Here is a 71,994-nt window from a genome sequence, read left to right as displayed (position 1 = left end):
CATCATCTCCAATTAGAATAGTGTGTCCATGCATGGATGCGACGTGGGCAAATGATGTCTGCCATCGGTATCTCAAATTCAAATCAGTCTGACCTTGTTCAATGTGTATATATTACAACATGCTCGTTTCCAAACCACACCGCGCAGATCTCCGTTATATTCATGCATGCATGGGTTTCAAACATCAGGATCTCTTATTCAAATATTTGAATTCAACTTTACATTGATTATGACCTCACCTATTCTTTTACACCCACACAGTAGTCTTCTCTTTATAATCGTACCACTAACTTTCTCTCGTGCATGCATGCACACACACTACCAGTCGGCATTATCCATCGCACGCATGCAATCTTTTTCTTCAAGTTGGTCTCCCATGAAGGCACACACCCACACACATCCTCCTCTCCATCATATAGGGCATTCTTTATCTCTCACGCGTGCATGCGCAACGATCAATGTTCCTCTATGTATGTGTGTATATAGCTAGGTCTTTCATAGTTTTCCTCACAAACCGATCAATCGATATATCCAGTGAGGTCTCACCCTCTTTCCCACGTCCACATCGATCAATCTATACCTCTCTATATAGGATTAACATATATAGCTAATACACCCACATTAATTATATATCCAACGTACCCCTCTCATCATCCATGCCTTCCGCTTCATCTCTCAGACGCGTGCACAATGGCGAAGACAGGGGCAGTAAGGGCCCTGCCCCCCTAACATCACTATATATCGAGGCTAATATGAATGTGATCATTAGACAATTGCTGCTAAAAAGGTTTAATTTCATGAATTGACCCTCCTCGTAAAGGATTAGCAATGCTTGGCCCCCTAGCTCATTTATTTTTCATGGCTTCGCCACTGCGTGCAACAGCGCACGTGTTCGCCCCCTCTCTCTAAATATCGATCTCGCACTTGTGCATTCCTTTATAGTCTCCCTTCACTCGGCCCCTCGCACGATCTTCTAGCCCCCCACCGGATTTTGCCACATGTACAATCTAGCAGGTTCCATGGTTGAACTTAAGCATAATGCACAAACCTCAAAACAACAGTGGTTCTCTTTTGTTCTAGAATCTTCCGTATCATAACTGCCCAAACTTTTTTTCTAGTTGAATTGCCATTATTTGTTTTTACTTTATGCTTTACAACGCACAATTCCATGAATCATAAAATAGATTAAGGGCTTCTTTGGTTCAAAGGATTCTCAAAGGAATTTCGGAGGATTCTAATCATTAGGAATTTTTCCTATCTTGGTTGTTTGATTCGTAGGATTGTAAACCATAGGAATTTTTCCATATGATTCATTTGCACTTGATTTCATAGGAAACATCCCATCCACTCAAACCTCTTTGAAAGAATTCTGCATTTTTTCTATGCACAATCAAACACTCGTACAATCCTGTAGGATTCAAGACGACATTCCACTATAATCCCATGTTTTTCCTATTCACATGTTCTTAGTTTTTTTTATAAAAACTAATTGATTTTGAATGAGATGAACTATAAGAATTAAACGAAGGGCTACATCATGCATATATGACTCAGAGCTTACATGCTATAGTGTGGTATTTATTCATAATTTGGTTGCAAAATCTGATGCGTGCAATGCACGTGTACCTTACTAGTACTTCGAGTATGTGCAAAACACGTAAACTAGAATACCAATGGCATGCTACACAGTGTCTCTCTTACAGTTCATGAAGCCACGTGGCACATGTGGAGGCGTTGTCGCAACCTCCTTGCGTGGATTGATCACAGTGACGTGCTGCTGGTTCCACAAGAATGTACTCGTGCTCCCTGAGCCATACTGGCGGTACATGCACGAAGCGAAGATGTGCACGCACGCCACGCACGCACTCATTCCCTCGCACGCACACGCGGGTACACGGGCGGACGCAATTTTGTACCAAGATCCACCCCATGTGATAATTTGACGCGTGTAAAGTCATTCACTTCATTGATGGTCAATTAATACAACGCATGCAAATTGAGTGGACGTGAGGGCGGAAGAAAGACATTATTACTCCACTGCGCGCATGCGAGTGTTAAATTGTGGGTTGCTAGTAGTACTTCCATTGGTCTCCTTCATATTTTGTGCCAATTTTTAACAGTAACATAATATTATGCATTTGAGCAGTGTAGTACTTGAAATTTATGTTCCGCTAAACTCATCGGGAGCCGTTTCGGGCCTCGAAATCAAAACCATCAATTAATCTTTACCTTGTTCCCATCACATTCGAAAGCCTGCTCACACCTACTAGTACGTACCAAACCTGAACATGTTCCCACTATGCAGGATTAGTACTACTAGTGCTAGTACTTAGGTTATAAAAAGGCTAACTACCTAATCGAAAATTACTCTACCTTTCCTCCTCATAAGTGCTTCTTCTTCGTCCATCGTTGCCATGGCCGGTGAGCAGAGCTCTAGGTCAAGAACTACTCGTAACAAGGGAGCGGCAACCAAGGCTGCGAAAAAAAGAGAGGGCTCGCCGCCACGCAGAGACCTCGAAAGATCTCTCACGGGCAGGCGATGGCTCCCAGGAGCGCCCTAGCCGCGGAGGCGAACATGCCGAGCCGGCGGAGCTGGAGTCGTTATCCCTCAACGGCATGCCCGATCAGCTCAATAAGCAGAAGGAGTTCATCCAAGGCTTGACGGAGTTGCTGAAGGAGAGCCTCGACGACATGCCCGCTGAGCTCAATCAGCAGGGGGAGTTGACCGCCAGCTTGGTGATGCTGCTGAAGAAGAGCATTGCCTCGGAGAAGAAGGCGACCGGCGAAATCCTGCGACTTCAGGAGGACAAGGCGAAGCTCTGCCACGAGATTGACCTGTTGAAGGAGAAGAACGCCGGCTGGAAGAAGCTGCATGAGAATAGTAGTTCCTCGATGAAGATGCTGCATGCCCTTGTCATGGAATAGAAGGAGGAGTTGGCGAAGCTCCACATCGAGCACCCGGCTGCTGTCAAGGTACGTAATGCGGCCGTGGAACAGATGATGAAGGATCGCGTCGAGAAATCCCGCGTCATGGACAGAATGAAGAAGATGGCGGAGGAGACGTGCAAGGAGATGGAGGTCGTGGAGGCGTTGAAGAAGCAGTTACGACTCCGCGGCAAATTAGATCATTTGGGGTGATAATCTTCCTTCTTCTTTTGCTGCTGTGTTTCATCTTTTGCTTCGGGTGTTTCGCCGCACGTGTCACGTTCTCTGCGAGGCATGAATAGAACAATGGTTTTTGTTTTTTGAGGGAATGAATAGAACAATGCTAACAATGAGATGACTAGCAAATTAGATCATTTTTTATCGCCATATGGCACTGGGCTACCGTGTTTCGTGCTCCTCTGTCGTAGTACTACTCCAATGGAAAACTTGAGTATAACGCATGGTTCTTTGCTCCTCCTCGATCAGGTCGTCGGCGCATTTATATGAGCAGTCAAATCACAAGGCCCCACCTTCCAGTAGTGATGAGCCGTCAAATCACAAAGGCCCCCGCCTCTCGTGAAACCGACCAAGCTAGACTGCCCCACCCTCTAGCCTTTTAAAAAATGTATACTTTTGTACAACAGTAGTATCGATGGATTGCGCCATGGAACAAAACTTGAAATTAAAAAAAAGGTGGTACATATAGAGAGCACTTGTCGCCAAATTATGCATATAGTACTATTAAAAAGGCTAGTCACAATAATGGTGTCCAGCACAACCCACCGCTCAAATAAAACTAAGCACCCTAGAATTCTTTAACAAAACTAAGCACCCTGAAATTCTTTGACAACTAAAATGCTGGCTATATGATGTTGGCCATATATATTGTACGTATATAATGTGAAGAAACGAGTGGTAGTACTATACCAACTAAAATATGAAATGTAAGAAATAATAGTATGTATGTACTGAAGAGTTAAAGTAACAAGAAGAAACATAACATAGTTCTGCTGGGGGCTCAGCACAACACACCCCTCAAATTAAATTAAGCACACCTGAAATTAAACTTTGCAACTATTCCGGTAGACACTGCATTAGAACCACCATAAGCAACGACACTGCCACCTTACTCGGAGTCCTCGTCCACGTCCTCGACTTCGTCCTTGTTCCTCTTCCTCTTGGCCGATACTTCTTTGCTTGAACTGCCAACTTGGCTGTTGCTCTTCATCCAACCCTTGTAGATATTGAAACAAAGGTAGCCATCCATTGCAGCGTACTGGATGTGGTCTATATCTAGTACATTCCGGTGCCATGCATGACGATGAAACGTGTATGGAGGTTTTTCCAGTTTACCGTACAAAGGATGAACCATGGCTCCTGCCAAGGTCAGCATTGAAGGCTGACGAGAGGACACCAGCTGATTCTTTTGGAGGTCTATCCGACGCAGGACTTCTTTGTTGTTACCAAAGTCTACAGTAACGAATTTGACTAGGTTGCTCTCGAGGAAGTCCTTAAAATCCTGGCACTCAACGTCGGCATGGCATATGTGGTAGACCAAGCATAAGTCATGCACGCAAACCTGGATCACGGCGGGCTTCTTCCTCTCTTCGTCCTTTAGATCCTTCTCTCGTTCCATGACTGTGGTGTACTCAACATCTAGCCCAACGACCCACTCTTCATCTGAGTCTTCGAACATGCGTTTGAAGTGAGAAAGGCATCCTGTCACCGTCGCGGAAGAACGGGTGTAGATGACATCGAACTCATCACTGGTGATGGTTCTAACCTTGTACTCACCGCCGATCGGGGAGATTTGGGACGCCATGGATTTGGGAGGATGGTTAGGATTAGTGGAACTGCCGTAATGTGAATGGACGGGACGACTAGGAGCGAACCACCGTAGTATTAAAGGACGTGCGGGGACGAGTAGGAGTGAACTGCCAGCATGCGAACGGCAGGGTAGTGGCTTTCCATTCTCCCATGATACGGGCTTCCGAGAGCCCTTGGATCTGAGATCGAACGGTTGCATGGCGTGATTCTAGACCTATGGGTGAATATCCTATCCTAGAGGGTTATTCTGCAAATTTTCAGCAACTTAGCATGCGACCGTTTGATCTCAGATCCAAGGGCTGCCAGCAGCCCTTATCATGGTCGCGCCTACCACGACCGTCGCGTCGCTCGCGCGGTCGCGCCCTTGGAGATTTAACACGGTGCGTTAGGCTATCTGATGTTGGCATGTCATACATAGTCATCACTTAGTCACTCATACTACAACAAGGTTAGCTATAAGGTTGGCTATAAGTGTATTTTTTTACTCCTTTCTATCTCTTTCTTCGTACTCCCTCCGTCCCATAATATAAGAACGTTTTTGACACTAGTGTAGTGCCAAAAACGTTCTTATATTATGTGACACAGGGAGTACTAGTATTTATTGCATTTGCCAAGGAGTGACCTCTTCCAATGAAATGGTGTTGCTAAGTTTGCTTCATTTAATTAGCTATAGACTCAAAATTGTCTTTTCACCTAGGTACATGCACTTAGCACCGTTTCTTCCTTGGGTCACCAAACTAGTCTCTCTCTTCTTGATTAAATTGCCACATCAGACTTTATGCCTATGTGGCAAGCTTAAGCACCTATAGGAGCAAGTACGGTGCCCGTCCGTTGCACAGAGGAGTGAAATGCATTGATCGGGGTGTTGTTTATTTTGACAAAGGATGTGGGGGTCATCTCATGTGTAACAGGTATCGATAGGTTTCTTCGGATATTATTTCATCTCTAGAGCTCAGAAACATCCGGGTGAAATAGATAAAAAAGTATCTTTTGCAAACAAAAGCATTCAACTGTTCAACCTGCATCCAAAACTTGTGAAGAAATAACTCTTATTGTGCTTTGCAGGAAATGGTTCATCATAAGTCTTTACCGGTATTGTAGTAAAAATTCATACATGGAAGATTCTAGACTAAACCATAAATGGATACACTTTTATTCATGCACGATACTCCAATAGAGCAAGATCATGCATGGAAGTCTCCACATGCTTAGACAGCGGATTACATTGAGTGAAGAGTAATGATCAACATTTAACTTAGTAATGCATATGTCCAGGTGAACCTCCTTGGAGTCCCCATGCACATTGTTGGGGGTCAAATAATACCATGCATCTTCCATGTCCACATCAGCGGGAAGGTCCCAGCTCGGCAGAGTCCAAGTCAGCTTGACGTAGCCAGTGTCGCCGCCCACGGACCTCCGAGGGGTAGTAATAGTGAGCCCGCACCCATACATCGGCCTCGTGTCGGTGTCAGCGTTAGCGGCGTCGCCCCTGACGCACACTATAGAGATGTGGCGGCGGCTTGCGCGGGCCTCGCCGGTGGCCACGATCAAGAGGAAGGCCATCCTCCTCTGAGACTATCAGGCGACGCTGATCCTCCAGGGCTCCGGCATGGTGAACGGGTAGCACGTCTCGTACTTGATGTTCTTCGCCAAGGGCCAGTAGTGATCACCGCACGCCTGCGTCAGGTGATGCACGATGTCCGCCGGCGAGCCCCAAAACGGCACCAGGCACTCATCGCAGTAGACGAAGGGCTCCCTGGAGGCATCGACCAGGCTGTCCATGAAACGGGAGTGGCTGTAGGGGACGTTCTGCCAGTTAAATATATGAGCAAGTTACTACGAGATTTACTACAAAATAAATCGTGACGGCTATAACAGAGATTAAACTAACCATGCAGACTAGCATAGTAAATGGACAGATCGAGTCTGGGACACATAGTAGAAACATGAATTCTACCACGATTTCGAACAGGAAGGACAGAAACACATACGGTGCAATGGGAGCAGCACCATTGGCGTTGAGGTTGTCGCCCATGTCGTTGAGGAAGAGGTTGCCGAGGTCGGGGAAGAAGTCGTCGTCGGTGAAGTCGTGGCTGCTAGCAGTCGCGAGAGTGCTCTCCCCAAATGTCAACAACGCCCGTCGAATGGAGCACAGGAGGGAGTGGCTGTAGGGGATGTTGCGGCCGCCGAATGGAGTGCAAGAGTAGCCCACGAAGCAGTAGACGGTGCTCCTCCCTAGTCTCTATTGTTATCTCTATCTCTACTACTCTTCTTTGTTTTTTATAATATACTAGTTGTAGTTGTCAAATCGAATAGTACTACGCCCGGCTGAACACGCCTCCTCGCCTCCATTAAACCCGCATGCAAACTGAGAAACCTACTCCGGCCCGCGGGAGGAAATTTGTCGGTTGCCGCGGGAGGGTTATTCTGCAAATTTTCAGCAACTTAGCATGCGATCGTTTGATCTCATATCCAAGGGCTGCTAGCACCCCATATCATGGTCGCACCTACCACGACCGTCGTGTCGCACGCGCGGTCGTGCCCTTGGAGATTTAACATGGTGCGTTAGGCTATCTGATGTTGGCATGTCATACATAGTCATCACTTAGTCACTCATACTACAACAAGGTTAGCTATAAGGTTAGTCATCACTTAGGAGAAAATTTTACTACTCCCTCTGTTTACTCCTCGTCCCTACTACGTACGTACTTTGGTTAGTACTCCCTCCATTTACTTATACAAGGCCACTATAAAAAATACATTTTGCATCTATACAAGGCCACAAATAGTAATCGAGCCTTTCTAGTTTATGGCTCAATTTCAAAATCTCTCCAACCAAGGTAGACGGTGAGTGGTCGAATTAATTTCGTAGTTTGCACAGTACGCTCGTTTTTCTCAAGAAGTTATGTTTACCGAGGCATTAATTAGAACAAATGCATGAATGACCACTAAATTTCCATGAACTTGTACATGCATTGGTTAGTTTCCTCTTGACACTGCTTGCGTCGGGTGATCTAACGCACCTCGAAATCCAACATGTAATGGTACTACTACTAGTATAGTAGAATTGAGACTTATCAAACGGAAAAACGAATGTTTTTTAGATGAGCCCTATAAACCCTAGTGGGTACGTACTCCGTAAAAACAGATTTTTCCAAAACTAGGTCGCTCCCTTTCATGAATTCTATAGTATACTCCTCCGTCAATGCTCCCTTTCATGAATTCTGTACTTCCTGTCACCGACATGTGGGACATATAGCAACCGGGTCGACGTGTCAAGCACCAAATAACAGTGCAGAACAGCAGGGGGGACGCACGCCACTCGTACCGGCCCAGTAGTAGTAATGAGCAATGAGACGTCAAATCACAATGCCGCACCTTCCCAGACGGACGAAGCAACCATTATTTCACACTTCAGTTCGACATCATCTCAAACCACGTACTAGTATTGCTTCTGCCTCAAGAGGGACACGCGCATCGCCTTGGTACATCATGACACGTGGGACCGCATGACAGGCCATGCTCCCCCGCCGATCGCTCGGTAAAATCACCTCATTTTTACTATACTTCCTCTGTATCGGTTTACTACATGGCATGCACGTCGTTCTAGGTTGAGAATTTAACTGGCTATATATATATGTGATGAACAGTACGCTAGACTTTTAAAAGAATGTATACTTTTGTACAGTAGTACTATCGATGGATTGCGCCATGGAGCAAAAATTGAAATTTTAAAAAAATGTGGTACATATAGAGAGCGCTCGTCGCCAAATTATGCATATAGTACTATTAAAAAAGCTAGTACGTGCTTAATTGGGGTGCTAAATTCTATTAAAGAAATACTAGTACAAGTATGTACATACTGAAGAGTTAAAGTAACGAGAAGAAACATAACATAGTTCTGCTGGGGGCTCAGCACAACACACCCCTCAAATTAAACTAAGCACACCTGAAATTAAACTATGCAACTAATCCGGTAGACACTGCATTAGAAGTTTAGAACCACCGTGAGCAACGACACTGCCACCTTACTCGGAGTCCTCGTCCACGTCCTCGACTTCGTCCTTGTCCCTCTTTCTCTTGACCGATACTTCTTTGCTTGAACCGCCAACTTGGCTGTTGCTCTTCATCCAACCCTTGTAGACATTGAAACAAAGGTAGCCATCCATTGCAGCGTAGTGGATGTGGTCTATATCTAGTACATTCCGCTGCCATGCATGACGATGAAACGTGTAATGAGGTTTCTCTAGTTTACGGTACGAAGGATGAACCATGGCTCCTGCCAGGGTCAGCATTGAGGGCTGACGAGAGGGCACCAGCCGATTCTTCTGGAGGTCGAAGGGGTTGCCTACAACGAGGCCTATCCGACGCAGGACTTCTTTGTCATTCTTAAAGTCTACAGTAACGAATTTGACAGTTTTGTCCTCGAGGAAGTTCTTAAAATCCTGGCACTCAACGTCGGCATGGCATATGTGGTAGACCAAGCAAACGTTATGTACGCAAACCTGGATCACGGCGGGCTTATTCCTCTCTTCGTCCTTTAGATCCTTCTCTCGTCCCACGACTGTGGTGTACTCAACATCTAGCCCAGCGACCCACTCATCATGTGAGTTTTCGAACATGCATCTGAAGCGAGAAAGGCATCCTTTCACCTTCGCGGAAGTACGGGTGTAGAGACGTCGAACTCATCACCGGTGATGGTTCTAACCTTGTACTCACCGCCGAGCGAGGAGATTTGGGACGCCATGGATTTGGGAGGAGGGTTAGGATTAGTGGAACTGCCGTAATGTGAATGGACGGGACGACTAGGAGCGAACCGCCGTAGTATTAAAGGACGTGCGGGGACGAGTAGGAGCGAACTGCCAGCGTGCGAACGGCAGGGTAGTGGATTTCCATTCTCCCATGATATGGGCTTCCGAGAGCCCTTGGATCTGAGATCGAACGGTTGCATGGCGTGATTCTAGACCTATGGGTGAATATCCTATCCTGGAGGGTTATTCTGCAAATTTTCAGCAACTTAGCATGCGACCGTTTGATCTCAGATCCAAGGGCTGCCAGCAGCCCTTATCATGGTCGCGCCTACCACGACCGTCGCGTCGCTCCCGCGGTCGCGCCCTTGGAGATTTAACACGGTGCGTTAGGCTATCTGATGTTGGCATGTCATACATAGTCATCACTTAGTCACTCATACTACAACAAGGTTGGCTATAAGGTTGGCTATAAGTGTATTTTTTTACTCCTCTCTATCTCTTTCTTCGTACTCCCTCCGTCCCATAATATAAGAAAGTTTTTGACACTAGTGTAGTGTCAAAAACGTTCTTATATAATGGGACACAGGGAGTACTAGTATTTATTGCATTTGCCAAGGAGTGACCTCTTCCAATGAAATGGTGTTGCTAAGTTTACTTCATTTAATTAGCTATAGACTCAAAATTGTCTTTTCACCTAGGTACACGTGCTTAGCATCATTTCTTCCTTGGGTCACCAAACTAGTCTCTCTCTTCTTGATTAACTTGCCACATCAAACTTTATGCCTATGTGGCAAGCTTAAGCACCTGTAGGAGCAAGTAAGTACAATAGTGCGCTTTAGATGGCATTTTTGCATATGTGGAGGAAAGAGAGGCAAGGAAAAAGTGGAGAAGTGGGCTCTCATGCAAGAGCCAGCCTCTAGTACATGGTGGAGCATTGGGAGAGGCACCTGTATGGAGGTGGTCACGAATCAGGAGACTCACGCCGGTCGTAGCGCCGCAGTTAAAATGATAATGGCAAGTCAAATCACGGGGCCCCACCTGTCCAGCAGTAACTCGCTGTCAAATCACACAGCCCTACGTTTGCAGCAGCCTACTCCCTCGTCTTCTCACGTGTCTGTCAAACCGACTAGGCGGAACTGCCCTGCCGCCTACCGGGCAGGAAAAGCCCCGCCCTCAACTTTTAAATAGTATACAGTAATACTAATTTTGTATCCATGGATTGCGCCCGCGCCATGGAGCAAAGCATCTAGAAAATGGCGGTACACATGTACGGAGTATACAACACGCCTGTCGCGTTCGCATCGCACCCCAGACGGTCGGTCGGTCTGGCACACTGCTCTCCAAATGGAACACGCGTCATATTGCGTTCGCACACACATGTGGGACGGCAATTGAGAACTGACCATAGGCACACTCCCCAGCCCCGCAAGTCGGGTGACTTAATAGAAGAGGGAGACGAGCGATAGTACTACAGAAGTGTTGTACTACGTTGGTGCCTGGACGATCCCTGCAAGACACGGAAGATTAGTTCGTCCATGCATGTGACAAGACTCCAGCAGACATGCCTGGATTGGCTATCGTCTACATATCATGCAGGCTGTGTTATACATGGCTGTAGTTGTGGTGAGAAATCTAAAAAAAGGTTTCTTGTCATCTCGCAAAATTAGGTGTCATGTGCTTCGGATCACTGCGAGGGTTAAACAGCGACAACTGAGTTGGGCTAGTCATTGGGGGCACATGCACGAACAGTGACTACTCGGCTGCCATCTAGGTCAAGCCGGCTATGTTAATTAGGACATCTATCGACAGACCCCTTTTCTACGAGTTTATCTTTAATTTGAGCTTTGTTCCTCGTCTAGTTTGTCCGTCGGGATTCATGTTGTCTCCTTTGGGCAGTGAGGTTATGATTTCTTGTCATGTGGCATTTTTTCGTGTTATATGTTATAATCCGGCGCTTCAGATCAAAATGACGACAACTGCGCCTCCGGGCCACGTGCATGAAGACTTCTCGACAATCATTGACGAGGTCAAGCCGGCTCCGGTAGACAAAAGAAAACTAAGTACTACTCCACTATATAGGCAGGAGCCTCCACGCTTGCTTGCTAGTGTTGCTCTCTTCACACTGTCTCGGCCTCTCCAGATCTAAACACGATAGTGGTGGCCACACACACTCTCTCTCTCTGCTCACCGCTGGTCACAGATCCAGGCGGATCCTCTCCGCCAGGGAAGGTGAGAAGGTGCAATGTTCACGCGGTCGTCCTCGGCAACGACTCTTACCCACTGCTGGGCGCGTCCCGATCAGCCTGCCTTGTCGTTCTCTCCCAAGCACCGTTGGCGAGGGAGGGCCTCCGACCCCTTCTTCATCGCTGCCGTAGTGTGGGCAGATCCGGCCTCCCGCCGCCCACCTAGCGATATCCCGGTGACCATCAGGTATAACTTCCTTCGAAACCGGCCTTGCTCTACTTCCCGAGCTCCCGACGTCGCTGCATTTGTAACTTTTACTATTTCTCAGACCCCCTCGTAGATAGGATCGATCGGCTGTTCGAAAACCACCTAATTTTTTTATGTTTAAGAGGTAAAACTAGTTCATGCACTCGAATCTAGTATTACTTGGTTCAAACAAGGAAGAAAGGGGGTGGGGGTGGGGGAGGATTTGTTACCTGAATCTAGGACTTGATCGAAAGAGGAAATAATGGGGGCGAAAAGTAGCAGAGACTGGCTATCCAACTGGTCTCTAGATCTAATAGGGAAATAAAGGGAAACGCAGTACAAACTCAATATAAACCCGATCTATTGGTTGAAAAAGGAAAGAAAGTGGGGACTGGGGGACAAGTCAACAGAGTAAGTCTAGCACTAGATTTGCTAGCCTCACACAGTATAAGGTGGCTATACCGAACAAAAATGGGACCAACCCAGATATCTTGTTCTGATGTTTGTTGCCCCGAGCCACTCTTATGTAATGCCACTGGTAAAATATAGCAGTCGCACTGTTAAAAGTAAGTGAGGGAGTCCCGGACTAGGGGGTGTCCGGATAGCCGAACTATCATCTTCCGCCGGACTCCTGGACTATGAAGATACAAGATTGAAGACTTCGTCCCGTGTCCGGATGGGACTTTCCTTGGCGTGGAAGGCAAGCTTGGCAATACGGAGATGTAGATCTCCTACCATTGTAACCGACTCTGTGTAACCCTAACCCTCTTCGGTGCCTATATAAACCGGAGGGTTTTAGTCCGTAGGGCGAACAACAGTCATACCATAGGATAGCTTCTAGGGTTTAGCCTCTCTGATCTCGTGGTAGATCTACTCTTGTACTACCCATACCATCAATATCAATCAAGCAGGAGTAGGGTTTTACCTCCATCAAGAGGGCCCAAACCTAGGTTAAAACATCGTGTCCCTTGTCTCCTGTTACCATCCGCCTAGACGCACAGTTCGGGACCCCCTACCCAAGATCCGCCGGTTTTGACACCGACATTGGTGCTTTCATTGAGAGTTCCTCTGTGTCGTCATCTTTAGGCCCGATGGCTCCTCCGATCATCAACAACGATGCGGTCCAGGGTGAGACCTTTCTCCCCGGACAGATCTTCGTATTTAGCGGCTTTGCACTACGGGCCAATTCGCTTGGCCATCTGGAGCAGATTGAAAGCTACGCCCCTGGCCATCAGGTCAGATTTGGAAGTTTAAACTACACAGCGGACACCCGCGGAGATTTGATCTTCGACGGGTTCAAGCCACAGCCAAGCGTGCCGCACTGTCATGATGGGCATGATCTAGCTCTGCCGCCGAACAGTGCCCTGGAGGCCGCACTAGTGTCCGCTCCGACCCTTAGCTCGGAGCCGACTACGCCGATCGAGGACGGGTGGCTGGACATCACCTTGGGGGCTGCGATCTCTACGGCGATTGAGCCGAACATCATCCCTGTCCTTTGCAAAGCCTGTAACTCTAAGGTGCCGGACTCCTCTCCGGACTCTGAACCTGTCGCGCCCCTGCCAATCGAATCCGATTGGGCGCCGATCATGGAGTTCACTGCTACAGACATATTTCAGCACTCGCCCTTTGGCGACATACTAAATTCACTAAAGTCTCTCTCTCTATCAGGAGAGTCCTGGCCGGACTGTGGTCAGGAAGGTTGGGATGCGGACGACGAAGAAATTTGAAACCCACCCACCACCCAATTAGTAGCCACTGTCGAAAGTTTAAACGACGTGCTCGACTTCGATTCCGAAGACAAACATGAACCAGCACCCATAGGGCACTGGACAGCCACCTCATCTCACGATGTATACATGGTGGACACACCTAAAGGAAGCGACAACGAGGAACAACGGGACGTCACGAGGGATCATTCCCTCGAAAAGCAGTCAAAACAGCGACGTAAGCGCCGCTCAAAATCCTGCCTCGACACAGAACGCAGCCATACAGACCCAGCCATAGAGCAGGGCGAACCGGTGGACGATGGACATGCTATTGAGCAACCGTCCGAACAGGACAATCCGGATAAACAACCCGTCCCCGGCGAAGATAACAGTCCGGACGATCTCACGCCGGACAAGTTACAGGAGCAGAACAACCTCCATAAAAGGCTCGTCGCCACTTCACGTAGCTTGAAGAAGCAGAAGCGGAAGCTCAAAACAGCAGAAGATGCGCTCAGAATCAGATGGAGCAAAGTACTCAACACCGCAGACAAATACGGCGACAGTCGCTGAACAAAGAGCTACCTGAAGCGAAAACTACTGCCAGAATTTGACGAGGAGGCCGTAGAGCCACCACAATCAAAGAACAAGGAGACCACCCGGTCGGATAGACAACCCCATGGCAAACATAGAGCGGCAAACGGCGCCGCACACAAGCCGGCATGCGATCCGCACACGGATTCGCATCAAAAAGATGGCCCAGTTAGATCCATCTACGGGCCAAGAAAGCAAGCTCTAGTAAGCAATGCAACACGTCAAGTACCCGAATATTACGGTACACCTAAATATAGGGGTGCCGCACATCCCCTATGTTTCACCGATGAGGTTCTGGATCATGAATTTCCAGTGAGATTCAAGCCCGTAAACATAGAGGCATACAACGGAACAACAGAACCTGGAGTCTGGATTGAGGATTACATCCTCCACATACACATGGCTAGAGGAGATGACCTCCACGCCATAAAATACTTACCCCTCAAGCTCAAAGGGCCAGCCCGGCATTGGCTCAAAAGCCTCCCCGAAAACACCATTGGATGTTGGGAAGAGCTCGAGGATGCTTTTCGGGCAAATTTTCAAGGGACCTATGTCCGACCTCCGGATGCAGACGATTTAAGTCACATAACTCAACAACCCGGAGAGTCAGCCCGAAAATTCTGGAACATATTCCTTACTAAAAAGAACCAAATAGTCGACTGTCCGGACGCCGAAGCCTTAGCAGCTTTCAAACACAACGTCCGAGACGAATGGCTCGCCAGACACCTCAGCCAAGAAAAGCCAAGAACAATGGCCGCATTAACAAGCCGCATGACCCGCTTTTGTGCAGGAGAGGATAGCTGGCTGGCAAGATGCAGTACCAGCAACCCAAGTACATCCAAAGTTAGGGATGGAAACGGGAAAACGCGACGCAGCAAGGACCAGCGCCGGACCAAGGGTAACAGCCCGAAGAGCACGACAGTCAACGCCGGATTCAAAAGCTCACAGCAGAATCATAGAAAACTGCCCCCTAAGGATAACAGAGACGAGCTATCTAACTTAAACAAAATCTTGGACAAGGTATGCCAAATCCACAGTACCCCCGGGAAGCCTGCAAATCACACCCACAGAGATTGTTGGGTCTTCAAGCAGTCCGGTAAACTCAACACCGAACACAAGGGGCTCGACACACAAAGCGAAGACGATGACGAACCTCACAAGCAGAGCACCAGAAAACGAAAGAATTTCCCACAAGAAGTCAAAACAGTAAACTCACTTTACGTGACAAAAGGGAAAAACAGAACGGCGCCCATAGAGATACGCGCCATACGGCCTATCCCAGAGGAGTCCCGCCACTGGTTGTCAAAACCAATCACCTTCGACCATCAGGATTACTCTAGAAGTATCCGGAATGTAGGATGGACTGCCTTGATATTAGATCCGATAATCAACGGACTCCAATTTACACAAGTCCTAATGGACGGCGGCAGTGATCTAAACCTGCTATATCAGGACACAATCCGCAAAATGGGGATAGACCCAACCAAAATTCGCCATAGCAACACCTCCTTTCAAGGGGTAATGCCAGGTCGATATGCCCATTGTACGGGCTCTCTATTGCTAGAAGTTGTGTTCGGCTCACCCGACAACTTCCGCCGCGAAAAATTGACCTTCCACCTCGCCCCATTTACAAGTAGCTATCAAGCACTACTGGGGCGCGAAGCTTTCGCCCGCTTTAACGCAATACCGCATTATGCATCCCTCACACTTAAAATGCCCGGTCCATGAGGCATCATCTCCTTAAAGGGAAAGATCGAGTGTTCCTCGAGCGCGGAAGATTGTGTGACTGCCTCGATAGCCACACACTAAACCGGCTTCACTAATTCAAGCGCCCAAACAGGTCGTTCGGACCCCGAACACGGCTAGACGAGTCCGACGTAAACATACAGGGGCTTACCAACCGCACACCCTCGCACTAGGGGCTCCGCGCATATACAACAAGAGACAATAAAGCTCAATTTTATTTATTTTTATTTATTTTTTGAAACGTACTTTGTTTATTTTAATATAACGTACATCTTCGCGCGATCTTTTTCAACTAAGTTCCTCTCTTTTACAGATGAACACCATGTGACACCCGTCCAGGATACGACACAACGGAGACACAGGCGCAGACGTGCAGCAGGGACCCGTTGCAAGGATTCTTTTCAGATTAAGACCCTGCGTAAACCTATTTTACTGTCTCTTGTTGATACACATCCCCTGGTTTCTTACTATAACCGAGGAGGAGGCTGGTGTTTTGGCATAGGCCACGTCAGAATTTTGTGCATACCTGGACACCAGGGGCTTATTACCAAGGACGTTGTTCGGCCCATTTTCATAAAGACCGAATACCTTAGGGAGTGTTCGGCGTCTCGAGTTAGGCCTTATATGCATCAGCTCCGAATCATGCCTTTGGTGAAATGTTGGGTTTGCCCGGCTCCTGTGTTTTGCTGCCTTACGTTCCGCTCTATCGGCTAACGCGGCACCAGGAGAACTACTGCGATTGTGCCCCGGTTCGGCCAGGAGAGCACCTCAGTAGAGAAAGCCGAAAACTGACTGTCATGATATAGCGTGAGACTGGTCAACCACTCGATGACCCACCGGAATCTATAGGATTCCTCCGCATTGACGAAGGGCCGTTTCCCGGTCAGGCACATACGGGCCCCGAATTCAGGTGAGCACGGTGCCCCTAGGGGCTATATAGTAGTCCCATTTTCAAACTCCTATGGCTAAGTGAAAGTGATAAAGCATTATAGTCCGGTTGCCTAGTTTGCTACGCTACCACCTCCTTTACAGGACCAAGACATTGGATCAAGTGTGAAAATGCGCCTTTTGCAAACACCCCCGCATTATATGCGTGGGGGCTGAAGCTGAAGACTGCCATCTTTCAGGTTATATACACATATACATTACCGGCCGCACAGGGGGTATTTTAATTCTTGAAAGCACAAGTATAAAAAGCTTCTATATTTCATCGAAACATTGTTTCACAATAATACATGTTACTCGAACATAATATCCTTCGAGCACTGCGTCTCTATTAAACGAGCGCCCGACAGAACTTCCTGAAAATAGTGCTCGACAGGTACTTGGCTTCCGTCCGAATCTTGGGTTGCAACATCGGTGGCCTTCATCTCCGCCCAGTATGTCTTGACACGGGCAAGAGCCATCTGTGCACCCTCTATGCATGCCGACCTCCTCATTGCATTGATATGCGGCACTGCACCAAGGAACTGCTGCACCAAGCTAAAATAACTCTTCGGCTCAGGCCTCTTTGGCCACAAAAGACTCACGACATCCTTCATGGCAAGTCCGGATAACCTATTCAGCTCCGCCCATTCGGCCAAACGATCGGTTAATGAAAGTGGGCGCTCTATATTATGGAACTGCGACCAAAAAACCTTTCCCGCTTCATGATCCTCTTGATCCCGGAAGTGTTCAGCCGCGTCCACCGCACTTGCCGCCAAGTCCAGATAAGCATCTTCCGCACTCCACAACCGGTCCAACTGAGCATAATTAGGGTCTAGGAATTTCCTCCGCAGCAGAAAGGGCTTTCCAGCCGCGATCTCTCCAGCCTGACGTAGCTCCTCCTTCATAGCTCTCATCGCAGAGCGAGCATCCTTGGCCTCGGCAGTGGCCTTCTTCAGTTCCTCTCGTACCGCCCGATCTTCTTCTTCAAGAAGCTTGCAGCGGTCGGCAGCATTCTTCAACTCCACGGCCATCTCGGCCATCTCCTTCTTGCTTCGGCAGTGAGCAGCCTGTTCGGCTTTTAGCTCTTCGGCCACCTTTAAGGCAGCCGCGTCACTCTTTCTGGCCTGCTCCTTGGCTTGGGAGAGCTCCGCCCGCAGGTTCTCCATGGCAGTGGCACCATTTGCGTCAAGCATACTGGTTGTAAGGCACGGGCGTCAAGCTCGCTTACCAGGTGTCCGCGGGGAAATTGCATACCTTGTGACTCGTCAAATCGCCTATTGACAAGCGCGATGTCGACACCCGCCACGTCAAGTTGCCGCTTTAGTTCGGCAAAATCATTAGTCCGGCCAGCCACCGGACCCTTCGCCACCTGCATAGGAAGGGCGACACATTATACCTGGGATTATGATGCTCGACGCGCTGTCATTTTTGACAACACCCCGAGCCTCAGGGGCTACTATCTACACAGGGTGCATTTTATATGCGGAACAGTCAGAAGGTACATCATTTTGCATACCTCAAAACCTGTCAGTAAACTTCTGACGGCTTCATGCAATCCGCTCTCAGTGGATGAAATCCTTTCAATCACCGTACTCATTAACGCACGGTGATCTTCTGAGATAAACGCTCGCCCGAGCAGATCCTTCAGCTCCTCCGACCGTACACCATATGGTGCGGGACTCGTCCAATGGCCTTTTTCGAAGGCCGGACACGGAGGGATTTGAGGGGACATACGACTACCTTCTGGCCCCGCCGGACTCGGAGAAACCCGACACCTCAGGGCGCCCGCCTCATAAGACTGTACGGCAGGGGGAGGCGTTTCGCTCTCTATCATCTCCGGACGAAGATCCCCTGAAGATGAGCTCTGCTGAGAAGGGCTGAGATCCGAACTACAAGGTAAAATTTTGGTTATTAGAAATAGGGTAGGGATATCCTTTATTTTGATAAAAACTCCCCTTTTTACTTACGGCTCGATGGAGGGCTGATCCCCTTGGGGTCATAATGCGGCCGAGGCATCTCTCAGCGCCGGACCCTCTGACGAAGATTTCTTCCCCCGCTTTGAGACCATGGTCTCCGGGTCGTCAGAGGTGGTCCTCTTCTTCCCTTGGATGGAGGGATTCTCGATCCCTCCCTTCCTGGCAGCCTCTTTCGCGGAGGCGGTAGCTTCCTTGTTCCCTCCTTCACCTTCTTCCAAAGGCGCAACCTCCAGCATCCTGGTTAACACAGGATCCAGCATGGTCTCAGGGAGGGGGGCCGAACACCTGATTAACTTTGCTTTCGCTATCCACTCCTGTTCAAGGGACAACTCTTTTAAAGGGCAAGTTTGTGATAAATATAGGATAGCGTGTCCGGGTACAGGGCTACTTACTTGAGTATCCGGGCAATTGCAGCTCAGACTTGCGTCCTCGGTCAAGTCCGGACACATCTCTTGTGATCCAAAGAAAAGCTTGTACATCTCCACGGGCGTCGTGCCCATAAAATGTTGGAGAGCTCGTGGTCCCTCCGAGTTAAACTCCCACAGGCGGAGGGGGCGACGTCTGCAGGGCAGGATGCGACGAATTAGCATGACCTGTGCTACTACGACCAAAGTGATATCTCTCTCTCTAGGAGGTCTCGAATGCGACCCTGCAGCAAGGGCACGTCCTTGGACGGCCCCCAGTCAAGCCCTTTATTGACCCATGACGCCAGCCACGATGGAGGACCCGAGCGAAAGGCAGGTGGCGCCACCCATTTGGTGCCCCTGGGAGCTGTGATATAAAACCACTCTTGTTGCCATAAACTGAGCTCCTCTTGAAAAGAGCCCTCGGGCCACGGAGCATCAACATTCTTGCTTATAACAGCCCCTCCGCACTCTACCTGTTGCCCCTTGATCATCTTCGGCTCCACTTTGAAGGTCTTGAGCCACAATCCGAAGTGAGGGGTAATGCGGAGGAAGGCTTCGCACACGACGATGAACGATGAGATGTGGAGGATGGACTCCGGATCCAAGTCGTGAAATTCCAACCCGTAGTAAAACATGAGCCCCCTCATGAAGGGGTCCATCGGGAAGCTTAACCCCCGAAGGAAGTGAGACGCGAACACCACGCTTTCACCAGGCTTGGGAGTGGGAATAACCTGCCCTTGGGCAGGCAGCCTATGCGAAATTTCACCGGTTAGATACCTGGCCTCTCTTAGCTTTAACACATCTTCTTCCGTAACATCATCGAAGGTCCGAAGCGCCTGAATCTGGAGCTTTGGGTGTTGGAACTCGAGGCAAGGGGCGGATTCGATTGAGATTGAAAGAAGGGAGTGGAGCCTTGGTCTCTTTATAAAGAGGTTGAATACCAAGAGCCTCCCCCGTGACCGTTTGGGACTCGCCTTCGATAGAGGAGACGTGCCAACGGGCACAGTTGGGTTACCCACACCCGTATTGATGAGAATCCCGGAATAAGGGGACACGATCTCTGATTTGACAAGACGTGCCAAGGAAACCGCCTCGCTAAACGCGCTGAGGTGGGATAGTGAAAACGATTCGAATAAAGGCTTGGCCGTGGTGTGATGTCATGCCACGGAATACATCAACAGATTGAACTTGTGTAAATATTATTCTCTTTATGGTGGTATGTGAAACTTATTTTGCAGAGCCGGACACTATCCTTGTGTTCAAAATCTTCTATGAAGTATTCGGAGGAGGAACCCTCCTTGCAATGCCGAAGACAATATGCGTTCCGGACTCGTCGTCATTGAAGCCTGGTTCAGGGGCTACTGAGGGAGTCCCAGACTAGGGGGTGTCCGGATAGCCGAACTATCATCTTCGACCGGACTCCTGGACTATGAAGATACAAGATTGAAGACTTCGTCCCGTGTTCGGATGGGACTTTCCTTGGCGTGGAAGGCAAGCTTGGCGATACGGATATGTAGATCTCCTACCATTGGAACCGACTCTGTGTAACCCTAACCCTCTTCGGTGCCTATATAAACCGGAGGGTTTTAGTCCATAGGACGAACAACAGTCATACCATAGGCTAGCTTCTAGGGTTTAGCCTCTCTGATCTCGTGGTAGATCTACTCTTGTACTACCCATATCATCAATATCAATCAAGCAGGAGTAGGGTTTTACCTCCATATCATCAATATCAATCCTACCCGAACCTGGGTAAAAACACCTTGTCCCTTGTTTCCTGTTACCATCCGCCTAGACGCACAGTTCGGGACCCCCTACCCGAGATCCGCCGGTTTTGACACCGACAATAAGGACACGTTAAACTAATGTTGTTTTCAATGTAATGCCTCCAGTAATATGAATCAATGGCACTTCTTTACATGTCCTGCTAAAATTTCCCATTAAGATAAGTTGGTTCTTTTTGTTAGAAATGCAACTGTCCTGGTCCTCCTACTCTCCCGTGCCCAAAGTAATGTCATATTTAACAGTTGTCATAGTTAATCCTAATGCCCACACTAATATCTAGCAACGCGACTGCTTTAGAAATTGCTACTGTCCTTGTAGGATTGCCATTCAGATAAGGAACATGCTTCTTTTCATTTGATGCATGTTTCATCACTTGTTAGTCACCCTCCTTTCCACCTTTTTTGTGCAAACAGAGATATACATTTCACGCTCGATCTTAGTTGAACTACACAAATGATATCCAAATTATAGTTGAGCATTCCAGGAGCTTCACAACCAACCTTGATGTTGCTCAATTTTATTGCAATTAATGAAGAAGAAGCTCTGTGGGTTTCGTTTTCTGATGGAAAATGGAACCGGGGCTGGAGCCCTTTTCTTAATTTTTTTTTGAAGAAGAAGCTGCTAGCTCACGGGACATTGCTTCATTTTAGGTGAACTGCACCAAAAGGTCCCATGAATTGAATCATCCATGTTGGTGACTGAAAGAGCCAGCTTCAGCATCCCAGTCTAAGCACCCTCAGCCTCCATCCTTGCGACGCACGGTACACCTCGTTTGCCACCTCCTCGATCCTAGTGTCACTAATAAAATGAAATATTAATACAGTTAAAATAGAGCGAGTGTCATCTCTATCATTTCATTTCCAATGTAGATAAAGAAATTGCTTCTCTTAGTTAAAGTATGTTTCATCAACTAGTCCCATTGTTAATGTTTAAGCGTTTCTACAAACTGGGGTGCTTAATTTTAGTTGATATGTACAAAAATAGAGATTTGAATGTCTCAAGGCGCCTCCTTGTACTACCGCTGTACACTGATGTTCATCACTGGCAGAAGGTGTATCTGGGAGACTTGGGACGATGTCCAGTATGAGGCGTACCGTATGAGGCGTCGCAGGGCCCATCTCGCCCTCGCATCATGGCATACTATGATACTATCACAATATTTTCTTCTATTTATTTTGTGTGTTTTATCAACTAGTGCCACTATAATGTAATCACGCTTTTTCATTACCTGTGCAAACAGGGTTATTCAGCTAGATTTTGGTGGAACTGCACAAATGTACGTATGGAACCGACATATATGCAGAGTGCGAGGTGTGCCAAGTAAAAATTACCGACACCAACCATGCTGCATGCACGCATTGGCATCCACCACCACCAATGGGATGTGTGGCGCTCTCTGTGGACGGATCTTTCTCGGCAGCAAATCCTCTAACCTAATACTAGTAGCTTATATTGGCAGGTTTCTAGGGAGTACTATTTTATGAAAGAAGCACCAATATGTTTTTATTTATTTGTACACTGTGTCACAACTTTGACCCAAAGGTCCAGAGCTATTTTAGGGTGATTGGCGTAGTAGTCGGAGACTGATTGTAAGCATGATTTTCATTAGCTGTCACACCGATTGTAAGCATGAGCAGGTGGAAGATTAGGTTAGTGCAAAGCTTACCTTAAACCCTACCACAGCTGTTGAAACGAGGCGAGCGTCGAGGGAACCTGGAGAACGGCGGGGAAGCGACGTCGCGCCATCTGGCCTCCTCTTGCGGTGGGAGAACGAATACTCCCGTGGCTCCGACTGGCTCTGCACCCTCACGAACGGCACACCATACTCGATCGATTCATTATCCTCTGGGTGCTCGACCTTCAACCTGTACGCCCACCACCTCCGCCTGACTGTCGCCTCGGGCGAATCTGTCTGCTCCATCGCCCATAGGAGATACTCGATGAACTCGGAGGACTACGGCGTGACTGCCGCCGAGGAGTACATGTACATCGCCGCCCTCATCGCCGCTATCTCGCTCTTTTGCATACATTGCCACATGGCCCGCACCATCCTCGAAATCTCCCACTCATTGTCAAACCAACTAAGGATCTCCTCAACCTGGCTAACTTTGCCTGGTCGCCGCCGGCAATCTGCCTGATTCACTGCTGCATCCTCTCCATAGATGTCCTTCTGAGTGGTCCGGTGCTAGCTTTGGAAGATGGGAGGAGAGACGGTGGTCTTGCAATAGAGAAGAGGGAGAGCAGAGGAGGTGGTTTTGGAATGGATATGATGGAGAGGAGAGGAGGTGGTTTTGCAATGGAGAGAAGATCAGAAGAGGGAGAGGCGAGACAGTGGTTTTGGAATGGAGATAATGGAGAGGAGAGGAGGCGGTTTTGGAATGGAGATGATGGAGAGGAGAGGAGGTGGTTTTGCAATGGAGAAGATCAGAAGAGGGAGAGGCGAGACGGTGGTTTTGGAATGGAGATGATGGAGAGGAGAGGAGGTGGTTTTGCAATGGAGAAGAGGGGGAGGAGCATGCGGCAACGATTTAGGATTGGGCGAGAGGGCCGGCGCACTATGACTGGATCAAAATCAAAATCAATTTACCCTTCAATTAAGAAAGCGACACCACATTAACTAGTCTCCCTTTTATTCTGAGTCATAATTGACCATGATTTTCGCGCATAAAATATATGTTATACGTTGCAAAAATATATAATTTGAAAGTAAATTCAGATACGAACCAAACGATACAATTTTTGGTGACATGCATTCACATTTTGCTTGTCAAATACAGTACATGGTCAAACTTTGACCCAAAATATGCAAAACAACAAAAAAATACTTCCAAGACCAGCGCCGCTCTTCCGCTCTTCTCCTCTTAAACCACCGCCCCTCCTCTCCTGTTCCAGTCCAAAACTAGTGTCGCTCCTGTCCCGTTCTAATCCAAAACCAGCGCTGCTCCTCTCCTCTTCTATTCCAAAACCACCACCGGCGAGTGAAGGTGCTGTGGAGAAGTAGATCGATGGAGGAGTACAACCGAGACGTGAGGATCGCAGACGGCGACCCTGTGAAGCTAGCTAGGATGTTGGAGATACAGTCTTGGTTTGACAACAAGGACCAACTAGCGGCGACGGTGACATCCATGGACAAATATCTGCAACAGAGCGAAAAGGCGGCGATACTCCCCGAGGGAGTCGCGCCGGAGTACATAGAGCTGCTCCTCTGGGCCATGGAGCAAACAGATTCACCGAATCCGATCGTGAGGGAGCGGTGGTGGGAGTATCAATCCCAGATGGAGCATCCACCAGAGATTGAAGGATCGAGCATCTACAGGGTGCCGTTTGTGAGGGTGTCCTGCCAGAGTGAGCCGGTGGAGTCTTCGTCGACCGAACCCAACTGCAAGAGGAGAAAAGCAGTTGGCCCAATGACGCTTCCTTGCCATCGTCTCCCTCGCCGTTCACACCGTCTCACGGGGCGGCTGTCTGCCGCCGAGGAATAGGAGGGGGCTGCCCCCCAGCCCAATAGTTGGGCAGGTTGTTAATTGTTAGGAGGAGCTTAGGGTTGTCAGTATTTCCAGGTTATGAATTGTGTTTTATGTTGTGTATTTTGAGAGTACTTTCAGATATGAATGTCTTTTGAATTTCAGATTTGCAGTATTGAGCATATGAAGAATTTTATGAATTCCAGAGACCTATTTTTAGCACTTCAAAAAAATGTAGTTTCATAGGAGTATAAAAGTGCAGACGAGAAGAAACTGCAAGTTTCAGTTTCAGATAAGAAACTGCAAGTTCAGTTTCAGATAAGAAATTGCAACTTTCATGCAGAGGCAGATCATTTATATTAACACGGCCTTTTCAAACAGGGTTAACATCATGTTGGAAGTTTTATTCATGGTTGAAAATGGAACTACCACCCAGTTAACATCATGCTGATCAACATTCATGCATAGCACATCTTCATATGATGCACAGTCAAAATGCCCACACAATGTCGAGTGTGCGAAACACAGAGAAAACGAGGGACGAAGTTTTGGCAAGTGTTGGACGTGGTTTTGGGCTGCCCCGTCTAGGCTTTCATTTTTAACATGCGCAGCCCACGACCTCGGATGGGAGGGCCTGTTTGTATTTTCTTAGGGCCATCATGTATCGACCGGCCTATGGACCTCCCATCCGAGGTTTTATTTTTGGCAGCCCAATTTATGTATTTTTTTGAAGAAAAGCAGAGGTCTGTTCTATTTTTCTATATAAGAATAGGAACGCCAGGTACAACTTATGTTTCCCTTCTAACTATATTATATATATTTAAATTATTTTATATGTTATTATATATTATTTTTATTGTCATCATATATTTAACAGATACTTACATATGTAAGAAAACAATATCCCACATCTTATTAACTTATAAAAATAATTTCTTAACAAATAAAATCCTGGATTGTTTTGGCACGGAAATCCTAGTGATTGTGTACAAAAGCTTGGTAAGATTTAAGGACGAATATAATAATATCACTTATTATTTAAATATATTTATAACAAAATGCTCAGCCCTTTTTTATTTTTTGATAATATTGCTGGCCCAACCCAATATTATAATTAGAATCAGCCCAGCAAAATCATGTATTTCGAGAAAGTGCAAATGGCCTGTAATTTTTTAGGAAATAAAATAAATGGGTCGCATGGACGCTACATTAATTGTTCACCCAGCCCAGCTAATGGTTGTAATTCAAAAAAGAGATCAAATTGACTGTAAATTCTACCGTGCAAAAAAAAGACTGTAAATTCTGAAAAAATGGGTTGAATATGTGCCACATTTTTGGAGGCTGAAATGTGGGCCAATAGGTCGAAGCCAACGCAAGTCGTTGTCAATTTAGTCAACAAATGATTCTGACATGTTAGCCGTTGGATTTACATCCAACGACCGGCATCCATCTTCAATCTCTCGTCTTCTTCCTCCAGCACCGCCGGGACCACCTCCCGCCTCCTGCTGCTACCAGCTATGCTTAGCACGCTTCGCTATGAAGCGCTACTCCACCATTGGCCAGGCCATCCCTCCACCCCTCCACACCTCCTGTTCTTCTTCACCGACTGCCGAACCACACCGCACTAGAACCAGTTAACCCTCGTACACCTCTCCGTCCGCGACTCTACTCCCGCGTCTTCCCATCTCCGGCTCGTTGCTGTCAGGGGCCTCGCCGTCGTCCACCACCTTGGATGCGCTCAGCGCGGCGTGGCCAACGTGGTCAATGAGCGACACCATCGGAAGTAGACTGTGCGTGGAGAGGCTGACAGCTGGGTCCGCACACAAGGAAATGCCTCCTTATTACGTGCAAAATAATGATTCCTCCACTTGACATATGGGACCCACCGGAAGGGCCTCCGAATTTCGCGAAAAAAACGTGCCCCCCGCTGACTTGTCGGACCCACCAGCTATCTTCGCATACTAGGAAGTGCCTCCTTATTACACACAAAAAATGAATACTCCCCCTGCCAGCTGGAACCCAGCATACTGGGAGGCTGATTTGTGGGCCTACCAAGTTGACGGGGACGGAGGGCTTTGTCAACTTAGTCAATATGAATGATTCTAGTTCATGTTACCATACGATGTTCATCCAACGGTTGTAGTGCTTCTTCAACCTCTGGTCTTCTTGCTCCAGCCGCCCAAACCAGCGCCAGTCGTGCCGCGTGCTCCTGCCTCCCGTGGCCGGCTGTGATGCCGCGGAGGCCTCACCGCCCCTACTACTCCCAACGCTGGCCAGGCCATCCCTCTACTCACCCACACCTCTTGTTATTCTGCGGCCACAACAGCCTCACACCGCAGCCGAACCAGTGACGTACTCCTCTTCGCATGGGCATCCACTGCTGCGTCTTCCCCGGCTTCGAGTCGTCCCCTTCCTAGGCCTCGCCGTCGTCCACCGCCGTGGTGCTCTCGGCACGGCGTGGTCAACGTGGTCAAGGAACGACTTCCATCGGACGTGGAGTGTACGTGGAGAGGCTGATAGCTGGGTCCACGGCCGCAGCAAGGAAGTGACTCCTTATTACGCGAAAAATAATGATTCCTCCACCTCTGACAGCGGGGACCCACCGGAAGGGCCACCGTATTTCGTGAAAAAAGTTCCCCCCTGACTGCTGGGACCCACCAGCTACATCTTTGCACGCAAGGAAGTGCGTACGGGCAAAAAAACGATTCGCCCCCCTGACTGCTGGGACCCACCAGCTACATCTTCGCATGCAAAGAAAGTGCGTCCGGGCAAAAAAAAAAACGATTCGCCCCTCTGACTGCTGGGACCCACCAGCTACATTTTTGCACGCAAGGAACTGCCTGACAGTCGGGACCCACCTGGTCGAAGCGTACGTAGTGTTGTCATTCTGGTCGCGAACGTGAACGTACATATATACTGGTCGATGTAGAGGTGCACACGTGTCGTAGTAGAGGCGTGTACGTGTCGTAGTAGAGGCGCACACGTAGCATGTACACGTACGTACAACGGCCAGGGTGCAAGAAAGAAAATACGGCCACGTACGTACATACAGGCTGGGTCTCGAACGCCTACTCGCGCATACGTACATGACTGGGTCGGAACGGAGAAACAGAGTCATCATCGTGTTCATGGGGAGGCAACGGAATGCGTCGTGTTCATGGGGAGGCAACGGAATGCTTCGTGTTCATCGGGAGGCAACAGAACACGTGGGAGCCAACCGGCTTGGACGGAACAGGCGATGGAAACAAGGCCTGGCGTACCACAGAACGGAGGAAACGGCCTTGTGTTCGACCGGCCACATTCGGAACGGGGTCCTGTTGATCAGGAGGGGTGTGGCGTACCATAAAACGGAGGAAACGGACCTCCTACGGTCGAAACGGTGGTCCTGTTGATTGGGAGGGGTGTGGCATACTGCAAAATGGAGGAAACGAACCTCCTACGGTCGAAACGGGGGTCCTGTTGATCAGGAGGAGTGTGGCGTACCGCAAAACGGATGAAACAGACTTGTGTTGGAGCACTACGGTCGAAACGGGGGTCCTGTTCATCAGGAGGGGTGTGGCGTACCGCAAAACGGGACTCCACGGGATACTGTTCATCTCAACCGTCGACCTCCTCCAGCCACGGGCTACCATCGACCTCCTCCAGCCTCCACGGGCTCCTGTTCATCCAGCCTCCATCGCGCGCTACTCCACCGGCTACTGTTCAACCAGCCCTCCACCATCTACTGTTCATCCAGCCCTCCACACCACGGGGTCCTGTTCAACCACCCCTCCACGGCCACCCCTGCACCTTCTATTGTTCATCCAGCCCTCCACACCACGGGGTCCTGTTCATCCAGAGGCAACGCCACCGCTCAATGTTCATCCAACCCCCCCCCGCAACGCTCACTGTTCATCCAATCGATCGGCTTCAGTTAGCAGCAGTAGCGAAGGAATCGCTCCATCGGGTTTAGTTAACAGCCATCGATCGATCGCTCGGGTTCAGTAACGTGTAGCCTGCAGAGCAATCGCTCGGGTTCAGTTAGAGCCCAACGCCTCACTCGGGTTCAGTTAGAGCCAATGCCTCGCACAAACGCGCGTACGTGTACGAGAGAAATGCGCATCGCTCGGGTCCCGACCTCCCACCGTAACCGGCAACTCCCCAAAGTTTTCCTCCCCCTCGCTTCTACCACGGTTTTTTCCGTCATGGACGGCCCAAAGAATGTCATGCAGCTGCGTCTCGGCTCGCCCAGGACGAAAAGCCCATTTTCCGTCATGATTTTTTGTCATAGAAGAAGGAGCCCACCACATCTATGATGATACCAGGTTTTGTCACAATTATCGTCATAGAAGTGTCATATGTATGATGGATTTTTTTTCGTTCGGCCCAAAATGTCACGGATGTGTCTTTTTTTGTAGTGTCCGTCTATACTACATCAACACATATATTTCCACCCCTTTCAGAACGTGCTCTTCGCGCCACAAAGCAGCCATTAGACACGGGAGCGATGAGCAGCGAGCTTATACATATTGCAAACGTCAAAAATAATATAACATGGTGAATATATGTCACGTACGTGCGATATGTATGTCACAATGTGCAAAAAATAATTAAAAGGGGAATGCAACAAGAGGACTTCCCAGGATGTCACCCATCCTAGTACTACTCACGCCCAAGCACGCTTAACTTCAGAGTTCTGATGGGATCCGATGCTTTAGTGCTGGTATGATCGCATCCGACTTGTTACGCCGTCTTCGTCCCTTATGCCTGCCACTTGTAGGTACACTTCAAAGACGATTGTACATTCTTACTACCATTACAACTGTTGCCTAATAATGGATAATGTCTATACTACTTACTTTCCCGCTCAAACACGGAGACGAGTTTACCACGGTTTCCACCCCTCCCTCTATACCGCAGCAACATGTATTTTTCCGCCCATTTCAGAATGCGCTCTTCGCGCCACAAAACTGCCTTGGACGCGCGAGCAATGAGCGGCGAGCTTAAACATATCACAAACGTCAAAAATAATATAACATGGTTAATATATATCGCGCACATGTGATATGTTTGTCACGAGGCGCAAAAAATATTTAAAAAGGGAATGCAACACGAGGACTTCCCAGAAGGTCATCCATCCTAGTACTACTCTCGCCCAAGCACACTTAACTTTGGAGTTTTGATGGGATCCGATACAGTGCTGGTATGATCGCATCCGACATGTTACACTGTCTTCGTCCCTTATGCCTGCAACTCATAGGTACACTTCAAAGACGATTGTACATTGTTAATTCCATTACAACCATTGCCTAATAATGGATAATGTCCTATACTACTTACTCTCCCGCTCAAACACGGAGACGAGTTTACCACAGTTTCCACCCCTCCATCTATACCGCAGCAACACGTATTTTTCTACCCATTTCAGAACGGGCTCTTCGCGCCACAAAACCGCCCTTGGACGCGCGATCAATGAGCAGCAAGCTTAAACATATCGCAAATGTCAGAAATAATATAACATGGTTAATATATATTGCGCATGTGCGATATGTTTGTCATGAGGTGCAAAAAATATTTAAAAAGGGAATCCAACATGAGGACTTCCCAGAAGGTCACCCATCCTAATACTAATCTCGCCCAAGCACACTTAGCTTTGGAGTTCTTTGGGATCTGATTCTTTAGTGCTGGTATGATCGCATCCGACATGTTACGCCATCTTCGTCCCTTATGCTTGCCACTCATAGGTACACTTCAAAGACGATTGTACATTGTTACTACCATTACAACCGTTGCCTAATAATGGATAATGTCCTATACTACTCACTCTCCCGCTCAAACACGGGGACGAGTTTACCACGGTTTCCACCCCTCCCTCTATACCGCAGCAACACATATTTTCCACCCATTTCAGAACAGGCACTTCGCTCCACAAAACCGCCCTTGGATGCGCGAGCAATGAGCAGCGAGCTTAAACATATCGCAAACGTCAAAAATAATATAACATGGTTAATATATATCGTGCACGTGTGATATGTTTGTCACGAGGCGCAAAAATTATTTAAAAAGGGAATGAAACACGAGGACTTCCCAGGAGGTCTCCCATCCTAGTACTACTCTCGCCCAAGCACACTTAACTTCAGAGTTCCGATGGGATCCGGTGCTTTAGTGCCGGTATTAACACATCCAACATGTTACCCCGTCTTCGTCCCTTATGCCTCCCACTCCCAGGTCCACTACAAAGACGATTGTACATTCTTACTACCATTACAACCGTTGCCTAATAATGGATAATGTCCAATACTACTAACTCTCCTGCTCAATCACGGGGATGGGTTACCACGGTTTCCACCCCTCCCTCTATACCGCAGCAGCACATATTTTTCAACCCCTTTCAGAATGCGCTCTTCGGGCACAAAGCCGACCCTATACGCGCGAGCAATGAGAAGCGAGCTTAAACATACCGCAAACGTCAAAAATAACATAACATGGTTAACATATATCGCGCATGTGCGATATGTTTGTCACGAGGCGCAAAAACTATTTAAAAAGGGAATGCAACTCGAGGATTTCCCAGGAGGTCACCCATCCTAGTACTACTCTCTCCCAAGCACACTTAACTAACTTCAGAGTTCTGATGGGATCCGGTGCTTTAGTGCTGGTATTATCGCATCAGACATGTTACCCCGTCTTCATCCCTTATGCCTCCCACTCCCAGGTCCACTGCAAAGACGATTGTACATTCTCACTACCATTACAACCTTTGCCTAATAATGGATAATGTCCAATACTACTTACTCTCCCGCTCAATCATAGAGACGGGTTACCACGGTTTCCACCCCTCCCTCTATACCACCACAACACATATTTTCCCACCCCTTTCAAAACATGCTCTTCGGGGCACAAAGCCGCCCCTAGACGCGCGAGCAATGAGCAACGAGCTTAAACATAGCGCAAACATCAAAAATAATATAACATGGTTAATATATATCGCGCATGTGCGATATGTTTGTCACGAGGTGCAAAAAATATTTAAAAAGGGAGTGCAACACGAGGACTTCCGAGGAGGTCACCCATCCTAGTACTACTCTCGCCCAAGCACACTTAGCTTCGGAGTACTGATGGGATCCGGTGCTTTAGTGCTGGTATTATCGCATCCAACATGTTTCCCCGTCTTCGTCCCTTATGCCTCCCACTCCCAAGTCCAGTGCAAAGACGATTGTACATTCTTACTACCCTTACAACCGTTGCCTAATAATGGATAATGTCCAATACTACTAACTCTCCCGCTCAATCATGGAGACGGGTTACCACGGTTTCCGCCCCTCCCTCTATAACGCAACAACACATATTTTTCCACCTCTTTCAAAACGCGCTCTTCACGCCACAAAGCCGCCCCTAGACGCGCGAGCAACGAGCAGCGAGCTTAAACATACCGCAAACGTCAAAAATAATATAACATGGTTAATATATATTGCGGACGTGTGATACGTCCATTTTGCATCATGATTTTATATCAATATTTATTGCATTATGGGCTGTTATTACACATTATGTCTCAATACTAATGGCTATTCTCTCTTATTTTACAAGGTTTATCATGAACAGGGGGAATGCCGGTAGCTGGAATTCTGGCTAGAAAAGGAGCAAATATTGGAAACCTATTCTGCACAGCTCCAAAAATCCTGAAACTCCACGGAAGTCACTTTTGGAATTAATAAGAATTATTGAGGAAAGAAAACACTAGAGGGGGCCCACACCATGGCCAGGAGGGTGGGGGGCGCGCCCACCCCTACTGGGCGCCCCCCTGTCTCCTGGGCCCCCTGGTGGCCCTCCAGTGCCCATCTTCTGCTATATGAAGACTTTTACCCTGGAAAAAAATAGAGGCAAGCTTTTAGGAGCAAACATCTTCATAAGTTCATCCATCTTTTCACTCAAAACATTGATTTCTTCTATAGCATGGACTTTTTTTACTAGAAGATCTTTCGGTGTGCCATTGAGAATAATTAGCCATAATATTATCAAGCAATTTGGTAGCATCCCCTAACGTAATTTCCATAAAAGTGCCTCCCGCAGCCGAATCTAAAAGATTTCTAGAAGCAAAATTCAATCCGGCATAAATTTTTTGTATGATCATCCATAAATTCAAACCATGAGTAGGGCAATTGCGAAGCATTAATTTCATTCTTTCCCAAGATTGGGCAACATGCTCATGATCAAGTTGTTTAAAATTCATGATATCGTTCCTAAGAGTGATAATCTTAGCGGGAGGAAAATACTTAGATATAAAAGCATCTTTGCACTTGTTCCAAGAATCAATACTATTTTTAGGCAAAGATGAAAACCAAACTTTAGCACGATCTCTAAGTGAAAACGGAAATAACTTCAATTTGACAATATTGTTATCCGTATCTTTTTTCTTTTGCATATCACACAAATCAACAAAATTGTTTAGATGAGTAGCGACATCTTCACTAGGAAGGCCGACGAATTGATCTTTCATAACAAGATTCAGCAAAGCGGTATTGATTTCACAAGACTCATCATTATTAAGAGGAGCAATCGGAGTACTAAGGAAATCATTATTATTGGTATTCGAGAAATCACACAATTTGGTATTATCTTGCGCCATGGCAACAAGTAATCCAACACACAAGCAAACAGAAAGGCAACGGGAAAAAGGCAAACGGGAAAGAGAGGAGGAGATTGGGAAAGAGAGGGCGAATAAAGCGGCAAGGGTGAAGTGGGGGAGAGGAAAACGAGAGGCAAATGGCAAATAATGTAATGCGAGAGATAGGGATTGTGATGGGTACCTGGTATGTTGACTTTTGCGTAAGCCTCCCCGGCAACGGCGCCAGAAATCCTTCTTGCTACGTCTCGAGCTTGCGTTGGTTTTCCCGAAGAGGATGGGGTGATGCAGCACAGTAGCGTAAGTATTTCCCTCAGTTTTTGAGAACCAAGGTATCAATCCAGTAGGAGGTCACGCGCAAGTCCCTCGTACCTGCACAAAACAATAGCAACTCGCAACCAACGCTTAGGGGTTGTCAATCCCTTCACGGTCACTTATGAGAGTGAGATCTGATAGAGATAATATTTTTGGTATTTTTTATATAAAGATGCAAAGTAAAAAGGTAAAGGCAAAACAAGTAAAATAAAGTAATGGAGATTGATATGATGAGAATAGACCCAGGGGCCATAGGTTTCACTAGTGGCTTCTCTCAAGAGCATAGATATTCTACGGTGGGCGAACAAATTACTGTTGAGCAATTGATAGAATTGAGCATAGTTATGAGGTTATCTAGGTATGATCATGTATATAGGCATCACGTCCGTGACAAATAGATCGAAACGATTCTGCATCTACTACTATTACTCCACTCATCGACCGCTATCCAGCATGCATCTAGAGTATTAAGTTAAAAACAGAGTAACGCCTTAAGCAAGATGACATGATGTAGAGGAATAAATTCATGCAATATGATAAATACCCCATCTTGTTATCCTCGATGGCAACAATACAATACGTGCCTCGCAACTCTTTCTGTCACTGAGTAAGGACACCGCAAGATTGAACCCAAAGCCATGCACTTCTCCCATTGCAAGAACTACCAATCTAGTTGGCCAAACCAAACGGATAATTCGAAGAGACTTGCAAAGATAACTCAATCATACATAAAAGAATTCAGAGAAGATTCAAATATTATTCATAGATAAGCTGGATCATAAACCCGCAATTCATCGGTCTCAACAAACACACCACAAAAAGAAGATTACATCGAATAGATCTCCACGAGAGAGGGGGAGAACATTGTATTGAGATCCAAAAAGAGAGAAGAAGCCATCTAGCTACTAGCTATGGACCCGAAGGTCTGAAGTAAACTACTCACACTTCATCGGAGAGGCTATGGTGTTGATGTAGAAGCCCTCCATGGTGGATGCCCTCTCCGACGGAGCTCCGGAACAGGCCCCAAGATGGGATCTCGTGGATACAGGAAGTTGCGGCGGTGGAATTAGGTTTTTGGCTCCGTCTCTGGTCTAATGGGGGTACGTAGGTATATATAGGAGGAAGGAGTACGTCGGTGGAGCTCCGAGGGGCCCACGAGGCAGGGGGGCGCGCCCAGGGGGGAGGGCGCGCCCTCCACCCTCGTGACCGCCTCGTGGCTTTCTTGACGGAGGGTCCAAGTCTCCTGGATCTTATCTGATGAGTAAATCACGTTCCCGAAAGTTTCATTCCGTTTGGACTCCGTTTGATATTCTGTTTCTTTGAAATACTGAAAAAGGCAAAAAAACAACAATTCTGGGCTGGGCCTCTGGTTAATAGGTTAGTCCCAAAAATAATATAAAAGTGGAAAATAAAGCCCATTATAGTCCAAAACAGTAGATAAAGTAGCATGGAGCAATCAAAAATTATAGATACGTTGGAGACGTATCAGGCATCCCCAAGCTTAATTCCTGCTCGTCCTCGAGTAGGTAAATGATAAAAAGAGAATTTTTGATGCGGAGTGATACTTTGGCATAATTTCAATGTAAATCTTCTTAATCATGGTATGAATATTCAGATCCGAAAGATTCAACACAAAAGTTCATGTTGACATAAAAAATAATAATACTTCAAGCATACTAATCAAAGTAATTATGTCTTCTCAAAATAACATGGCCAAAGAAAGTTATCCCTACAAAATCATATAGTATGGTTATGCTCCATCTTCCCCACACAAAGTATTTAAATCATGCACAACCCCGATGACAAGCCAAGCAATTGTTTCATACTTTAACATTTTCAAAACTTTTTCAATCTTCACGCAATACATGAGCGTGAGCCATGGATATAGCACTATATGTGGAATAGAGTGGTGGTTGTGGAGAAGACAAAAAGAGGGAAGATAGTCTCACATCAACTAGGCGTATCAACGGGCTATGGAGATGCCCATCAATAGATATCAATGTGAATGAGTAGGGATTGCCATGCAACGGATGCACTAGAGCTATAAGTATATGAAAGCTCAACAAAAGAAACTAAGTGGGTGTGCATCCAACTCGCTTGCTCACGAAGACCTAGGGCGTTTTGAGGAAGCCCATCATTGGAATATACAAGCCAAGTTCTATAATGAAAAATTCCCACTAGTATATGAATGTGACAACATAGGAGACTCTTTATCATGAAGATCATGGTGCTACTTTGAAGCACAAGTGTGGTAAAAGGATAGTAGCATTGTCCCTTCTCTCTTTTTCTCTCATTTTTTTTATTTTTATTTTTTTTATTTGGGCCTTTTCTCTTTTTTTATGGCCTCTTTTTTCTCTTTTTTTTTGTCTAGAGTCTCATCCCGACTTGTGGGGGAATCATAGCCTCCATCATCCTTTCCTCACTTGGGACAATGCTCTAATAATGATGATCATCACACTTTTATTTTTCTTACAACTCAACAATTACAACTCGATACTTAGAACATAATATGACTCTATACGAATGCCTCCGGCGGTGTACCGGGATATGCAATGATTCATGAGTGACATGTATGAAAGAATTATGAAAGGTGGCTTTGCCACAAATACGATGTCAACTACATGATCATGCTAAGCAATATGACAATGATGGAGCGTGTCATAATAAACGGAACGGTGGAAAGTTGCATGTCAATATATCTCAGAATGGCTATGGAAATGCCATAATAGGTAGTTATGGTGGCTGTTTTGAGGAAGGTTTATGGTGGGTGTATGATACCGGCGAAAGGTGCGCGGTATTAGAGAGGCTAGCAATGGTGGAAGGATGGGAAAAAGTGCGTATAATCCATGGACTCAACATTAGTCATAAAGAACTCATATACTTATTACAAAAATCTAGAAGTTATCAAAGCAAAGTATTACGCGCATGCTCCTAGGGGGATAGATTGGTAGGAAAAGACCATCGCTCGTCCCCGACCGCCACTCATAAGGAAGACAATCAATAAATAAATCATGCTCCGAGCTCATCACATAACAGTTCACCATACGTGCATGCTACGGGAATCACAAACTTCATCACAAGTATTCTTTGAATTAACAACTACTCAACTAGCATTACTCTAATATCACCATCTTCATATCTCCAAACAATTATCAAGCATCAAACTTATCTTAGTATTCAACACACTCAAAAGAAAGTTTCACATATCTTGAATACCAAGTATATTAACATTAAGCAAATTACCATGCTATTAATGACTCTCAAAATAATCTAAGTGAAGCATGAGAGATCAAGTTTCTTTAAAAAAAATCCACCATCATGCTCTAAAAGATCTAAGTGAAGCACTAGAGCAAAAATTATCACGCTCAAAAGATATAAGTGAAGCACTATGAGCAAAACTATCAAGCTCAAAAGATATAAGTGAAGCACATAGAGTATTCTAACAAATTTCAAATCATATATGGCTATCTCAAAAGGTGTGTACATCAAGGATGATTGTGGTAGACTAACAAGCAAAGACTCAAATAACACAAGACGCTCCAAGCAAAACACATATCATGTGGTGAATAAAAATATAGCTCCAAGTAAATTATCGATGTAAGTGGACGAAAGAGGGGATGCCTTCCGGGGCATCCCCAAGCTTTGACTTTTTGGTGTCCTTGGATTATCTTGGGTGTGCCATGGGCATCCCCAAGATTAGGCTCTTGCCACTCCTTGTTCCATAATCCATCAAAAGAATTCACCCAAAACTTGAAAACTTCACAACACAAAACTCAACAGAAATCTCGTGAGCTCCGTTAGAGAAAGAAAACAAAAGACTACTGTAAGGTACTGTAATGAACTCATTCTTTATTTGTATTGGTTTTAAACCTACTGTATTCCAACTTCTCTATGGTTTATAAAATATTTTACTAGCCATAGATTCATCAAAATAAGCAAACAACACACGCAAAACAGAATCTGTCAAAAACAGAACAGTCTGTAGTAATCTGTAACTAACGCAAACTTCTGTAAATCTAAAAATTCTACCAAAATAGGAAGTCCTGTAATTTTTTTTATTGATCAGCAGCAAAAAGAATCAACGCAAAAGCACGTTTCTGTGATTTATCATAACTAAATTCGTGCGCGCAAAGTTTCTGTTTTTTAGCAGAATCAAATCAACTATCATTGTAGGTTATCCTATAGGTCTTACTTGGCACAAACACTAAATAAAACATAAAACCACATCCAAATAGAAGGTAGATGGATTATTTATTCCTAAACAGAACCAAAAACAAAAAACACAAAATAAAATTGGGTTGCCTCCCAACAAGCGCTATCGTTTAACGCCCCTAGCTAGGCATAAAAGCAAGGATAGATATAGGTATTGCCATCTTTGGTAGGCAATCCATAAGTGGCTCTCATGATAGATTCATATGGTAATTTTATTTTCTTTCTAGGAAAGTGTTCCATTCCCTTCTTTAAGGGAAATTGGAATCTAATATTCCCTTCCTTCATATCAATAATTGCACCAACCGTTCTAAGGAAAGGTCTACCAAGAATAATATGACATGAAGGATTGCAATCTATATCTAGAACGATAAAATCTACGGGCACACAATTCCTATTTGCAACAATAAGAACATCATTAATTCTTCCCATAGGCTTTTTAATAGTGGAATCCGCAAGATGCATGTTTAGAGAGCAATCATCAAAATCATAAAAATCTAGTAAATCACATAGAGTTTTGGGGATAGTAGAGACACTAGCACCCAAATCACACAAAGCATGAAACTCAAAATCTTTAATTTTAATTTTAATAGTAGGTTCGCATTCATTCATCATAGAGTTTTCTAGGGATAGAAACTTTCATCTCAAGTTTTTCTTCATAAGATTGCATCAAAGCATCAACAATGTGTTCGGTAAAGGCCTTATTTTGACTATAAGCATGAGGAGATTCTAGCACGGATTGCAACAAGGAAATACAACCAATCAAAGAGCAATTTTCATAATTAAATTCCTTGAGATCCAAAATAGTGGGTTTAGCAACATCACGGTTTCTATTTATTTCAATCCCACTTTCATCAATTTCATCATCAAGATCTAGAAACTCCGAATTCTTAGAACGCCTTCTAGGTAAAGGAAGATAATCTCCAGATTCATTAAGATTCATATTGCAAAACAAAGATTTAATGGGGGACAAATCAATAACTTTTAGATCTTCATCTTGATTTTCATAGGGATTAGAAGAACACACTTTAATAAAGGCATCTTTGGAAGCACGCATCCTAGCGGTTCTTTCTTTGCACTCATCAATGGAAATTCTCATGGCTTTGAGAGACTCATTGATATCATGCTTAGGAGGAATAGATCTAAGCTTTAAAGAATCAATCTCGAGAGAAATTCTATCAATGTTCCTAGCCAAATCATCAACCTTAAGCAATTTGTCTTCAAGCAAAGCATTAAAATTCTTTTGTGAATTCATAAAATCTTTAACACTACTCTCAAAATCAGAGGGCATCTTATTGAAATTTCCATAAGAGTTGTTGTAGGAATTTCCATAATTGTTAGAAGGATTGCTAGGAAAAGGCCTAGGATTAAAATTCCCTCTATAAGCATTGTTACCAAAACCATTCCTACCAACAAAATTCACATCCATAGATTCATTATTATTCTCAAGCAAAGTAGATAAAGGCATATCATTAGGATCAAGAGGAGTATTTTTAGGAGCAAACATCTTCATAAGTTCATCCATCTTTTCACTCAAAACATTGATTTCTTCTATAGCATGCACTTTTTTACTAGAAGATCATTCGGTGTGCCATTGAGAATAATTAGCCATAATATTATCAATCAATTTGGTAGCATCCCCTAACGTAATTTCCATAAAAGTGCCTCCCGCGGCTGAACCTAAAAGATTTCTAGAAGCAAAATTCAATCCGGCATAAAAATTTTGTATGATCATCCATAAATTCAAACCATGAGTAGGGCAATTGCAAAGCATTAATTTCATTCTTTCCCAATATTGGGAAACATGCTCATGATCAAGTTGTTTAAAATTCATGATATCGTTCCTAAGAGTGATAATCTTAGCAGGCGGAAAATACTTAGAGATAAAAGCATCTTTGTACTTGTTCCAAGAATCAATACTATTTTTAGGCAAAGATGAAAACCAAACTTTAGAACGATCTCTAAGTGAAAACGGAAATAACTTCAATTTGACAATATTGTTATCCATATCTTTTTTATTTTGCATATCACACAAATCAACAAAATTGTTTAGATGAGTAGCGGCATCTTCACTAGGAAGGCCGGCGAATTGATCTTTCATAACAAGATTCAGCAAAGTGGTATTGATTTCACAAGACTCATCATTATTAAGAGGAGCAATTGGAGTACTAAGGAAATCATTATTATTGGTATTCGAGAAATCACACAATTTGGTATTATCTTGCGCCATGGCAACAAGTAATCCAACACACAAGCAAATAGAAAGGCAACGGGAAAAAGGCAAACGGGAAAGAGAGGAGGAGATTGGGAAAGAGAGGGTCAATAAAGCGTCAAGGGTGAAGTGCGGGAGAGGAAAACGAGAGGCAAATCGCAAATAATGTAATGCGAGAGATAGTGATTGTGATGGGTACTTGGTATGTTGACTTTTGCGTAAGCCTCCCCGGCAACGGCGCCAGAAATCCTTCTTGCTACGTCTCCAGCTTGCATTGGTTTTCCGGGAAGAGGAGGGGGTGATGCAGCACAGTAGCGTAAGTATTTCCCTTAGTTTTTGAGAACCAAGGTATCAATCCAGTAGGAGGTCACGCGCAAGTTCCTCGTACCTGCACAAAACTATAGCAACTCGCAACCAACGCTTAGGGGTTGGCAATCCCTTCACGGTCACTTACGAGAGTGAGATCTGATAGAGATAATATTTTTGGTATTTTTGATATAAAGATGCAAAGTAAAAAGGTAAAGGCAAAACAAGTAAAATAAAGTAATGGAGATTGATATGATGAGAATAGACCCGGGGGCCATAGGTTTCACTAGTGGCTTCTCTCAAGAGCATAGATATTCTATGGTGGGTGAACAAATTACTGTTGAGCAATTGATAGAATTGAGCATAATTATGAGGTTATCTAGGTATGATCATGTATATAGGCATCACGTCCATGACAAGTAGATCGAAACGATTCTGCATCTACTACTATTACTCCACTCATCGACCGCTATCCAGCATGCATCTAGAGTATTAAGTTAAAAACAGAGTAACACCTTAAGCAAGATGACATGATGTAGAGGAATAAATTCATGCAATATGATAAATACCCCATCTTGTTATCCTCGATGGCAACAATACAATACGTGCCTTGCAACTCTTTCTGTCACTGAGTAAGGACACCGCAAGATTGAACCCAAAGCCATGCACTTCTCCCATTGCAAGAACTACCAATCTAGTTGGCCAAACCAAACGGATAATTCGAAGAGACTTGCAAAGATAAATCAATCATACATAAAAGAATTCAGAGAAGATTCAAATATTATTCATAGATAAGCTGGATCATAAACCCACAATTCATCGATCTCAACAAACACACCGTAAAAAGAAGATTACATCGAATAGATCTCCACGAGAGAGGGGGAGAACATTGTATTGAGATCCAAAAAGAGAGAAGAAGCCATCTAGCTACTAGCTATGGACCCGAAGGTCTAAAGTAAACTACTCACACTTCATCGGAGAGGCTATGGTGTTGATGTAGAAGCCCTCCATGGTGGATGCCCTCTCTGACGGAGCTTCGGAACAGGCCCCAAGATGGGATCTCGTGGATACAGGAAGTTCCGGCGGTGGAATTAGGTTTTTGGCTCTGTCTCTGGTCTAATGGGGGTACGTAGGTATATATAGGAGGAAGGAGTACGTCGGTGGAGCTCCGAGGGGCCCACGAGGCAGGGGGCATGCCTAGGGGGGAGGGCGCGCCCTCCACCCTCGTGACCGCCTCGTGGCTTTCTTGACGGAGGGTCCAAGTCTCCTGGATCTTATCTGATGAGTAAATCACGTTCCTGAAAGTTTCATTCCGTTTGGACTCCATTTGATATTCTGTTTCTTTGAAATACTGAAAAAGGCAAAAAACAACAATTCTGGGCTGTCCTCCGGTTAATAGGTTAGTCCCAAAAATAATATAAAAGTGGAAAATAAAGCCCATTATAGTCCAAAATAGTAGATAAAGTAGCATGGAGCAATCAAAAATTATAGATACGTTGGAGACGTATCAAGAATAAGTTAGTTCTAATCCTAATAGGACTCTACATGTAACCCGCCCCTTCAACCTACATAAAGAGGGGAAGGGCTCCCCAAAGAGGGACAAGCAAGACGAAACAATCTCTAGGGCTAGACACAAGAGACGGCTTACCGGCGACTCCTTCATGATCGTAATGAGACCTAGCCACAAACATCATGTAGGATTATTACCGGATGATGTTTCCCGGGGCCCGAAGCTGTCTAAATCCTTGTCTTGTGTTGCGTCTCTCATTCCGCCCAACCCCTCTCAAGCTACCGCATAGATGCGTTAGCCTCGCGACTAAGTCCTCACACTAAGGACATCTGATGTGTTAATTCCACGACAGTTGGCGCCCACCATGGGGCCTGCGCACAGTGGTGTTGAGTTCTTGAAGGGATCTTTTTTAGGGTTCGAGAAGGTCGCAATTTTCTGGCTCAACAAAAGCCGGCATGGAAAAATTCATATCAATTCATCAATCAAGAGTGTGAAAGTGTTCTGCGGCGGTGGATATGAGATTGAGATTGTTTTAGGGTTACAGGTCGTGCGACTGCCTCACGCGCCATGGTAATCGCCGAGACCGAGATGAAGCTTTTCGTTGCAGATTTTCTTTCTCACATTGCGGGACGGATATACCAAGGCCGACTCGAAGCAATCCTGCACTATGGTCAAGTCGCCGTAGTCCTTTATTTTTCTCCAACAGGCCAAGCTAGGTACACGCACAGGGACCAGTCCTGCTGCGGTGTCCTCATGAGAAGCCTGGAGACACCTCTGTTTGTACGAGACAATAGTGACAATCAAACTTCTTCAATTAGTACTTTGCCACGTGATGATCAGGTTGTTCTACAACTCCAAATTTTTTACTTACCAAAAGCTGCTGCATGGGGAGGCAACCAAGATCAAAATTGCCTTTTCAAATTCATACAGGATATACTACCAAAAAAGACTGAAGCTCTCATGTGGTCAGACAATCCATCATTGTGCTAGGATGATGGGATTCGACCTTCACGGCCTCGCCCTGCCGCCCGCTTTAGACCAAAAGACCTCAAGTCTCCGCCTCGGTTTTTTTCCGTGTCGCTGCCAATATCTTTGCTCCGCCCGCTATCGGAGCACCTCCGAGCCACGCTGAGCAGCCCTAGACTCACCTTGTCGTTTGCAAGACAGACCTCACTGCCGCGTTCGGCCGTCGGATCGCCCTCACGCTTCTTCTTCCGAAGCCGCGTGCTGTGGCATGTTAAAGCCGCCCGCTCCATTGACCCAGTCCGTCAGTCGCCATCGCCGCATCTGAGTCGCCCTGTTGCTGGGTTGAGCCGCCTGCTGGCCTCGCCGGCCGCCGCCGGCCGCCTTTGAGACCTCCGTCTCCGCCCGCCTCAGTAGTAGCGGGGCTAAACCGCCGCTCGTTGCGACCCGCCTGTATTGCCGCATTTGCTAAGGCCCATGGCCTCGCCTGTATTTCGCCGCGGCCGGCTCCGCATCGCCATTGCTCCGGGCCAGGCTCCGCCTCACGCCCTGCACTGCGTCACGCTTCATCGCGTCTGTGTCATTTCAACCGGCTTGGCGCGTTTCGCTCCGCCTGCTGGCCTCCCCATCACCACCGGGCTGGTGCGTGTCTCAGCACTGCCCGCTAGCTCGCGTGCACACCCGCTTCGTTAGCACCGTCGCCGGAGAACCGCCTTCTAGCGACCACTGCTGAGGCCAGAAGTCGCTGCAACCGTCGCGGCATCACCTGGCTGCTTCCACCACCATGGCTCGCTGGATCCGCCCGCGCCTCTTCCATGGCGGGTCATTTTCTCTCTGGTCTCAGCGGCCTCGTATTTCTTGTGTGAGAGTTACAAGTACCAGTTGAAGAACGGTGCAAGTACGCATATAATATGCACGACAAGGCGTTTGCACCCGGAGCAGAGATAAAAAGAAAAGGGGGTTTTATTGACTTGCAAACAAAAAACAATCAGGTGCTATTTTTCTAAACTTTTACTTGGTATAATTAAGTATCGTCCAAAGCTTTTTTCACGGTATACTATTGTGTACACATGTCAATTAACTCATGGCCAAAGTGTGGATCTCTGCTCGCATATGATGGACCTTGTTGAGCCGCTGCAACCGCCTCAAGCTGCCGCGACTGCGCTCGTACGAAGACGCTGCCTTTCTGCTGCGAGTCGCACTCCTCCGCAACGGGCCAGTTTGTGCTGCCGCCGTTGGTTCTGTCGCGCCACAGCTGGTCTTGCGCCCCTGCGCTGAGCCGCCGGCTACTACTACTGTACTATTAAGTACTACTGATAGTACATATGTTCTGTTATAAAAAAAGAGAGGGAAAAACAGCACATGACCCAGAGTCAGATCTGACACGAGCTCGGTTTTCATGATCGAGCCGCCCTTGCGGTCTGCTTCGGCCATCTGCTTATGCAGGGACAGAAAGAAAGGAAAAGGGCCTGGTTGGAGTGTGAGCCGGTTCAAAAAGTTATCTACGGGTGCTACTTATGAATCCTAAGTCGTCTGAATAAAATCAGGTGATATCCATCTAAAAGTATATTTTATTAGCACCTCTTGTTTTTATCAAAGAACAAATACTCCGGCTTGCGATACTTTTTATGCAGGACAATTGTTCACATCAGATGAGGTGTTATACTGCGGGCATGGAGCGCACTGGCAATGTTCTTGTACCGGCGTTTCGTCTGTGCCATACTACCTGGTGAACGAACGTGTGCAAGTTGCCGTCCTTGTGACCCGGTTTACATTAACTAACCGGGACCGTGCTCGCGATTGCCTCGCCGTCCGCACGGCTTACTGCGCTTGTGATTGATTTTTCCGTCTGCACCGTTTGCAATGCCGCGGCTGACTATACCTACCGGCTGATTTTTATGGTCGCCTTGTTATCACAACTTGATCGACCTCCGACAAAAACCAGGTGCTATTTACCTTATTTTTAAGCACATATTAATTCATCCGAGCAAAGCTACTTTGCCCTGTTGTATTTGCAGGAAAATTATCTATCACAAAGTGGTATTATATCGCGGAGATGGAGACACGCCAAACATTATTTGGCACAGGTGGTCGTCGTTATTCAACAGACTCCCGCTTACAACACCCTGGCCGTCTCTCATGACTGCGCCGGCTTACAACACCATGGCTGTCTCTTGTGACTGCGCCGGCTTACAACGTCGTGGCTGTCTCTCGCTTCCGCGCCGGTTTACAACACGGAGGACAAATTGCTCGTCCGCACCGGCTTACAACGCTGCGGCTGGCTAATTTACCTGCTCCCGTGGCCGACTCGGCTGTGATTGATTTCAGCTTCACCAAGGTGATCATCAACTCCGCGGTGGATAATTACTGGCTTGATGTATCAGGTGAAATCCATCCAGCATATTTTCATATATTATATATTGCTTTCTTTAAAAGAGCAATTACTCCGGTCTACAAGTTGTCCCATGCAGGATTCAGACCGGTCTATATCACGGTTAATTATGAGGAATCTCCAGCCAACTCCTCAAGTTGCCTTAAGACTCGTGGGCTATGATGACATGGCTCAGTAAATATTGACAGTCTAAAGGCCGTTAGAAAATTTCCGGCCCAAAATAAAGAAGATATCCGGTTTAAAATCCGGTTCAAGAGACATCTCTCTCCCGCAAAGCTTTGAAGCTCTCAAATCCGGTTCAAACATCCGGCTCAAGGTAAATTTGTCTCTTACAAAGCTTTTAAGCTCTCAAATTCGGTGCAAACATCCGGTTCAGGGACAATCTGTCTCCCACAAAGTTTTGAAGCTTTCAAATCCGGTTTAAAGTTCCGGTTCAAAAAGAATTAATCTCTCGCAAGTTCGAGTTCTAAGAAAAATTAAAGGTTGCCAAAAAGAACTTGCTACCATGATGCGCGGTTCAAACATAGGTATCCTGCCTTACGGCTTATCTTATTATGGTCACTTGGGGGCTTCCTGCTCATCGAGCATAGCTGTCGGTACCATCTTGATCGATGCAATGCTAATATATGATCACTTGGGGGCTTCCTGTTCAAACATAGGTCGTATTCGAACCAAAGAGAACATATATGTCGAAACCCTTTTGATCGGCACACTGCCAAACTCACTAGGGGGCTTCTTGATCGTATCCGAATCATAGCTTAACCTCTTTTGGGTCCGACGTGGATCGTATTCGAATCAGCATCGTTAAACAACTCTCAAGGTCATTTGGGGGCTTCCTGTTCAAACATAGGTCGTATTCGAACCAAAGAGAACATAGCTGTTGGTACCCTCTTGATCGGCAACGCCAAAGCCACTAGGGGCTATATGATTGTATTTGAATCTTAGCTCAACCCCTTTGGAATGGTTTTCTGATCGTATACGAATCAGAAGCCTTAAATTTTTTAAGTCTTTTTTGCGAACAATTTTGGGTTTGACTTGAGACCTTTTTTGGATTATATCTCAAATGTATATAAGTGTTGTATGCTTAACCTGGCTTGACTTTTGACTATAAGTCACCAGCTTATGAAAAATCATCATCTATGTGGAAGTATTGGCTTCCAAGGATTGGGTTATCACCCTTACTGCACATGTCATATAAACCGGCAGTAAAAATTCAATATCACAATGGTTATATGTGAGGTATTATGACCTGCCCTGCGGTAAACCGCCAAGGGTTCTCGTGATCTACTTGTGTGCAGGGTAAGACTACATTTGGGTGGTTACCCGCCGTGGCCCTTGACGTTAAGTCGCCATGGCATATGTTGTTTAAAATCTATGCAGGATTTGCAGAATTATGACTTATATAAATGCTTCAGTCCAAGCTCATCACTGGAATTGGTGTCTCAAAAGGGTTATCAATTATTGATTTTCTCAAGGGCTATAGGCCACCGGGTTACAAAAATTCCGTCTTACAATGAATGCGCATTAAGTCGTCATCGGCCAAGAGCCGCCAGGTATTTAAACTCCAGATTTACTTGTCAACCGATGAGGTATTCAAATCTTTAATAGCCAAAACCGGTTGTATTTTCATGATGATATTGAATGATTGAGGTTTTCATATCGGATTATATTATTCAAATCTCGAATAGCCAACATGGCTGGATTTCTATTGTGATTATCAATAACCAGTGTTAGGATTGAGGTTTTCAAAGTTGCTTTAGCGCAACGACTATTATTTTTATCAATGGATATGATTTATTCTACAATGGAAGGAATAGTCCCGAGTCGCTGCAGGCTTACAACCCGGCACTTGGGGGCTATATTATTCAGATTAGGATTATATCAAATATGTAAGTCCCATGTCACTGCCAGCATGCACCATGGCACATGGGGGCTAATGCAAAGTCATTTTTTGCTCAACTTATTGAAGACCCGACTCATCACATTTTAAATGAGTTGGCCCTTGGGGGCTACACGTTGCTGCTCAAGTCTACATGATATTTGTATAAAGTCCCTGCTCATTATTGCATAATGACCCGGCCTTTGGGGGCTACACTGGTTGAAATTTTATGAGCATACGACAATTACAAGTCCCAGGTTACTGCAAGCATGACAACCCGACACTTGGGGGCTACATGTGTGGAATATTCAGTTTATATGATTGAGATGAATAAACCAGATTTCTTCAAGGTTGCAACATTTATTGGAGCAAGTCTTAAACCATCACTTTGTTCTGCTCAAGACATGGGGGCTACAGGTAATATGGATATAAGGGAGAAAAATCTTAAAACTATCAGTTTTGAGCAAATCAGGAGGATCAATTACATAAACCGGTGTCAACAACAATTATGACCCGCCATCGTCTGTTTTATAATCCGGTAGTTTTTGGTAATGATAAACCGGCAATTTTTACATCTTCAAGCCGGCTGAATATCAGATGAGTATTTGAAGACCAAAATTATTTAACCCGGCGCCTTGGAAGCCGACTCAAGTGGATTATTCTTCACAATATTTTTTTGTGAGAAACCAACATCAGCAAATTGAGTATGAAGCTAACTTATTTAATCCAGATTTTCTAGATGAAGGAAATGACAATTGGACTTAAGGATAATCAGGTCCCGTCACAGAAGAATATTTAACCCGGAGCACAAGGAATTAAGGATGATCAGGTGCCGACGTACAAGAATTTTTAACCCGGAACACAATCTGTCAAAGTTGTTCTTGTGTTTGTTTTACATGATCAGTTTAACATGGATAAATCCAAATTAAACTGGGGGCTAATGTCGGGGATATACCCCGCGGTATGACCCGGCCGGAAGTATGACCCGGCCGGACTTGGCGCTTCACCGATGACCCGCCGGAGGACTGGCGACTCACGGGTCTGGCAGCTCACAGGTCAGACGACTCACGGATGACCCCGACGGCGGGTCACATAGAAGACTAGGCCCAAGGCCCAGTAGGCCGGCTCATATTATGGGGGGCCGGCTTAAGACAAAAGGCATGAGGAATATTTCCTTTACAAGGAAGCAAGACCCGTACTTGTATCCGACTTGTAATAGAGAATAAGTTAGTTCTAATCCTAATAGGACTCTACATGTAACCCGCCCCTTCAACCTATATAAAGAGGGGTAGGGCTCCCCAAAGAGGGACAAGCAAGACGAAACAATCTCTAGGGCTAGACACAAGAGCCGGCTTACCGGCGACTCCTTCATGATCATAATGAGACCTAGACACAAACATCATGTAGGGTTATTACCGGATGATGTTTCCCGGGGCCCGAAGCTGTCTAAATCCTTGTCTTGTGTTGTGTCTCTCAATTCCACCCAACCCCTCTCAAGCTATCGCATAGATGCATTGGCCTCGCGACTAAGTCCTCACACTAAGGACATCTAACGTGTTAATTCCGCGACTAAGTCCTCACACTAAGAACAAGATGCATCCCGATTTACACCTTATCTTTGTGGATGAAGTTTGTGGATTATTTAAGCTTGCAGGTATTCCCAATGATGTTGTCAAAAGGAAGGTTTTCCCTTTATCTTTGAAGGGAGATGCATTGACACGGTTTAGGCTATGTGATGATACGGGATCTTGGAATTATAAACGACTGAAGTTGGAATTTCACCAGAAGTTCTATCATATGCATCTTATTCAACGTGATCGTAATTACATATATAATTTCTGGCCTCGCGAAGGAGAAAGCATCACTCAAGCATGGGGGAGGCTTAAGTCAATGTTATATTCATGCCCCAATCATGAGCTCTCAAGAGATATGATTATTCAAAAAATTTATGCTCGTCTTTCTCTCAATGATCGCACCATGCTCGATACTTCCTGTGCTGATTCTTATATGCTGAAGACTATTGAATTCAAGTGGGATTTATTGGAAAGAATTAAATGCAACTCTGAAGATTGGGGTTTCGATGATGGTATGGAGTCAGGTATAACACCTAAGTTTGATTGTGTTAAATCTTTTATGGATACCGATGCTTTTCGTGGATTTAGCGCTAAGTATGGACTTGACTCTGAGATAGTAGCAGATTTTTGTGATTCTTTTGCTACTCACGTTGATCTCCATAAGGAGAAGTGGTTTAGATATAATCCTCCCATTGAAGTAAAAGTAGTTGCACCTATTACAGTTGAAGAAAAGACTATCACTTATAATGATCCTATTGTTCCTACTAGTTATGTTGAGAAACCACCTTTTCCTGTTAGGATGAAGGATCACGCTAAAGCTTTAACTGTTGTTCATAAGAGTAATACTAGAACTTATACACCTCTTGAGCAAATTAAGGTTGAACCTAGTATTGCTATGGTTAAAGATCTCTTGGATGATAATTTAGATGGGCATGTTATTTATTTCTGTGGTGAAACTGCTAATATTGCTAGACCAGATGCTAAGATACATAGACCTGTTGTAGGCATGCCTGTTATTTCTGTTAAAATAGGAGATCATTGTTATCATGGCTTATGTGATATGAGTGCTAGTGCTAGTGCAATACCCTTCGACTTATATAAAGAAATTATACATGATATTGCACCTGCTGAAATAGAAGGTATTGATGTTACTATTAAGCTTGCCAATAGGGACACCATTAAGCCAGTTGGGATTGTTAGAGATGTTGAAGTCTTGTGTGGGAAAGTTAAATATCCTGCTGATTTTCTTGTTCTTGGTTCCCCACAAGATGACTTTTGTCCCATTATATTTGCTAGACCCTTCTTGAATACTGTTAATGCTAGGATTGATTGTGAAAAGGATATTGTTACAATTGGCTTAGGGGATATGTCTCATGAGTTTAATTTTGCTAAGTTTCGTAGACAACCCGTGATAAAGAATCACCTAGTAAGGATGAGATTATTGGTCTTGCTTCTATTGCTATGCCTCCTACTGATCCGTTAGAACAATATTTGCTAAACCATGAAAATGATATGTTTATGAATGAAGAAGGGAAATAGATGATGTGTTCCTTCAACAGGGTCCTATTCTGAAACAGAACCTACCTGTTGAAATCCTAGGGGACCCCCTCCACCCAAGGGTGATCCCGTGTTTGAGCTCAAACCATTACCTGATAATCTTAAGTATGCTTATCTCGATGAAAAGAAAATATATACTGTTATTATTAGTGCTAACCTTTCAGAGCAAGAAGAAGAAAGATTATTGAAAACTCTGAAGAAGCACCGTGCTGCTATTGGATATACTCTGGATGACCTTAAGGGCATTAGTCCCACTCTATGCCAACATAAAATTAAAGTGGAGAAAGATGCCAAACCAGTTAGAGATCCTCAACGACGGTTAAATCCTAAGATGAAAGAAGTGGTAAGAAAGGAGATACTAAAGCTCCTTGGGGCAGGTATAATTTATCCCGTGGCTGATAGTGACTGGGTAAGTCCTGTCATTACATTCCTAAAAAGGGAGGTATTACTGTCGTTCCTAATGATAAAGATGAATTGATCCCGCAAAGAATTATTACAGGCTATAGGATGGTAACTGATTCCCGTAAATTAAATAAAGCTACTAAGAAAGATCATTACCCTTTACCTTTTTTGATCAAATGCTAGAAAGAGTATCCAAACATACACATTTCTGCTTTCTAGATGGTTATTCTGGTTTCTCTCAAATACCTGTGTCAGCGGAGGATCAATCAAAAACTACTTTTACTTGCCCTTTCGGTACTTTTGCTTATAGACGTATGCCTTTTGGTTTATGTAATGCACCTGCTACCTTTCAAAGATGCATGCTGGCTATATTCTCTGACTTTTGTGAAAAGATTTGTGAGGTATTCATGGACGACTTCTCCGTTTATGGATCCTCTTTTGATGATTGCTTGAGCAACCTTGATCGAGTTTTGCAGAGATGTGAAGACACCAGTCTCGTCTTGAATTGGGAAAAGCGCCACTTTATGGTTAATGAAGGCATTGTCTTGGGGCATAAGATTTCCGAGAGAGGTATTGAAGTTGATAAAGCTAAAGTTGATGTTATTGAAAAGATGCCATGTCCCAAGGACATAAAAGGTATAAGAAGTTTCCTTGGTCAGGCCGGTTTTTATAGGAGGTTCATTAAGGACTTCTCTAAAATCTCTAGGCCTCTGACTAATTTATTGCAAAAAGATATTCCTTTTGTCTTTGATGATGATTGTGTAGAAGCATTTGAAATACTTAAGAAAGCCTTGATCACTGCACCTATTGTTCAGCCACCTGATTGGAATTTACCCTTAGAAATTATGTGTGATGCTAGTGATTATGCTGTAGGTACTGTTCTAAGACAAAGAGTTGATAAGAAATTAAATGTTATCCAGTATGCTAGTAAAACTCTTGATACTGCCCAGAGAAATTATGCTACTACTGAAAAAGAGTTCTTAGTAGTTGTATTTGCTTTTGATAAGTTCAGACCTTATATTGTTGATTCTAAAGTTACTATTCACACTGATCATGCTGCTATTAAATATCTTATGGAAAAGAAAGATGCTAAGCCTAGACTCATTAGATGGGTTCTCTTGCTCCAAGAATTTGATTTGCATATTATTGATAGAAAGGGAGCTGAGAACCCCGTTGCACACAACCTGTCTAGGTTAGAGAATGTTCTTGATGACCCACTACCTATTGATGATAGCTTTCCTGATGAACAATTAGTGGTCATTAATGCTTCTCGTACTGCTCCTTGGTATGCTGATTATGCTAATTAAATTGTTGCTAAATTATACCACCTAGTCTCACATACCAGCAAAAGAAAAAGTTCTTTTATGATTTAAGACATTACTTCTGGGATGACCCACACCTTTATAAAGAAGGAGTAGATGGTGTTATTAGACGTTTTGTACCTAAGCATGAACATGAACAGATCCTATGCAAGTGTCACTCTGAACCATATGGAGGACACCACACTGGAGATAGAAGTGCACATAAGGTATTGCAATCCAGTTTTTATTGGCTTACTCTCTTCAAAGATGCTCGTAATTTTGTCTTGTCTTGTGATGAATGTCAAAGAATTGGATATATTAGTAGACGTCAGGAAATGCCTATGAATTATTCTCTTGTTATTGAACCATTTCATGTTTGGGGCTTTGATTATATGGGACCTTTTCCTGCCTCTAACGGTTACACACATATTTTAGTTGCTGTTGATTATGTTACTAAGTGGGTAGAAGCTATTCCAACTAGTAGTGCTGATCAAAACACCTCTATTAAGATGCTTAAAGAAGTTATTTTTCCGAGGTTTGGAGTCCCTAGATATATTATGACTGATGGTGGTTCACATTTTATTCATGGTGCTTTCCGTAAGATGCTTGCTAAGTATGATGTTAATCATAGAATCCCATCTCCTTATCACCCACAATCCAGTGGTCAAGTAGAGTTGAGCAATAGAGAGATCAAATTAATTTTGCAAAAGACTGTGAATAGATCTAGAAAGAATTGGTCCAAGAAACTTGATGATGCATTATGGGCCTATAGAACTGCATATAAAAATCCTATGGGTATGTCTCCGTACAAGATGGTATATGGGAAAGCATGTCACTTACCTCTAGAACTTGAACATAAAGCATATTGGGATATTAAAGAGCTCAATTATGACTTCAAACTTGCCGGTGAGAAGAGGTTGTTTGACATTAGCTCACTTGATGAATGGAGAACTCAAGCCTATGAGAATGCAAAGCTGTTCAAAGAAAAAGTTAAAAGATTGCATGACAAAAGGATACAAAAGTGTGAGTTTAACGTAGGTGATTATGTGTTGCTATTAAACTCTCGTTTAAGATTTTTTGCAGGAAAACTTCTCTCTAAATGGGAAGGTCCTTATGTTATCGAGGAGGTCTATCGCTCCGGTGCCATAAAAATCAACAACTTCGAAGGCACAAGTCCGAGGGTGGTGAACGGTCAAAGAATCAAACATTATATCTCAGGTAATCCTATCAATGTTGAAACCAATATTATTGAGACCGTAACCCTGGAGGAATACATAAGGGATACTTTCCAGAATGTTTCAGACTCCGAAAAGGAATAGGTATGTGGTACGGTAAGTAAACCGACTGCAAAACAATTCTAATGGCAATTTTTCTCCGTTTTGGAATATTTAAGAATTTTGGAAAGAAAGAAGTAATCCGGGAAGGGCACGAGGCCTCAACGAGGGTGGAGGGCGCGCCCACCCTTACTGGGCGCGCCCCCTATCTCGTGGGCACCTCGTGTGCCTCCCAGACTCCGTTTTCTCGCACATTACGTATTTTGGTCGGTAAAAATTCATTATATAATCTCCCAAAGGTTTTGACCATCGTATCATGCAAATATCCTCTGTTTTCGTTTCGAGCTGTTTTTCTGACAGATCGAGAGCACCATGACATCGCCCTCCTTCAACAATGAAGACAAGGATGCTTGGATATTGAATATAGAGCTGAAAAGAGAAGAACCGGAGGAGATCAACAAGGATGAAGGGATCAAGAAGGCCATGGAGGATCAAGCTCCGGCGATGGAAGAAGAAGACATCCCTCAACCTCTACCTAACCTCTTTACTCCAACTGAGATTGAAGCTTTCAAGATGATTGAGTTAGCTCGCATACAAAACAAGTATCTCACGCAGGAAAATATTTTGTTGAAGGATCATATTGTCGGACTCAAGGGCATCATCCGCAAGTTGGAGGAGCTTTTACGCTCGATGTGCGATTATCCACCATCATCATCATCACCTCCATCACCTCCGAGGACATAATTGCATGGGTATGGGCACTCCCCTTGGCAACTGCCAAGCTTGGGGGAGGTGCCCCGGTATCGTATCACCATCACACTCCTATCTTTACCGTTTTACTTAGTTCGATCCTTTTAGTAATATCTTGATCTAGTAGATTGAAGTTTTGGTATGAAGTAGTTTTGAGTTTTGCTTTGTGATCTCTTTATGTAATCGAGTCCGTGAGCTATCTATAATAAAGATTAGTGTTGAGTCAAGGGCTTTGATATCTTGCTATGATCTTGAGAAAGTAGAAAGAATAAAAAGAATAAAAGAGTTTATATTTATCTTATGGATAGTAATGACTTCACATATAAAGAGTGTGAGGCATAAAAGTTGTTGAGAGTTGACAAACGTAGTTTTGGTCATCGTTGCAATTAATAGGAAGTAATAAAGAAAGAGAGGTTTTCACATATAAATATACTATCTTGGACATCTTTTATGATTGTGAGCACTCATTAAGTATGACATGCTAAAGAGTTGATGTTGGACAAGGAAGACAATGTAATGGTTTATGTTCTCTCACATCTCGGTTAAAGTATATTGTCATTGATCTTCCCAACATGTTGAGCTTGCCTTTCCCCCTCATGCTAGCCAAAAAAATTCCTTGCACCAAGTAGAGATACTACTTGTGCTTCCAAATATCCTTAAACCCAGTTTTGCCATGAGAGTCCACCATACCTACCTATGGATTGAGTAAGATCCTTCAAGTAAGTTGTCATGTTGCAAGCAATAAAAATTGCTCTCTAAATATGTATGACTTATTAGTGCGGAGAAAATAAGCTTTATACGATCGTGTGATATGGAAGTAATAAAAGCGACGAACTGCATAATAAAGGTTCATATCACAAGTGGCAATATAAAGTGACGTTCTTTTGCATTACGATTTTGTGCATCCAACCCTTAAAGCACATGAAAACCTCTGCTTCCCTCTGCGAAGGGCCTATCTTTTACTTTATGCCTTTACTTTATGCAATAGTCAAGGTGATCCTCACCTTTCCCTTTTTTATTTTATCCTTTGGCAAGCACCTCATGTTGGAAAGATCTTGATATATATATCCAATTGGATGTAAGTTAGCATGAACTATTATTGTTGACATCACCCAAAGATGAATACGTTGGGAGGCGAAACAATAAGCCCCTATCTTTCTCAGTGTCCGATTAAAACTCCATAACCACAAGTATTGCGTGAGTGTTAGAAATTGTAGAAGACTGTATGATAGCTGAGTATGTGGACTTGCTGAAAAGCTCTATTCTTGACTCCTTTCGATGTTATGATACATTGCAATTGCTTCAATGACCCAGATTATAGTTTGTTACTCAATGAAGTTTCTGAACCATACTTGACATTGTGAATTGATTGTTACTTGAGCATAAGAAACCATATGGCAAAATCTATATATGTTGCTATTATGAGAATGATCATGATGCCCTCATGTCTGTATTTTATTTTTATCGACACCTCTATCTCTAAACATGTGGACATATTTTTCGATTTCGGCTTCCGCTTGAGGACAAGCGAGGTCTTAGCTTGGGTGAGTTGATACGTCCATTTTGCATCATGCTTTTATATCAATATGTATTGCATTATGGGCTGTTATTACACATTATGTCTCAATACTTATGGCTATTCTCTCTTATTTTACAAGGTTTATCATGAAGAGGGGGAATGCCGACAGCTGGAACTCTGGCTAGAAAAGGAGCAAATATTGGAAACCTATTCTGCACAACTCCAAAAATCCTGAAACTTCACAGAAGTCACATTTCGAATTAATAAGAATTATTGAGCAAAGAAAACACCAGAGGGGGCCCACACCCAGGCTAGGAGGGTGGGGGGTGCGCCCACCCCTATTGGCCACGCCCCTATCTCCTTGGCCCCGTGGTGGCCCTCCGGTGCCCATCTTCTGCTATATAAAGGCTTTTGCCCTGGAAAAAAAAATCAGAGGCAAGCTTACGAGACGAAACTCCGCCGCCACGAGGCGGAACCTTGGCGGAACCAATCTAGGGCTCCGGCAGAGCTGTTCTACCAGGGAAACTTCCCTCGGGGAGGGGGAAATCATCACCATCATCATCACCAACGATCCTCTCATCCGGAGGGGGTCAATCTCCATCAACATGTTCACCAGCACCATCTCCCCTCAAAACCCTAGTTCATCTATTGTATCCAATATTGTATCAAAACCACAAATTGGTACCTGTGGGTTGCTAGTTGTGTTGATTACTCCTTGTAGTTGATGCTAATTGGTTTACTTGGTGGAAGATCATATGTTCAGATCCTTAATGCATATTAATATTCCTCTGATTATGAACATGAATATGCTTTGTGAGCAGTTACATTTGTTCCTGAGGACATGGGTGAAGTCTTGCTATTAGTAGTCATGTGAATTTGGTATTCGTTCGATATTTTGATGAGATGTATGTTGTCTCTCCTCTAGTGCTATTATGTGAACGTTGACTACATGACACTACCATTATTTGGGCCTAGAGGAAGGCATTGGGAAGTAATAAGTAGATGATGGGTTGCTAGAGTGACGGAAGCTTAAACCCTAGTTTATGCGTTGCTTCGTAAGGGGCTGATTTGGATCCATTAGTTTCATGCTATGGTTAGGTTTACCTAATACTTCTTTTGTAGTTGCGGATGCTTGCAATAGGGGTTAATCATAAGTGGGATGCTTGTCCGAGAAAGGGCAGTACCCAAGCATCGGTCCACCCACATATCAAATTATCAAAGTACCGAACGCGAATCATATGAGCGTGATGACAACTAGCTTGACGATAATTCCCATGTGTCCTCGGGAGCGCTTTTCTCATTATAAGAAATTGTCCAGACTTGTCCTTTGCTACAAAAAGGATTGGGCCACCTTGCTGCACTTTATTTACTTTCATTGCTTGTTACCCGTTACAAATTATCTTATCACAAAACTATCTGTTACCTACAATTTCAGTGCTTGTAGAGAATACCTTACTGAAAACCGCTTGTCATTTCCTTCTGCTGCTCGTTGGGTTCGACACTCTTACTTATCAAAAGGACTACGATAGATCCCCTATACTTGTGGGTCATCAACGTGCGATATGTTTATCATGAGGCGCACAAAATAATTAAAAAGGGATTGCAACACGAGGACTTCCCAAGAGGTCACCCATCCTAGTACTACTCTCACCCAAGCACGCTTAACTTCAGAGTTCTGATTGGATCCGGTGCTTTAGTGCTGGTATGATCGCATCCGACATGTTACCCCGTCTTCATCCCTTATGCTTGCCACTCCCACATCCACTTCAAAGACAATTGTACATTCTTACTACCATTACAACCGTTGCCTAATTAATAACGGATAATGTCATATACTACTTACTCTCCCGCCCAAACACAGAGACGAGTTTACCATGGTTTCCACCCCTCCCTCTATACTGCAGCAACACGTATTTTCCACCCCTTTAAGAACGCGCTCTTCACGCCACCAAGGCGCCCCTAGACACACGAGCAATGAGCAGCGAGCTTAAACATATCACAAACATCAAAAATAATATAACGGGGTTAACATATATCGCATACGTGCGATATGTTTGTCACGAGGCGCAAAAAATAATTAAAAAGCAAATGCAACACGAGGACTTCCCAGGAGGTCACCCATCCTAGTACTACTCTTGACCAAGCATGCTTAACTTCAAAGTTCTTATGGGTTCCGATGCTTTAGTGCTGGTATGATCGCATCCGGCATGTTACCCGTCTTCGTCCCTTATGCTTGCCATTCCCACATCCACTTCAAAGACGATTGTACATTCTTACTACCATTACAACCGTTGCCGAAAAATGGATAATGTCATATACTACTTACTCTCCCGCTCAAACACGGAGACGAGTTTACCACGGTTTCCAGCCCCCTCTATACCACAACAACATGTCTTTTTACACCCATTTCAGAATGGGCTCTTCACGCCAGAAAACCGCCGTTGGACGCGCGAGCAATGAGCAGTGAGCTTAAACATATCGCAAACGTCAAAAATAATATAATATGGTTAATATATATCGCGCACGTGCAATATGTTTGTCACGAGGCGCAAAAAATATTTAAAAAGGGAATGCAACACGAGGACTTCCCAGGAGGTCACCCATCCTGGTACCACTCTCGCCCAAGCATGCTTAACTTTGGAATTCTGATGGGATCCAGTGCTTTAGTGTTGGTATTATCGCATTCGTCATGTTACCCCGTCTTTCTCCCTTATGCTTGCCACTGACGACCCGCAAGTATAGGGGATCTATCGTACTCCTTTCGATAAGTAAGAGTGTCGAACCCAACGAGGTGCAGAAGGAAATGACAAGCGGTTTTTAGCAAGGTATTCTCTGCAAGCACTAAACTTATCGGTGACGGATAGTTGTATGATGAGATAATTCATGACGGGTAACAAGTAACGAAAGTAAACAAGGTGCAGCAAGGTGGCCCAATCCTTTTTGTAGCAATGGAAAATCCTGTACGAACTCTTATATAAAGCAAAGCGCTCCCGAGGACACATGGGAATTATTGTCAAGCTAGTTTTCATCATGCTCATATGATTCACGTTCGTTACTTCTAAAATTTGATATGTGGGTGGACTGGTGCTTGGGTGCTGCCCTTCCTTGACAAGCCTCCCACTTATGATTAACCCCTCTCGCAAGCATCCGCAACTACAGAAGAAGAATTAAGATAAATCTAACCATAGCATGAAACATATGGATCCGAATCAGCCCCTTACGAAGCAACACATAAACTAGGGTTTAAACTTCTGTCACTCTAGCAACCCATCATCTATTTATTACTTCCCAATTCCTTCCCCTAGGCCCAAATCATGGTGAAGTGTCATGTAGTCGACGTCCACATAACACCACTAGAGTTAAGACAACATACATCTCATCACAATATCGAACGAATACCAAATTCACATGATTACTTATAACAAGACTTCTCCCATGTCCTCAGGAATAAACGTAACTACTCACAAAGCATATTCATGTTCATCATAGGAATATTATTCATCATTAAGAATCTGAACATATGATCTTCCACCGAATAAACCAACAAGCATCAAGTACAAGGAGTAATCAACACTACTAACAACCCACAGGTACCAATATGAGGTTTTGAGACAAAGATCGGATACAAGAGATGAACTAGGGTTTCAGAGCAGATGGTGCTGGTGAAGATGTTGATGGAGATTGACCCCTTCGATGAGAGGATTGTTGGTGATGACGATGGCTTCGACTTCCCCCTCCCGGAGGGAAGTTTTCCCGGCAGAATAGCTTCGTCGGAGCCCTAGATTGGTTCTGCCCAGGTTCTGCCTCGAGACGGTGGCGCTTCGTCCCGAAAGCTTCCTTCTGATTTTTTCTAGGTCAAAACGCACCTTATAGCAAAAGATGGGCATCGGGGGCCTGCCAGGTGGCCCACAAGATATGGGTGCGCCAAGGGGGGTAGGGCGCGCCCTCCACCCTTGTGGATGGCAGGTGGCCCCCCTCTGTTGCTTTCTTCACCCAATATTTTTTAATACCAAATTGACTCTCCGTGAAGTTTCATGACTTTTGGAGTTGTGCAGAATAGTTCTATAATATTTGCTCCTTTTCTAGCCCAGAATTCCAGTTGCCGACATTGTCCCTCTTGATGTAAACATTGTAAAATAAGGGAGAAAAGGTATAAGTATTGTGCTATAATGTGTAATAACAACCCATAATGCAATAAATATTCATATAATAGCATGATGCAAAATGGACGTATCAACTCCCCCAAGCTTAGACCTTGCTTGTCCTCAAGCGAAAGCCGATATCGAAAAATATGTCCACATGTTTAGAGATGGAGGTGTCGGTAAAATAAGATACGGACATGAGGGCATCATGATCATTTTTAGAACAACAACATATATCGTCATATAATTTCCTATTTTAAATTAACAACTCATTCACAAGGTAAAGTATGAACCAAAAACTTCATTGAAAACTAACAAACCATGATCTCAGTTATTGAAGCAATTGCAATTTAGCATAACATCATAAAGAGTCAATTTAAGAGCTTTTCAGCAAGTCGACATAGTCAACTATCATTTAGTCTTTCACATTGCTAACACTCACGTGATACTTATGGGTTCAAAGCTTCAATTGGACACAGAGAAATATAGGGGCTTAAAGTTTCGGCTCCCAAACTTTTACCTCAAGGGTAATGTCAACAATAATACTTTATGATAACCTACATCCGAGTGGATATATATATCTGGATCTCTCCAACACATAGTGCTTGCCAAAGGAAAAAGTGTAAAAAGGAAAGGTGACGATCACCATGACTCTTGTATAAGGGTAGAAGATAAAAGTAAAAGATAGGCCCTTCGCAGAGGGAAGCAGAGGTTGTCATGCACTTTTATGGTTGGATGCACAAAATCTTAATGTAAAAGAACGTCACTTTATATTGCCACTTGTGATAAAGAACTCTATTATGCAGTCCGTCACTTTTATTTCTTCCATATCACAAGTTCGTATAAAGCTTATTTTCTTCACACTAATAGATCATAAATATTTAAAGTGCAATTTTTATTACTTGCACCGATGACAACTTACTTGAAGGATCTTACTCAATCCATAGGTAGGTATGGTGTACTCTCATGGAAAAACTGGGTTTAAGGGATGTTTGGATGCACAAGTAGTATCTCTACTTGGTGCAAATAATTTGGCTAGCATGAGAGGGAAAAGCAAGCTCAACATGTTGGAGGATCCATGATAATATAACTTCTATTTGGATATAAGAAAATATATCCCATTATGTTGTATTCCTTGTCCAACATCAACTTTTTAGCATGTCATATTTTAATGGGTTCTCACAATTACAAAAGATGTCCAAGATAGTAAATTTATATGTGAAAACCTCTCTTTATTTACTACTTCCTATTAATTGCAACTATGACCAAAACTATGTTTGTCAACTCTCAACAACTTTTATTCATCATACTCTGTATATGTGAAGTCATTACTCTCCATAAGATCAACATATGATCTTTTTATTTCTTTTTATTCTTTCTTTAATTCCCTCAAGATCATAGCAAGAAAGCAAAGCCCTCAACTCAAAACTACTCTTTATTATATAGCTCACGGACTTGATTACATAGATAGATCTCAGAACAAAACTCAAAGCTATATCATACTAATTTTTTTATTCTACTAGATCAAGATATAACCAAAGGACTGAACTAAGAAAAATGATAAAAGTAAAGGTGTGATGGTGATACGATACCGGGGCACCTCCCCCAAGCTTGGCAGCTGCCAAGGGGAGGGCCCATACCCATGTATTTATGTCTCTTCCTTTGGAGGTGGTGATAATGGAGTTGTTGATGTAGTAGGCTTGTCATCCATCTTCCAAGGCATAGGCTCACCATCATAGAAAGATGAACGAGTCTCCGGGATCCTCAAATCTGCAGCCAAACTCATCCTCTTAAATCTGTATTCATACTCATAGTATTGGTTTTGCAGGTCATAGATCTGGGCTTGGAGATGCTCGATTTTCTCATGAAGCTTGAAAATGGCCTCCCCGATGTTCTTGGCATCCAACTTGTGATTGTTGGTGAACTCCGCAATCATCATGTGATTGGCGTTGAGTCCATGTTCCACCATCCCTTGGCACTTGAAAACTTGCTGCTCCATTGCTTCGAGTCTTGTCTCCATGCCTCCGGTCTTCTTCAGCCCCTAAACATCGCGGATGTGCAGCACCCCTTCACGCATCTCAATGGTTTGAGGGTGTTGCAGCACCTCCGCGAGGTAAGGGTTGATGACCTTCTCAAAAAACTTGCCCTTGGGGGCGCTTGGAGATGTCATGATGATCTAGATCTGTCAGAAAAACAACTTGAAACAAGAACATAAGATTTTGTCGTGGTACGGTGGTAAAAACCTTCGGGACATTATATAATGAATTTTTACCGACCAAAAGAAGTATCGTGCAAGAAAACAGAGTCCGGAGGGCACATGAGGTGGCCACAAAGCAGGGGGCGTGCCCAGGGGGTAGGGCGCACCCTCCAACCTTGTGGTCTCCTCATGTCTCTTTCAGACTACTTTTAATATATTCCATAATGGAGAAAAATTGCTATTAGAATAGTTTTGGAGTCAGTTTACTTACCGTACCACATACCTATTCCTTTTCGGAGTCTGAAACGTACTAGAAAGTATCCCTTATGTACTCCTCCGGTGTTATGGTATTAATTATATTGGTTTCAACATTTATGGGACTACCTGAGATATAATGTTTGATTCTTTGACCGTTTACCACCTTAGGACTTGTGCCTTCGGCATTGTTGATTTTGATGGCACCGGAGCGATAGACCTCCTCAATAATGTAAGGACCTTCCCATTTAGAGAGAATATTCGCTGCAAAAAATCTTAAACAAGGGTTGTATAGCAGAACATGATCACCTACATTAAACTCGCGCTTTTGTATCCTTTTGTCATGCCATATTTTAACCTTTTCTTTAAACAACTTGGCATTGTCACAGGCTTGGGTCTCCACTCATCAAGCGAGCCTATGTCAAATAACCTCTTCTCACCGGCAAGTTTGAAATCATAGTTGAGCTCTTTGATTGCCCAATAAGCTTTATGTTCTAGTTCAAGAGGTAAGTGACAAGCCTTTCCATAAACCATTTTATATGGAGACATACCCACAGGCTTTTTATAAGCAGTTCTATAAGCCCATAATGCATCATCAAGTTTCTTAGACCATTTCTTTCTAGATCTATTAACAGTCTTTTTGCAAAACTTATTTAATCTCTCTATTGCTTAATTCTACTTGACCACTGGACTAAGGATGATATGGAGATGCAATTCTATGGTTAACATCATATTTGGCAAGCAATTTACGGAAAGCACCATGAATGAAATCTGAACCACCATCAATCATTAAATATCTAGGGACTCCAAACCTCGGAAAAATAATTTCTTTAAGCATCTTAATTGAAGTGTTATGATCAGCACTACTAGTTCGAATAACTTCTACCCACTTAGTAATGTAATCAACAACTAAAATATGTGTATACCCATTGGAGGAAATGTCCCATATAATCAAAGCCCCAAACATCAAATGGTTCAATAACAAGTGAATAATTCATAGGCATTTCCTGACGTCTACTAATATTACCAATTCTTTGACATTCATCACAAGACAAGACAAACCTACGAGCATCCTTGAAGAGAGTAGGCCAATAAAAACGGGATTGCAATACCTTGTGTGCAGTTCTATCTCCAGCATGGTGCTGATAACCCACAAGTGTAGGGGATCACAACAGCTTTTGAGGGTAAAGTATTCAACCCAAATTTATTGATTCGACACAAGGGGAGCCAAAGAATATTCTTGAGTATTAGCAGTTGAGTTGTCAATTCAACCACACCTGGATAACTTAGTATCTGTAGCAAAGTATTTAGTAGCAAAGTAGTATGATAATAAAGGTAACGGTGGCAAAAGTAAAGATAATAGATTTTGGGTTTTTGTAGTAGTTGTAACAATAGCAACGGAAAAGTAATTAAGCGAAGAACAATATGTGAAAAGCTCGTAGGCAATGGAGTAGTGATGGATAATTATGCCAGATGCGATTCCTCATGTAATAGCTATAACATAGGGTGACACAAAACTAGCTCCAGTTCATCAATGTAATGTAGGCATGTATTCCGTAAATAGTCATACGTGCTTATGGAAAAGAACTTGCATGACATGTTTTGTCCTACCCTCCCGTGGCAGAGGGGTCCTAGTGGAAACTAAGGGATATTAAGGCCTCCTTTTAATAGAGAACCGGAACAAAGCATTAGCACATAGTGAATACATGAATTCCTCAAACTGTGGTCATCACCGAGAAGTATCCCGATTATTGTCACTTCGGGGTTGTCGGATCATAACACATAATAGGTGACTATAGACTTGCAAGATAGGATCAAGAACACACATACATTCATGAAAACATAATAGGTTCTGTCGTGGAATTATCACGGCAGATGTCCTTAGTGTGAGGACTTAGTCGCGAGGCCAACGCATCTATGCGGTAGCTTGAGAGGGGTTAGGCGGAATCGAGAGACACAACACAAGATAAGGATTTAGACAGCTTCGGGCCCCAGGAAACATCATCCGGTAATAACCCTACATGCCGTTTGTGGCTAGGTCTCATTATGATCATGAGGGATTCGCCGGTAAGCCGGCTATTTGTGTCTAGCCCTAGATATTGTTTCTTATTGCCTCTCCCTCTTGGGGTGCCCTGCCCCTCCTTATATAAGTTGAAGGGGTGGGTTACATGTGGAGTCCTATTAGGATTAGGACTAGTCTATTACAAGTGGAGTCCTAGTCTTGCTTCCTTTGTAAGGGGATATTCCTTACACTTTCCTCTTAAGCCGACCCATCATAACATAAGCCGGCCTTCTGGGCATTGGGCCTTTTCATCCGTCTGACCCGCCGTCGGGGCAATTAGTGAGTAGCCAGGCTTATGAGTCATCAAACCAGTGAGCCGCCAGACTCGTGAGTCACCAATCCTCCGACGGGTTACCAATGAAATGCCAAGTCCGGCCGGCTCATACCGCGGGGTATATCCCCGACATTAGCCCCCAGTTTAATTTGGATTTATCCATGTTAAACTGATCCTGTAAAATAAACACAAAAACAAACTTGATAGGTTGTGCTCCGGGTTAAATGTTTTCCTGAACGGGCACCTGATCATCCTTAAGTCCTTGTCATTTCCTCCTTCTGGAAAGTCCGGGTCAACAGACCAACTTTATAATCAATTTGCTTGTAGAAGAAATATTGTGAATAAAGAATCCATTTGAGTCGGTTTCCAAAGCTCCGGCTTAATAAACATATTGGACTCAAGATTCATCTGGTGATCCGCCGGTTTAAAGATGTAGAGGCTGGTGAGCAAAATTTCCGGCTTGTAAATATTGATAACACCGGGTCATAACTGTTGCTGATGCTGGGTTAATCTTATGATGACGCCGGGTCATAAACTTTGCAGATTTCTCTGATAATAATATAACACCTGATTTGTTCAAAACTGATAATTTGAAGTTATTCCTCCCTTATATGCATATCACCTGTAGCCCCCAAGTGCTGGGTTGTCATGCTTGCTGCAACCTGGGACTTGTAATTGCCTTATGATCATAAAGATTTCAACCAGTGTAGCCCCCAAGGGCCGGGTCATTATGCAATAATGAGCAGGGACTTTGTAAATATGATCATGTAAACTTGAGCAACAACGTGTAGCCCCCAAGGGCCGGCTCAATAAGATATTACTGAGCTGGGACTTTGTATATGATTCATTAATAATACCATCAAATGATGTAGTCTCCACCATGGGGCTTGAACCCATGTCCACAAGGTTAAGAGCTTTGTACTCTACCAACTGAATAATGGATCTTTCAATATAATGGATTAAGGCTTGTGTACCTTGAATTTCCGACAGGAGCAATTGGTAGCCCCCAAGGGCCGGCTCATTTAAAATGTAATGAATCGGGTATTCAATAATTTGAGCAAAAAAGACTTTGCATTAGCCCCCAAGTGCCATGGTGCATGCTGGCAGTGACATGGGACTTGTATATTCAATGTAATCTCAATTTGAACAATGTAGCCCCCAAGTGCCGGGTCGTTAGCCTGCAGTGACTCGGGACTATTTCCTCCATTGTAAAATAAGTCATGCCCATTGATAAAATAATAGCCGTCGCGCTAAAGCGACTTTGAAAACCTCAATCATAGGTTATTGATAATCACAATAGAAATCCAGCCATGTTGGCTATTCAAGATTTGAATAATATAATCCGATATGAAAACCTCAATCATTCAATATCATCATGAAAATCCAGCCAGTTTTGGCTATTAAAGATTTGAATACCTCATCGGTTGACAAGTAAATCCGGAGTTTAAATACCTGGCGGCTCTTGGCCGATGACGACTTAATGCACATTCATTGTAAATCGGAATTTTTGTAAACCGATGCCTATAGCCCTTGAGAAAATAAATAATTGATAACCCTTTTGCACTACAAAAAAAATACACTTCCGCGATGATACGTGTTTGCCACAGTAGGTCGCGGTTTTTGTTATGCATGTACATCCATGACAAATTTATGATAGAATCAAGATATTCATACCTGTGCTGTCATAGAAGTGTTCGATGACATTACCAAAATTATCATCACGGAAGTGTCCACTTCCATGATGATAAATCACGCGTCGCAGAACTGCTTTCGTCAAGGGTGACCGACACGTGGATTCCACCGTAACGGAATGCCGTTAAGCTATCGGGTCGGGTTTTGGATCCGATAACCCGTTAACAGCCCCGACCAATGGGGATTTTCCACGTGTAAAATCATCATTGGCTGGAGGAAACACGTGTCGGCTAACCGTTGGGACAAATGTCATCCACTCATTGGACAGAAGGCGCCTATGATACGTCGACACGTGGCACGGCCCAACAGAGGCCCATTCCTGTGAAAAGGCCGGCCCATTTGACTTTGTCAAAAGGTGGCGGGCCGGCCCATGGAAAGCCTGTTAACGGCCTGTTCGCATATAGCCCATTTACAGCCCGCTAACCCAAGGCCCGTTACGCCCTATCCGAATTAGGCCCAGTAGCGTCATCTGGGCCATCCAATATGGTTCCAGCCCATTTTCACTTTTGGCCCATGTATGACCCATGACGTCTTTCGGCCCATATGAGGCCCTATGTAACTCTTGGCCTATTAACGGCCCGTGGTGAAACTGGCCCGCAATGAACAGTGTATCACTTTACACCCATTAACGGCCCGTGGTGAAACTGGCCCGTAATGAACAGTATATCACTTTGTACCCATTAAGGGCCCGTTATTCAGTTGGGCCGTTTCCAGCAAATGTTATCTTTCGTCCTTCTCAAAGCCCATTTATTCTTGGGCTCATTTCCAGCATTCGTTTACTTACGACCCGTTACTGTCATTTTCTGCTTGTGGGCCAAATTCAGCCCGTGGTTACATCGGCCCGTTTGTGGTCCATTAATACGTTGGGCCGTTTTCATAGCGTCATCAAATACGGCCTATTAACGATGGCCCGTTATGGTCATACGGCCCGTATAAGGCCCATTGATGATAAGGCCCATAGAAGGCCCATTGTTTCTACGGCCCGTAGAAGGCCCATTGTTTCTACGGCCCGTAGAAGGCACATTGTTTCTACAACCCATAGAAGGCCTACTCTTTCTACGGCCCGTAGAAGGCCCACTATTTCTATGGCCCGTAGGAGGCCCAGTGTCACTACAGTAAATATTAGCCCATGGTTATTGTGGCCTAGTTTTAAAAAGAACTGCACTGACTACAAGCAAACAAATAAACAAGACAACAAGGAAATAAATAAGCAAGCAACTTATGCTAGGCTATCACGGCTGTTACACATATTACATCCACTGGGCATCAAAGTTCGCCACCAGTGCAAATATAGGGAACAAAGCAGCATATCATATACACTGGTTGTCAAAGTTGGCGACCAGCGCAAATAAACGCCGCAGCAAAACAAATCCAGAACTGAAACCACTTCAGAAGATCTCAAGAAACAATATCCTGGGTACCCATAATGCTGGCAAGATGCTTAGCAAGCTTATTAACTTTCTCTTGTTTGGCGCTTAAATCCTCCAGCACTTGCTGTTGCACCAGAAAATATGCATCTGAATCTGCAGGGACTTCCTCAGTCCTTCAGCTTCCTGTCGCAGCACATCTGATCGATGTCTTTCAACTTGAAGTTGAGACCCAAGAAGACGAACTGATTTAGGCAGCGAGTTCAAAGAGCTTGTGCCAGCAGTAGTGGCCAGTAACTCGAACACTACATCAAGACAGGACTTTTGGGTTCCCTCACTGTCGTCAAGATAGTTTTTATCAGCTTTCTTGGAGACCAACAAGGATGTCTCACTATCTTAAACCTTATCTGCATTACTTCCTTTACCATTGGATAACGCGGTACTGTTCTCCAATATTTTGTCCGCATTCTAAAAAAGAAACAAGCAGACACATCACATGTTTACCATGTTGTATATGGAACTCATTTTGGTAAATGAGTTCAGTAGTAAAGTGGACAGGATAACAACATGAAACAAACATATATCTATGTGCCATGGTCACTTTATGGTCTATATCATTCTAGTTTTTGTTGCCAAATCAAGATAGATACACAGTTCAAATAATATTTGTTCAAGACAAAGCAGAATAGACAGAATATAAGTGTGGGTAACTATAGAGCAATAACAACACTTGTAATGTGCATGACATGAGAACATAACTGTTTATTCAATTGAAACTGAAATCAACATAGAGCAGATTACAACAGCAAACCAGTTAAAGAAACAGGTTTAAAACATACCTGTTGCGCCATTGGAGTTTCAACTCCATCCTTCAAATTTGGAACAAGTTGGTATGAGTAAATGCAGTAATGCAAGAGCAAAGGATTATGAACCATAGCTACAGAACCTGACCTGAGAACAAATCTCCTTCTCCTTGAAGCGTTGAGTTGGGATTCGGAGTGGTGGTCCTCGTGCTTTGGGCACTGCAGTTCCCTTACTAACCGCTAGACGGTGCTGTGTCAACTGGAACTGGGTTACTATCTGCCGGGGTTGGGATTAAAAGGGGTGTAGCTGGTTCTTTGTCCAACTGGGTAGGGGTACAATCTGCGACAGTCTGGGTTATGTGTGGTGGATCTGGTCCTTGGGCAAGTACAACCGTGGTTCTATCTGCATCAACTGGTAGCACTATCTTTTCTGAAGATCGTGTTGTTACTCCCTTAGATACTGCCATCACGCTCTCCAATTCAAATGGCTGATAAACAAGAAAAGTAATTGAAAGTATAGACATTGTATGATAGACAGGTGCAATGGATAGTGGGGAATAAAAGAGGGCATGAAATAATTCATATTTATGTTGTCTGACCAAACAGGATAGCATGACACAATTTCACATAGATGATGGCTAACTAAACAGGATAGCATGACACAATTTCACATTATGATGGCTAACTAAAAAAGATGGAAAGACATAGTTCAAAATATGAGACTATGTAAACAGGATGACATGACATAACTATATAATGTGTTTATTAAATAGGTTGGCATGCCATAATTCACATACATTCATGGATAGAATGCCATAATTCTAAATATGATGACTGTAAACACTAAACAGGATGAGATGATATAACTATATGATGTCTTTATTAAATGGGTTGCCATGCCATAATTCAGATAGATGATGTGTATGTACTATGTAAACATGATGGCATGATATAATTCAAATCTATGATTTATATAGTAAGCAAGTAAGCAGATGGCAATCTATATATGACGTAAAAACTAAGCAATGCAAGACAACATGCATGACATGGGCAATATAACCCTGCCAAGTTTGAGCATAGACCTCAGGGGGGAAATAGGACTGGTCATCAGTCTCTGAATCATCCTCTGAGGAGCTCTCCGTAGCCATCAAGATGTCTGCTTCAGCAGGTAGCATTGCCAGCTCTGAATACCTTGTTTTCACTCCAGATACTCCCATCACTGCTTCAAATGGCTGATGCACAGGAAGAGTAGTTGAATATACAAACATTGTCAACAAATGGAACACGTAATACAAAAAAATGATAGCATGATATAATTCACATACATGATGATTGGCTAAACAGCATGGCATTGCATAATTCACATATATAATGCCTTTGCAACAGGATAGCATTGTATAATTCACATATATAATGTCTTGCAACAAGATGGCAATGCCTAATTCACATATATGGTAATTAGACACTGAACAGGTGGCATTCACACATAGCATGTCTAAACTAATCAAATGGCATAGCAATGCGAGACACCATACGCACGATATGAGCAACATAACCCTGCCAAGTTAGAGCATACACCTCGGGGGGGGGGGGATAGGACTGGTCATCTGTCTCTGAATCCTCCTCTGAGGAGCTATCTGTAACCAGCGAGATATGCGCTTTGTCAGATAGCATAGTCTGCTCAGAAGACCTTGTTTCACTCCAGAATTTGCCATCACCGTGTCAAATGGCTGATGCACACGAAGAGCAGTTGAATGTACTAACATTGTTGACGAATGTAATATGTAACGAAAAAAAGATGGCCTAATATAATTTACATATAAGATGACTGGCTAAGCAGGATGGCATTGCAAAATTCACATATATGATGCCTGGCTAAACAAGGTGGCGTTGCATAATTCACATAAACGATGAATAAACTAAACAGATGGCATTCGCACAAGGATGTCTAAACTAAGCAGATGCCATATTTGATGTATAAAGTAAGCAATGCAAGACACCGTATGCATGATATAACCAACATCAGCATGCCAAGTTAGGGCGAAGACCTCACGGGGTAAATAGGAGTTATCTTCTCCTTCTGAATCCCCCTCAGAACAGATATCTTCCTATCGATTACAATCCGAAATGCGTGGAGGGGGGCTGCCTTTGCGCCTACCATGGAGCGATGTCTGCATGAAATTATATTGCCACGCAAGGCTCGTCTCTTTTGCTCTACATGTTCAGTTCCATTGTTTACAATAACTGTCATGGATAGGAATAAAACATAGTGAGATTATGTAAGGAGTGCATGCAGAAATCCAGAGTGATGGTAGCAACCTATGGATAGACCCAAAACCAATAATAGCAGGCAGATAATGGCTTCAGTTAATAAATACAGATAATGGCTTCTTTACTGTTTGTTTCCCACCCAACATGAAACTCATAGTAGACACCGGAGATTAACCAAATAGTAGATAGATACTATTGATAGCGGCCCCGATATGTACCCCACAACCATTTAAAAGCTCGAGTTTGACCATTAGTTTGGAGCTGACTCAGAGTCTAATCGGTGAACAGGACGATAAAGTAGCATTTAATATTAAGCGATGCATAAAGTAAGCAGACACGAAAGAGTGCGACCTCTCTTGCAGATCCGTGTAGTCCTCGAGGTCATCTACTCGGTTGATGATGGTAATGCAATTTTCATGGCTTCCAGCGGCGGGGAAGAAGATCTGAGGCGGCGAAAGACAGTCTAGAGGCCGGATCCCTACTCTGCTGGACCCTTCTGTCGTTGGAGCAGCTGAGCTGGGGTGGACGACGGCGCAGCAGGACCGGGACAAACCATGCAAGGTTTTCTTTGACAACTATCTGTAAGAGAAGTAATTCTGTAAGGGCTCGTTTGAATTGGAGGATTCCAACGATGCAGGGATAGGAAATAGACAGGAATAGGATAGGAATGCACGTGCAAAAATGAGAATTTAAAAACACAGGATTTCTGCCAATCTGGGTGTTTGATTCACAACAATTGGAAGATCACAGGATGCAAAGAAGCATGGTGAGATTAAGTCAAACCACAAGAAAATGTACGGTTATAATGCTATTATGCTACTATCTCTTAGTCTTGTGCTTCATGAATAGGAATTTGAAAAGGAGGACAAGTGAAAATTAAAATTCCTACGTTTTTTCTTTCAAGGAGACACTAAAGGAACAAATCCGTGTGCTCAGTGGACAATATATATAACATGTAGAGTAAAAAAGAGATGCAACAAGTGTACAACCTCTTTGGCGAAGCCATGTCGATCTCAGCGTGATTGGGTTGGCCGGTGAGGATGCTCCGGCTGACTTTGATGTCGGAGGAGGGGAAGAAAATCTTAGGCGTCTGGAGATGGAGCCCGAGGTACTGCTCCACTGTGATGGAGGGTTTCGTTGTTGGAGCAGCTCCGGTGAGTTGTACGACGCAGAGGCTGAAGCAGGACAAGAGAGACAACGAACAACGTTAACCTGAGTGGAATTCTAATAGCATCTCCAATACATGACGTAAAATACATAACCACAAAGTGCTAGATGTAAAATACATCAGCCGCTCATCTCTAAACTCAACTGTCGAAACTGAACTTAACTGTTGAAACTAAACCTAACTGTCCAAACTGAATTTTGCTGTCGAAACTGAATTTTGCTGTCGAAACTGAACGCAATAGCAAGGTGAGGCTACACGTCGGTCGACTGACTTTTTCATCTCTGGTCAGTCGATTTTGCAGCCGTTGGATACAAAATCAAGGGCCTGTGGTTCATCTTCAACCTCCACCCCCCCTGAGACGCCAGCCACCACCGGCCAAATAGCAGCCCCCCGACGCCTGCGGCCGGCGGTGTGCCGCCCCGCCCGCCTCGAAAACACTCCCCACCGCTGGTCCTCCGCC

General features: G+C 44.4%; 8 non-coding genes and 1 pseudogene across 8 annotated transcripts; all 9 read right to left on the bottom strand.

Moving 5' to 3' along the window:
* Positions 1–29,132: 29,132 nt before the first annotated feature.
* On the bottom strand, positions 29,133–29,251 carry LOC119313929. Its single transcript, XR_005152185.1, has one exon. It is a non-coding gene; the product is annotated as a 5S ribosomal RNA (ribosomal RNA).
* A 364-nt stretch (positions 29,252–29,615) lies between these two features.
* Positions 29,616–29,731, bottom strand: LOC119313972. Its single transcript, XR_005152221.1, has one exon. It is a non-coding gene; the product is annotated as a 5S ribosomal RNA (ribosomal RNA).
* Positions 29,732–30,097: 366 nt separating this feature from the next.
* On the bottom strand, positions 30,098–30,215 carry LOC119314000 (annotated as a pseudogene).
* Positions 30,216–30,580: 365 nt separating this feature from the next.
* LOC119313895 lies at positions 30,581–30,699 on the bottom strand. Its single transcript, XR_005152152.1, has one exon. It is a non-coding gene; the product is annotated as a 5S ribosomal RNA (ribosomal RNA).
* Positions 30,700–31,063: 364 nt separating this feature from the next.
* Positions 31,064–31,186, bottom strand: LOC119313971. The gene has a single exon (XR_005152220.1). It is a non-coding gene; the product is annotated as a 5S ribosomal RNA (ribosomal RNA).
* A 365-nt stretch (positions 31,187–31,551) lies between these two features.
* On the bottom strand, positions 31,552–31,670 carry LOC119313868. The gene has a single exon (XR_005152127.1). It is a non-coding gene; the product is annotated as a 5S ribosomal RNA (ribosomal RNA).
* A 25,230-nt stretch (positions 31,671–56,900) lies between these two features.
* Positions 56,901–57,019, bottom strand: LOC119313858. Its single transcript, XR_005152118.1, has one exon. It is a non-coding gene; the product is annotated as a 5S ribosomal RNA (ribosomal RNA).
* Positions 57,020–57,388: 369 nt separating this feature from the next.
* On the bottom strand, positions 57,389–57,507 carry LOC119313973. Its single transcript, XR_005152222.1, has one exon. It is a non-coding gene; the product is annotated as a 5S ribosomal RNA (ribosomal RNA).
* A 363-nt stretch (positions 57,508–57,870) lies between these two features.
* LOC119313920 lies at positions 57,871–57,989 on the bottom strand. The gene has a single exon (XR_005152176.1). It is a non-coding gene; the product is annotated as a 5S ribosomal RNA (ribosomal RNA).
* Positions 57,990–71,994: the final 14,005 nt, after the last annotated feature.

This window comes from Triticum dicoccoides, chromosome 5B, assembly GCF_002162155.2.
Source record: "Triticum dicoccoides isolate Atlit2015 ecotype Zavitan chromosome 5B, WEW_v2.0, whole genome shotgun sequence".
NCBI lineage: Eukaryota > Viridiplantae > Streptophyta > Magnoliopsida > Poales > Poaceae > Triticum > Triticum dicoccoides.
This window is presented reverse-complemented; position numbering and strand designations above follow the sequence as displayed.